Raw genomic sequence first — 72,089 nt, forward strand, 5'->3', positions numbered from 1 at the left:
TTTTCCGCTGCTCATGGAAATCTCGCTTCCGATTTCCTTCATCCACCACTAGAGAATATGTCTCCTCATAATCAATACCAGGTCTTTGTGAAAAACCTTGTACAACTAGTTTTGCTTTATATCTTATGACCTCATTATTTTCATTTCTTTTCTTTATAAATAACTATTTGTATCCCACAGGCTTAACACCTTCTGGAGTTTTGATTACTAGTACAAAATCCTGGCGTTTTGAAAGTGAGTTTAATTTTTCCTTGATTGCTCTTTCCACTGAAACCAATCTTTTCCATGTTGACATTCTTCAACAGATTTTGATTCGAGATTCTCATTTTTAGATATAATATCAAGAGCAATATGATACGCAAAAATGTTGTCAATAATTACATTAGTACGATTCCATCTTTTTCCTGACATGTCATAGTTTATTGAAATCTCATTATTATCTTTAAGTATTTCACCTTCCTCACTAATCATGATGAGGATTTCTTCATAGGTATTTACATCCTCAACCAAGTCTTTTCCATTATTAATTATTTTTCGTTTTCGAGGTTTTTTATCTTTGGAACCCACTAGTCTACCACACTTCTGTCGTGTTCCAAACTCATTAGTAACAGCTTGTTGTGTTGAGATATCAATTTTTTATGGAACATTTGCAGCTGGTATATATGACATAGATTTTCTTTGCTCATTTTTTAAATACCCAACATATGAAAATTATCTATGTTTCTTCACTAAAGGAAAATAATTATAATAAGAAAAACAGCACTTAAAATATACAAACGTTACTAAAAAACCACGAAGATAGATTTAAAAAAAAAACAATATTAAGTCTAGATATTCTCAAAGTCAAAAGAAACATTTGATGTTCCACCAACTGTGTCAATCTTCTCTTTAGGAGATTCAAAGAAGTCTGCCACATCCAAATTTGTCATATGGGATGGGTCAAATATGTCATTAACCTAATATGCAAAGTTTTTTTCCACATTTTTCTCTTTTTCCTTCGGGGAGACTTGATAGAGGTCAACTAAGCGTTTTGACGTACGTCAAGTATGTGACCAATGCCCAGTCATTCCGCATCAGAAACATTTATTTTTAACACTCTTTGAACTTTTATTTTATGGAGCTTTTTCTTTGTGATCATCGTTTTGCATGGTTCTTTTGAAATTTGAATGATTAGAGCGACCACCATAAAAATAATAATAAGTTCTTCCTCTACCACGTCATGACCTCAACCACGGCCTCAACTACAATTATTATCTCCATATTCATAGCATCTAGGTGGATTTCAGCATCAAGTATCCATGACAAATAATTATTGTCGTTAAAATCAAGGGCGGCAAATTCTAATTTTGTGAGATTTGTCATCACAGCACTATCATAAAATATTGTACTTATGCTAGAGATTTAATAGATATTGAATATGCAAAATAACATTAAATTTATTAATTATTTTTTTAATAAATTACATTTTTTTAGTGACTTTCTTTTGAAAGTATGGGATCTTCATTGGATAAACTATAAAAGTGACTTTCTCAATATTCAACTTACAAAATATGTTTATATATTTTATTATTAAAATTTAAGGTGGAATAGATTTAGTTGGTGAGTGACACAATTCTTTGAGATGGGGATGCGACTCTTAAGATTATGTATATGTCGAGATTAATAGATACAATCGATACGAAACAGAAGCTACTATTCTGGTAGAGATGGTTACAAATAAAAATTTTAAATATAAAAATATGCTTGAACCTAATTATAATAAAGACTTGATAATATATATATTTGGGGGAAAAAAAACAAAATTGAGGTATTGATTTCGCTTCATAAAATTAACTAACCAAGTTAAGTTATAAATAAAAAAGAGGAATTTTACTCCCTTTTTATTTTCTATATTTTCCCTATTAACTAACCAAGTTAAGTTATAAATAAAAATAAAATAAAAAAACGGGGGGAATTCTCATCCCAACGAACGTGGATGATAAGGATTCCGAAATATACAAAATCCCTTTTGTCTGAGATCCTCTTTCAAATTCCTTATTGACTTTGACTCCTCCAGCTTTGGAAAATATTTAGAATAATCCCCAAAAACAAACATTTCTCATTAATACTCTTCTTAAACTCAAAACTCATAAATTAATTATCAATCATTTACCTAATACATGACCAAATTAATTCGTTGGAGAGTTTTATATATTTACTAAAATATAATTTTAATTTTATTTCGTCTCTAAATCATTATGATTGTACTTTATAACTATTTATTTTTTTTAATTAATCAAATTTATAAACATTACTTTCACCGATCGATTTTATGTTTTGTTATCTACTTTTAATTAATGTTTTTAAGAATCAAGTTAAATCTTGAAAAAAAATAGTTTTTAAAAACTTGTTTTTATTTTTAGAGTTTTATTAGGAATTCAAATGTTTCTTTGATGAAGATGAAAGTTGTAATTGAAAAATTAAAAGAAAAGAATTGTAAATTAAAGAAATAAAAAACTTGGAAATAAATATATTTATGTGTTTGATGAATTTTCAAAGTTACCTTTTCATTAATTAAGGGTGTGCTTGGAATGCATTTTCAAGTGTTTAATTTAAAAAATAAGTCATTTAAAAAAAATGGAGTGTTTGACAATCACTAACTTTGAAAGTGTATTTTGATTTTTTTTAAAATAATGTTATTTTAATATATATTGACAAAAGTAGGGTAGGATTGAAAGTATTGTCAAAAATAGGTTTTTAAATCGTGTACCCGGTACATGATTACAATTTAATCGTGTACCCGATACACGATTTCCTGTTGATCTGGCACACGCAGTCTGTCGTGGCAGTCCTGCAGCGTTGACTAAGGTAATCGTGTACGACCTTGGTACACGACTCCCTTCTCCATTAAACCATTGCGAGCTTTCTTCTTCCTCCATCCAAAAGCCTTCTGCCTCCTCTTTTCTTCTATCTTCCCCGTCCGAAAATCTCCTTTGTTCGTCCATCAGAATAAATTATCCGAAAATCTCCTACCTTAAGTCGTGTGCCTCCATTTAACCGTCCATTCAACCGTTCGCCCGAAAGCTTCTCCTCTCTTTGATTCTGGTAAAAAAATTTCCCTACGTTGTTTTCGAATATATAATCTTCATATATATATATATATATATTTCATAGTACTTATATTGTTTGCATTTGGTTTGAACAAAATGTGTAGTTTATGGATCCATGATTTATTTGTTGGGTTGAATCTAGAAATATATGTATATGTTTGTCTATTTATTGGGCTGATTTTGTCTAATGTAGTTTATGAACTTAATGTGTAGTTCTAATGTAGTTTATGAACTTAGAAATTAGATTATATTTATGAACTTAAAAATGAATATTGATTCATATATATTATTTTGTTTGCAGTTGAAAAAATCATAATAAATATGTCGATGCGTTCTGAAGATTTAGTTATTCTTGAACCTGGAAATAATGGAGATAGTGATATTGACGTTGAAGTTGATGAATTATTTGGAAACGACAGGGAAACATGATCTTGAGTTGGTACTGTCGGATATGTTCACCCAAATAGATTGGGAAATTACAAAGGAAAGGAATATAGGTGTAGATAACTATAGTTTAATACAGAAAGGAATGTTGTTTAATACTAAAGAAGATTTACAGTTTGCTATAAAAAAATATTGTGTGACAGAACACTACGAAATTGTTGTAGTGGAATCAAATCAAGATCTTTAGTATGTCAAATGTAAATCATGAAGTGATGGTTGTGCTTGGAGGTTATGGGCATGTCGCCGTAAAACTCAGGGATGATCGAAATCACCAAACTTCAACGAAACACTCATGTTTGTTTTCAGAATTGACACAGGATCATTCATAGCTTGATTCAAATTTTATGAGCATTAAAATCCAAAATTTGGTTAGAGCTGATCCTAGGTACCTGTGGCCCTACTCCAAGAAGCAATTAAAAAACAATATGGCTATAATGTTAATTATAGACGTTGATTGCTGTGTTTGGTGATTGGGAGAAATAATATTTAGAACTTCCATATTGGTTAAGTGCTCTTGTTCATTACCCAGGAACACAAACAAATTGGTTTTTCCTTCCCTCTGATGTGCCATTACGACTATTTTTTATCGAGTTTTTTGGTCCTTTGGTCTGCAATAGAAGGGTTCAAACATTGTAGGCCATTAATCCAGATTGATGGAATTCATATCTACGGAAAGTATAAAGGGAAATTAATGACCGTCTTATCTATTGATGCAAACGGACATATATTTTCCCTTGCTTTTGCTATAGTTGAAGGTAAAAATTTGTCCAGTTGGTAATAGTTTTTGTGGCATTACGTGAAATATGTTACCCAAAGAGAGGGTATTTGCTTGATTTATTGTCTTCACCATGTTGTCAGTAATTTCAATACGAAATATAAATCAAAGCAACTAAAAAATTTGGTGTTTAAGGTAGGAAATCAACACTAAAGGCGCAAGTTCATTCGGTGCATGAAAGAAATGAAAAAATTGCACCCTGAATGTCTTGAATATTTTTTAGACATTGACTCAGAAAAATGGACTTAATCACATGACTGTGGGTACCACTATGGGTGGATGACAAGCAATGCAGCTGAATATATGAATGGTGTTTTCAAAGGTGCTAGAATGTTACCAATTACTTCTTTGGTTAGTCTAACATTATATCGCACAGTACTGTATTTTGAACGTCGGAGACAAGAAATCAGTGAAGCACTTAATCGTGAGGACAACATACAGAATATGCCCTAAAAAAACTTAAGAGGTGGGAGAAAACGAGCATCTGCGCATACGGTGACATCTATTGACAGGAAACGTCAAACTTTTGAAGTACAAACTGGCATAAGTATGATTTCTCTCTATAAAAGATAACACACCCAAGTTTTGAGCTTGAAAGAAGAACATGTTCTTGCAATAAGTGGCAGTCATTCAAGACTCCATGCTCTCATATAATTACAGTTTATAATTACATGTGTATGACATACATATCACTTATTAATGAATGTTACAAATTGTTCGATTTCAAGTCATGTTATGAAGGCCACTTCCATCCAATACAACACCTAGATTATTGGCCCGAATTATCATTTACAGAAGTTCGTCCAAATGCGGACTTATTAAGAGAACAGGGTCGGCCAAAAAGTACGCGCATTCATAATGAAATGGATTGGAGAGAGGCAAGCCAAAAAGGGCGATGTACAATTTGCAAGAGAGAAGGACATAACTGACGTATTTGTCCACAACGTACATTAGATGCTTCGTCTTCGGGTCATTAGGTGTATATTTTTTTTTACTTGTATTTTTTATGTAATTGTATATTTTATGTACTTATATTTTTTATGTAATTGTATCTTTTATGAACTTATACTTTTTATGTAATTGTTTCATTTTATGTAATTGTACTTTTTATGTAATTGTAATTTTTATGTAATGAATTCATTTTATGTAATTGTGGACCCGTTCCTAAAGTCTTAACATTGTTGTACATCTCCAATTAAAAAAATAATAATTAGCCAATCTATTTTTTTTTAAAAAAATAAAAATAAATCAAGGACCCAGTCCACGAGTTTTCCTGTGACCGGTCAACCAGTCAGCCGACATGGTGCTGACTAGATTAGACACGACCCCATAGACGAGTTTTCCACATGGAAATCATGTACCCCGTACACGATTTCACTATCCTAATTTTGTCAATAGTTTCAACAAACACCATTTTTAAAAATATTTTCAATCCTACCATTTTTTTGTCAATATATATTAAAATAACAATATTTTTATAAAAAAAATCGTTTATTTTCAACAATTTTTGTTTAAATAAAAATGAGTTTTTTGAAGAACACTTTTTGTCTCAAGTAAATCTAAATTGGTCCAATTCAATCTTACAAGAAAATAAAAAATATATATATATGAATTTTTTTTTTAAATAACTAAAAATATTATTTATTTTTGCAAGAAAAAAAAAAAACTCATTCATTTTATTTCAAGTATCATGGCTTCAATTTTTCCATATTTGGTAATAATTAATGGACTCTGACTAAGAAAACCTTTTCTTGACTTCAAATATTAAAATCCGAATGAGAAAGTCTATATCATGATTTCCGGTGTTTATCTCATTGGTTAGGTAAATTTTCGAGCTAAGAAATTTTATTTATTTTTTTTACACATAAAGGTTTGCTTAATTTCGAAATTACCAAATTTCTATCTATTTAAATTCCCGCCATCTGAAGGAAACAAAAGATTTAAAAACATTGAGATTATAATGTTGCGTTTCCAATTCCGAATTGGAGTTCTAATTAGATTATATATATATTTTTTGAAGTGTTTAGGATTAAGAGCAACGAATACCCAATTCTATTTGGACTTTGAAAGATGGCTATATAATACAACTCTAGTTCAATTTTCGTATTTCATTGGTTTTTCGTATTTGATTTGACAGTGCAAGAATGGAATCAGATAGTGATGTCTTCAAGACTTTAGATTTGATCTCATTGTTCTCTCCTAATCGATCGATCATTGAAAACTCTAAGATTAAAAGCTGTGGGAATAGTATGACATCGAATGAAATGAGCAGGAAGAGGAGGAAAAATACTTCTGAATCTGATCATAATCCACAGATGAAGAGGCAAAAAGAAATAGTGTTTTCGAAGACGATTGAGATGTCGACGGCATTGCAAGAGCGAATTGCTGAATTGGGTGGCTTCGACATCCAAATTGTGACTCAAAAGAAATTGCAAGACACTGATATGAATAAGAACCATGGTCGATTATTGATTCCATTCGGAAAACTCATGAATGACTTTGCTACAGAAGATGAGAAAAAGATGTTAAGCAAACATAACAAAAAAAAACATAAAAACAAGAATGGAATGATGGTGTTGATAATTGATCCTCTGCTAAGAAATAGACATATTGGGTTGAAAATATGGAAGGTTGGGAACCACGATACCTATTGCTTGGTATCTGAGTGGAATTCTTTAGTCCGGCACAATTCACTTGAAAGTGGAGATTACATCCAACTTTGGAGTTTCAGATCAAATAATGATGCTTTTATAACTGACCCTCAAAATCAAGCGCATATGACCTCCAATCTTTGTTTTGCGTTGGTTAAGCTTGACATCTCCGAGGGAATCTTCAAATTTATTTGATTTAGTTAATGACATAGGATTCATATCCATTGAATTAGACCCTAGAATTTGTTAAACGTTACAATTTCTATCATCTACACATTTTTTGATAATTCATCTATCTATACTCACTAATTCTAGTGATATTAAGTTTTGTACCTAAATTTGATCAATACAAAATTTAGCACATGATAATCTTTGAAATTCCATTAGCTTTGTACTTACATTCAATAATGGATCCAGAAATTCATGTAACCGTGACACAAATATATATCATATTTAGATTAAGTATTACTAATTATAAAATTTATTTTTTATGGCCTCATTTACATAGATATATATATGAAAAAAAATCATTCCATCAAATATAGTGACAAGCTTTTCGCTCTGTGTGTGTATATATATTGACAAGTTCGTCCGTGATGTATTTTAATTAATCACAACTATTTCGAAAAAAAAAATTAGAACTCGTTTGATTTGATTCTTAGTCCTTAATTTTTTGAGATTGTGCTTGTTTTTCTTACCTTTTCTTCCTAATGAATTTTCATCTTTTACAAGAAAATATTTGGATCTCTAGTCAAATTTAAAGAAAAAAATATAAGTTTTTAAATTTTTTGTTTAAAAATTAAGACGTCGTTTGAATTTTGAAAACATCTCAAAAACGAAGTTCTCACTTGGTAACCATTTCGTTTTTTATTTTTTGGTTTTGAAAATACGCCTATTTTCCTTCTATTTTTTTTACAATAATTTATATCTTTATTAATTATAATGGTTGAATTCTCAGTCAAATTCCAAAAACAAAAACAAAAACAAGATTTTAAAAACTACTTTTTTGTTTTCAAAATTTTGCTTGATTTTTTAAATGATCAGTAAAAGTAGATAATAAATAAAAAAATTTGGAGGTGGAAGTAGTGTCTTTAGGCTTAATTTTCAAAAACAAAAAACAAAAACCTAGGCCCCGTTTGGTAACAATTTTATTTTTTTATTTATTTTTTTTCTATAGATACTATTTCCATTTTTTTTATCTACATTTCACCAATGGTTTAAGAAACTAAGCCACTAAAAAAAATAGCTTTCAAAAAGTTGTTTTTGTTTTTGTAATTTAGTTAAGAATTCAACTATTGTATCCAAGAAAAATGCAAATCATTGTAAGCTTAATTTTTCAAAAACAAAAACAAAAAACTAATGTCCCGTTTAGTAATCATTTTGTCATTTGTTTTTGTTTTTGAAAACTAAGCCTATAGACACTACTTCCACCTCCAAATTTCTTTATTTGCTATTTACTTTTCACCAATGGTTTAAAAATCAAGTCAAATTTTGGTAACTAAAAAAAGTAGCTTTCAAAAACTTGTTTTTGTTTTCCGAATTTAGCTAAGAATTCAACCATTGTACTTAAAAAAGGTGTAAATCATTGTAAAAAATATAGATAAAATAAGATTAATTTTTAAAACTAAAAATCAAAAAATCAAATGATTATTAAACGGAGTATAAATGATCATCAAATGAGTGTAAAAGATAACCAAACAAAAATGTGGGAGGTCGTGAACTTATCCGCTTAATTTTTTCAAAACCAAATAGTAATAAAATGAAGATTTATCAAATTAATGGAGTTAATATTGATTCCACCTTTTATTTAAATCATAATAATAAAAACGATTTAAAAAAAAATTGGTGGATGACCATTAATTTTGACCAAGAAGCAACTTGGCCAGGAATAAGAGAGTGGAAGAAAGGTGTATTTTGAAGAATAACTTTATGTCACATTTAAAAAAAAAAAAAAAAAAACCCATAATTTATTTATTTTTTAAAATAAAAAATTAATATTGCTTTTGTTGTGCCTATAAATAGAGAAGCAATACGAGAACTAAGATACATATAACATTATTAAGAATGGCTTCATCTGCATCATCTTCTTCATCTGCATCTTCAAGTTGGAGTTCAAAGCAAAACAAGATGTTTGAAAATGCTCTGACGGTGTACGACAAGGACTCGCGGGACCGGTGGGAAAAGCTGGCGAGTGCCATCGGCGGGAAGACGGCGGAGGAAGTGAAGACGCACTACGAGATGTTGGTGGAGGATGTTCACAATATTGAGGCCGGGAGAGTTCCTTTGCCAAATTACTCTAAACACTATTCCTACAACAACTTTCTTGATGAAGAGTAAAGGTAATCTCTTTTTCTTCTCTTTAAACCCTTTATTATTTTTATGTGATTCTCGATTTTCTTTTCGTTTAAAATTAGATTGGGATGAGAAGGATCGTAATATCCTAAGCTAAAAAATCATTACAAAGACTAACCATTATAATAATAAAATAATTTAAGCAACAACTCTTACAGTGACTTTCTGATGTGTTGTATTTTTAATAGCTCAATTTTTTTTTAAAGATCCACTTTGAATATGAACCAAATATAAAACCTAAAAAAAGTAAGTTAAGATTATCTTATTTGGAGCTATTATATATAAAATTATAGGGTGTTACAATAGATGAGAAAAATGTATTTTAATTTATTTTATAGTTATTAATCATTTATTAAAATATATGTCACTATCAATTAAAAGTAGTGACTGCCATTGAAGTATTATGTGAAGGGAATTATCCTTAGCCAAGTTTGTGAGTTGGATTGAGTTGTGACATCATAACTTTTAAACAAAATATAATTTTTCTCCAAAATTTCTCAACTCAAAATACCTTCATTAAAACAATAAATCAAATCCAACAAAAAAAAAAGTCCAACTTTAGCACCTTCGATTAAGGCACATCAATCTCAATAGGATTGAGAAATTGATGAAGAATGGACTTCTAATTGAGTTAGAAGAAAATTCTTTACCGGTGTGCGAATCTTGCCTAGAGGGTAAGATGACTAAAAGACCTTTTACTGGAAAAGGTTATCGAGCCAAAGAACCTCTTGAGTTAGTATATTCTAACCTTTGTGGCCCTATGAATGTGTGAGCCCGAGGTGGCTATGAGTATTTTATCAGTTTTACTGATGATTACTCTAGGTATGGGTATGTTTATCTTATGCAACAGAAGTCTGAATCTTTGAAACACTTCGATCGGATCGAGGTGGAGAGTTTATGGACTCGTCATTCTAGGACTATTTGATAGAACATGGAATCGTTTCCTAATTCTCAGCGTCGGGTACACTTCAGTAAAATGGTATAGCGGAGAGGAGAAATAGAACCTTGTTGGACATGGTTCGTTTGATGATGAGTTACACTTCCTTACCCGACTCGTTTTGGGATTTCACAGTGGAAACTGCAGTATACATATTCAACTGTGTTCGTTCCAAGAGTGTTGCGAGAACACCTCTGAAGTTGTGGAATGGGCATAAAGCTAGTTTATGTCACTTCCACATTTGGGGTTTCCCTGCACATGTGTTTGAGGCGAATCCCAAAAAGTTGGAATCACAGTCGAGGTAATGCCTCTTTATAGGTTACCTCAAAGGTACACGAGGGGGTTATTTTTATGATCCGTCGGAAAATAGGGTGTTTGTTTCCACGAATACTACTTTCCTAGAGGAGGATCATATTAGGGAGCATAATCTACGTAACAAAGTCATGTTGCGTGAGCTGTCCAATGAAACTACTGAAACTTCAACAAGAGTTGTTGAAGGACCTGCTTTATCAGCAAGAGTTGTTGATAATAGTTCATCTAGTAGGTCGGTTCCACCTCAAGAGTTGAGGGAACCTTAATACAGTGGGAAGGTTACGAACCCGCCCGTTCTCTATCTGGGTTTCACGGAAATCCTTGTTATGGTAATAGATGGCGACGTTGAGGATCTATTGTCTTATCAGAAGGAAATGGAGGATGTTGACTGGGATTAATGGGTCAAAGTCATGGATCTCGAGATGGAGTCCATGTATTTCAACTCAGTATGGGATCTTGTACATCAACCTGATGGGGTAAGACCTATAGGTTGTAAATGGATCTACAAGTGCAAACGAGGTGCTGATGGGAAGCTGCAAACCTTCAAGGCTCGACTTGTGGCAAAAGGTTATACCCAGGTAGAGGGAGTCGACTATGAGAAGAATTTCTCGCATGTTGCCATGTTAAAGTCAATCCGTATCCTCCTGTCCATTGCAGCTTATTATAATTATGAGATCTAGTAAATGGACGTCAAGACAGCCTTTCTGAATGGCAATCTTGAGGAGACCATTTACATCGTACAATCCAAGGGATTCATAGCCCAAGGTTTAGAGCAAAACATTTGCAAGCTGAATCGGTCCATTTATGGGCTGAAACAGGCGCCTAGATCTTGGAACATTTGGTTTGATACTGCGATCAAGTCGTATGGCTTTGACCAGAACGTTGATGAACCTTGTGTCTACAAGAAGATCATCAACGCTTCATTAGTTTTCTTAGTATTGTATGTGAAGGAACTCTTATTCAAGAGTACCTACGAGCGGAAACGGATCTTTCCAATTCATTGTGACATAATTTCCACATAGACATTTAAACATACTAATATGCATTCATAATGCTAAGTTATTGACATGATCAAAAGAGCAATAAATAAAAGATCGAGAGATCATACCAGTTGAAGACTTAGTCTTCACAGCAAATCTCTCTTTTCCTAAGACGGTAAGCTATTGCTCAGCAAAATCCAATTGTCTACCTCGAAAAGTCTTCACACGAACAGAAGAAAACGGGGATGGCACCACCACTCAGAGTTCTCAATATTCTTGGAGTGAGAATCCAAAGGGTGGACTTTGTTCGAATTTGGTAGTGGGAAGGAGGAAGGGAGATCATACACATCGATCAAGCAAGTGGGAGATAGGCTCGTCTATTGTATAGATAAAATGCTTGATCGTTTAGGTGAAGTTACGATCGTGTAGGAAAACGTAAGCGATTGTCTAAATGATCATGTACGAAAAACTAAGCGATCGTTTATATGATCGTTTAATAAATATCGAGCGCTAAATAATTGCTTAGGAAAAGGTAAACGATCATTTAGTAAATAGCACGCATGGATGTAATCGTCAATCGGTCGCTTAGCATTATCGTATAGGTAAGCGATCGTTCAAGCACTATTGTATAGGCATAAGTTTTTCTAAGCGATGACACTCTTCAACATAATGTCCACGCATACCATGCTTAACACATCGTAAGCTATTTAAACGTCTTAAAGTGATTTTTCAACTTACTCATCCGTTATGAAAATAGAAGAGACGCGTCCTATTATCCCTTTAACCGTCCAATTAATAGATAATGAATATCATTACATCATATTCATAACTTATGAATTAATATCATATATCAATCATAGTATTTTTCCTCCACTAGATATAAATCATATGTATATCCAATTTCCTCCAAATTAATGTATCTCATACATAAAGTTAATTATATCATATATAATCAACTAGTTTAATTATATCATATATAATCAAACTCCCTCTTGTCAATTTGAACATTTCAAATTGACCTAAAAATTGACTCTCAATTTGCATCCAAGCGACCAAGGGGACCTTATGAACCTATGGCTCGAAGCTCCAATGGTATGTGAATAGCTGATTAAACTCTTTAGCCACGATATCCACCATCCGTTAACTGTCAGGCATTTCACTAACGACAGTTGAACTCTTCTTACCATAGATATATTTCTATGTCCATTGGATATAACCAATCATCAGTACGATGACCCTTCACAGATGTTCGTAATTACAGCAGGCCAATTTACCATTTTGCTCCTATTGTTATATCTTACTCTTTAAGTACCACTAATCCCTCAAATGAACAATAAAACATAGTCCTACTATGTGTGAACACCTCTCGGGCTATGAGAAGGTGTGTGGTGCCATATTGTTCAAGCCTCGGGATCAGCCCTTAAGAGAGCAATCTATTTATTTACCCGTGCTTCGGGGAAGGAGTGAACTCTATCTTGTGAACCTGATTTAACAACTTCTAAATCAGACGAATCCCCAAAGTGGTAGGTTTGAGTTGGCGCTCTTTGTAAAACCCGAATTTAGTTCCTTAGATAAGTGTATTTAGCCAAAACGGGATACTATATGATATATATATATATATATATATATATATATATATATTCTTTGTATTATTATTATTAAAAGAATGTAAGGTGTTGTTTATGGGAATTTAGAAGAAAGGGAAGGAAATGCCCTTAATGGAGAAAATTAATCATTGTCTGGCTGAAGGCATTGAGATAGGGTGATGTGGCAATTCATTCCTTGATTTCAGGAAGCGGCAGAAAGATTAAAAGGGAAGAGAATCTTCAAAGGCATGGTTTTGACAATTGAGAAAAGGGAATTTAGTGAATTTAGTGCCATTTGAGAGCTGGGAGAACCTGGTTTTCGAGGTGATTCTGTTGGAGAATGATTGCAAGAGGTGAAGAACAAAGGAGGAGAATTTGCAAAGAAGGCAGAACCAAGGAGTAATCCGGACCAGTGGTGAAGTTTGGAAGTTCCAAGCCAAATCACCAGGAAGTTTGAGCTGAAATTTTAAGGTAAGAAAGCTAACCGAAATCTAAATAAGTTGGTAGAAGGAAGTTTCTTAAAAAGGGCTCAGGATTATGAGTTGTATCAGGGAATTGGTGCATAAGCAGTTCAACATGGAGGTTTATAGTGAGATTTTGTAAGAAGGATGTCGCTTTCGGGGGAATCTCGCTAGAAACTGAGGTGAGTATCGCTAAGAATTTCACAAAGAAAAGTTTGGTATCTCTCTAGAGGGTATCGTTAGTGTCGCTTGTGAGGATCTCACTAGTATCGCTTGTGAGGATCTCGCTAGTGTCGTTTGTGAGGATCTCTCCAGTGTCGCTTGTGAGGATCTCGCTAGTATCGCTTGTGAGGATCTTGCTAATGTCGTTTGTAAGGATCTCTCCAGTGTCGCTTGTGAGGATCTTGCTAGTATCGCTTGTGAGGATCTCGCTAGTGTCGTTTGTTAGGATCTCTTTAGTGTCCCTGGTGGGGGGATCTCGCTAGCATCACTTGGGGGGGGAATCTTGCTTGTGAAGCTGGCTGTGTGGATGGAAATGTTTTAATAAATAAATTGTTGAGATAAGCTAGGATTTCTAAGTAATTATAATCAAGAATGATATCTTTTCAGGCCAAGAGGAGCTGAGGAAAACGTATAAACCAGTAGGAGCTTAACAAACTGTAATTGACTAAGCAGACTCCAAGTTTTTAATATTCAAGCATGTCTGACCAAGTAAAGCACAGTGGCATTAATGATGTATTTACATTTCCTCAAGCATCCAATTGTGAGAGAATAACTTAATGCATGTCCCCCGGCTTGTATATGTGCAGTTCGGCCAAGGTATGTTGGGAAACCCTTACAAAAGCCATATTATCTTTATGATATACACTTTCTTAAGGAAGGTTACAGAAGAATGAATTCTTGTGTAAATGAGTGGCAATGGAATAGCTCTTGTGTAATACTAGGCTATGAGATTTAATTTATTGTTACAAAATATGTATTGGGTATCGAAGGACACTTGAAAAGGTACTTGGCCAATTCGATACCGAAGGATTTTTGAGAAGGTATCTGGACAATTTAATACCGAATGACTTATGAGAAGATATCATGGAAGCTCGATACTGAAGGACATGTTTGAGAAGGTATCCCAACTAATTAGGTACCAAAGGACACTTGAGAAGGTACCTAGCCAATTTGATACCGAAGGACTTTTGAGAAGGTATCTGGCCAATTTGATACCGAAGGATTATGAGAAGGTATCATAGAAGTTCGATACTGAAGGACATGTCTGAGAAGGTATCTGAGCAGAGGTATCAAAGCATTAGGATATTTAGCGTGGCCACGTGCACGTAGGCAGTTATGAGTGAGGACCATGGTGAGGGTCTCATGGCTGGTTGTAAACATTGGGAGCTAGAGCGTTCAGGCTCGTTCTCAATTAGGGAATAATAACGTTGATGATGTACAGATAATAGCTTTAAAGCTATATCTAGGGACATTTGTGGAATACACTCGTTTGTATGTGTACATGTTCATAGTATTGCTATGCTTGTATTGTTATGATTGTATAGTCACTTACTGGGTTGTTAGCTCACCAAATTTCTTTGTATTCTCTTTTCTCAGGTAGCGGTCAGTTTCCTCAAAGTTGATCTTGCTGCTGCTTGCCACCCAAGGACTCGGCTTATTAAGAGAACTTAGGTTGATAATTTGATATTGTACACATGTTTTGTTAAAAGGGACTAGGGCTTCTTAAGGAAGGATTGGGCTTTCTAGGATGTTTCATTTTTGTTTCTTGAGAAGTAATGTCATGGCTGTATGTGTATGTTTATAATGTTTCGTAAAATTTCTATGGGAGGTTGCTGTATATGTATATTATTAGTATTTGCAACAGGATGGTATTTGGATCTAAAGACATGGTGGTGGTAGCGGGCAGTAAGGCCTAGTAGCTACCATGGTCATATTCTCTTCCGAAATAAAGAGTAATTAGGGAAGGGGTGTGACAAGTTGGTATCAGAGCATAAGATTTTGGGAATGAGAGGGGAAGTTCAGGCATGTGTCTAAGTCCTGAAGTGTAAGTCCCTAACATGTGTACATTGTATTAGGTGAAATACCGAGGCAACATGGCAGACCAAGAAGGCAGACAGGTGGCAGGGATACTGAACCTACTAAGAGGGGCCCGTAGGTGTCTGAGGGAAAGTCTAGTGCTCCCCAAGCAAGGGCAGATTCTCGGTTAGAAGAAGTAGTTTTTGAAAGAATAGTGCAGAGATTAGCAGCCAGTGTGGGCTCTGCACGAGCCGACCCAGAAAAAAAATATGGTATTGAGAGGTTGAAGGTACAACTGATCCAGCCAAAGCTGAATTATGGCTGGATGTAATTAAAAAATGTTTCAATGTTATGAATTGTCTGGAGGACGGGAAAGTGGGATTAGCCGCCTTTCTGCTGCAGAAAGAAGCAGAGAAATGGTGGAAAGTGATGTTCACCAGACGAGCTAGAACAGATGTAATGTTATGGCCTGAGTTCATGAAGGCCTTTAATGAAAAGTATTACCCCAGTTCGTTCCGGGATGCGAAGAGGGATGAGTTCCTCAGATTGACACAGAAGACGATTTCGGTGGCAAAATATGAGCAGAAGTTTACATAATTATCCCAGTATGCTCTACCAATTATTGCGGAGGAAAGAGATAGATGTAGGAGATTCGAACAAGGTCTGAGGAAGGAAATCAGAACTCCATTGACGTCTACGGTTAATTGGCTAGATTTTAATCAGTTAGTAGAAACAGAAATACGAGTCGAGCGGAGTCTGGTCGATGTTGAAAAATTGTTGAGAGGCAGTGAGGCCATGGTAAGACCTAGAGACAGAGGATTCCGATTGCCAGTGGCAACACAGACAGGTGGAAGCCATTTCAGGGGAAACAGTTGGCAGGGATCCAAGAAAAGGAAAACGAGACCCTCGATCGGTGCAGTTAGTCGATCAGAGATGTCACACCAGACTTGGAAGATTAAGTGAGTCACGCTAGACTTGGGAGATGAATCAAGCCATGTCAGACTTGGTAGATGGAGCAGGCCATGCCAGACTTTGGAGATGAAGCGAGTCATGCCAGACTTTAGAGATAAAGTGAAGCCGCACCAACATTTTGGGGATGAAGCGAAGCTGCACTATGACTTTGGGGATGGAGTGAAGTCGTGCCATCAATTTGGAGATGAAGTGAAACCGTGCCATCAGTTTGGAGATGAAACGAAGCCACGCCATGAATTTGGAGATGAAGTGAAGCCGCGCCAACATTTTGGAGAGGAAACAAAAACGGACCACAACTTTTGAGGTGAAGCGAAGTCACGCCATCAGTTTGGAGATGAAGCGAAACCATGCCACGACTTTGGAGATGAAGCAAACCACACCAGACTTTGGAGATGAAGCGAAGTTGCATCATGATTTTGGAGATGAAGCGAAGTCGTGCCATCAGTTTGGAGATGAAGTGAAGCCACGCCACGACTTTGAAGATGAAGCGAACCACACCAGACTTTGGAGATGAAGCGAAGTCACTTCATGATTTTGTAGACGAAAACATTGAAGATGGAACCAAGCCATGTACATCGACCATGAACTTGAAGATGAAGCGGAGCCATGTACACTGACCTTGAACTTTAAGATGAAACGAAGCCATGCACACCGACCTTAAACTTGAAGATGGAACGGAGCCATGCATACGGACATTGAACTTGAAGATGGAAATGGAGCCATGAACACCAATCTTAAACTTGAAGATGGAAGCATAACCATGCACTCCAATCTTGAACTTGAAGATGGAAGTGGGGCCATGTACGCCGAACTTGAACTTGAAGATGGAGCAGAATTAATGGAGCCTCTGAACTTGAAGATAGAGAAGCCTCGACGAGACCTTCGCATTTGAGTTTGACAAAGCATCGTCATATCCTCTGTATTTTAGTTAGGTGAAGCATCGATGAATCCTTTGCACTTGAGCTTGAAGAATCGGCGAATCCTCTACATTTGATTTTAAAGCATCGACGAATCCTCCACACTTGAGTTTGACGAAGCATCGATGAATCTTCACATTGAGCTCGACTTCGCGACTTTAAGCATGAAGATGGCATTGCAAAGCCTCTAGACTTGAGCATGAAGATGAAGCATCGATGAAACCTCTGAACTTGAAGAGAAGGAGCATCGATGAAGCCTCTGAACTTAAAGATTGAAGAGCATGGACGAAGCTCTAAACTTGAAGATGGAGGAGCATCCAAGTTTGATTTTGAAGAGGAAGCGAAGCGCATTTCAAGTGTGTGCCTTTTATTTACTATGCTAGCTCCTTACGAGGGATGAAGATCTTCAATCCATTGTGTTGCCCCCAATAGGGATGGACATATTCAATCTTGAGTGTCATTCTTTAACGGGGATGATCAACATCAATCTTGTAGTATCATACTTAGGTGGTTGTGGTGCCCTTTCTGATGGACTAAACTTAAATTTCTTTAAGTTACCTTTGTACCCTTAAAGAAAATGATCAAATCATAACGTAGTTCAAGTTTTTTTTAACTGGACTGAACTCAAAGTTTCTTTCAAGCTATTTACATACCCTTCACAATGATAAGGATTAAGTCAAAATGTAGTTAAAAAAGAATGTTTTTTTTTTTAATGCTTGATTGAACTTAAATTTCTCTAAGTTACCAACGTACCCTTTATAATGATAGGGATCAAGTCATAATGTAGTTTGTACAAAGATTTTTTTTGGGGGGGGGGAGGGGGGCGTTCACATTTTAAGCTCATGCGGGCCAGGAGCATCATGCAGTTCAGGATCTTGCAATGAGGAGCTTCTTCATTTAAACTTTAGAAGTTCTTATTTCTTCATGGTTTTGATCATCCTCTTCATTTGTAGGATTCGTCAATATGATGAGTTTTGGCTTCACTATCAAGGAACCTTCTGTACTTATGTCAACAGAAAATTTCCTCTTCATGCGTGAAGGGACAAGACTGTGAATCTTTTCATCGTTTTTATCTTCATGTAATGACATCACTTTCAAGAATTTCATACTTCCTTTATGTTGATCGCTTGTTGTCTTGAGACGATCAAAAGTAGATGCTAAAGGTCGATCTTTCTTTGATGTGGATATACTTAGCCTTTTGAAGGCTGAAGTTCGAGTAGAAGTAGTCGTTGGGCATTGGTCTTCTTCTCCTACCATGGCCATACTCGATCTTTGAAAGACTGAAGATCGAGCACTTGAAGGCTTAATACGATCAAAGACAGAAGTTCTTTGCTTCATTTCTTCTGAGTTGTTGACTTCTTCGGCAGTTATATAATTGTTGTCGACTTCCACTATGCCGACAGTGTGACATGCAATAACTTCTGATATTTTCACTGGATAATTATTAGGAAAGCTTCTTGGGAAAAATTCTACTAAAGTTGCCAGCCGTCGGAATTGAGGGAAGTCTTTGTCTTCTTTCTTAGCAGGCTTAGGCTTCCATGTCATCTTTTTTCCTTTCTTTTTGTGAGTCTTGTTCCTTCTTCTATAGCTTCGATAGGAACGCGACTCTTTTTGGGTGGAGTTTGGCTGTCTTCTTTTTCGACAAGTCACAACTATCCATCATTCGTTGTCTTCTTCAACGTGCTCATCTTTCTTTTTGGAATTTATTGTTTGAACCTCTACCTAGAGCCGAACAACTATAGGCTTGAGGGCTCCAAACTGGATCAGACTTTGTCTTTGAGCATGAGACACAGACAGTGTTGGAACACTTGAAGTCGTCACTACTGTAGCATGATTTGTCTGAGCTATTTCATCCAAATCTAACTCAATCTTCTTTTCACGAGCCAACTTCAGAATTCATTCCTTTAGCACAAATCACCTTTCAACTGGGTGACTAACGACCTGACGATACTTGTAGTAGTTAGGATCATCTACTTTTCCTATTTGTTTCGGCTACTTGCATTTTGACAGCTGAATAAGTTGTTTCTTTAGTAGTTGCTCCAACATATCTGCCACATCAGAGTCAGGGAATGGATAAACCTTATTCTGTCTTTTTTTAAGGGTTGCACGACACTTCTCACGCTCATTGTGCCTTCTTTCAAATTTTGTTTCCTTTCCTTTGGAGGAAAATTTCAGCGGGGTCACATGAGCAACCATAGATTCTTTTGTGGCACTATCCACGATCTTTTCAGTACCCTTGGCTTCATTCTTGTATTTTCTCCCTTCAAGGACTAGAAAATCTTTAGTTTTCCTATTGGCGATGGTCAGCTTCATATCATGAGCACCTGTTGCCAACTCCTCAAACGTATGATCCCTTGTAGGATGTAGAGAAGCTCCCAGTGCATGCCTTGAGTGCACATCTACACTACAGATAATTTGGTGAGTCTATCTTTGCAATCCAGACTCAAAGCTCTCCATCGGTTGATATAATCGATGACTGTCTCTCCCTTCCACTGTTTAGTGTTCATCAGCTCCATCATGCTATCAGTGCACCTTGTACTATAGAAGCAGTTCAGAAACTCCCTTTCTAGCTGTTCCCAACTATCAATCACTTATGGCTCTAAATCAGTATACTAATCGAAAGCATTTCCTTTCAAGGTATAGACGAACTGCTTGACTAGTTGGTCTCTTTTGGGTTTGTTTATCTTCTTGGACGATCGGCCTTTGGGTTTAATGATCTTCTTGGACGATCAGCCTTTGGGCTTGTTAATCTTCTTAGATAATCGCCCATTGGGCTTGATGATCTTCTTGGAGGATTGGCCTTTGGGCTTGATGATCTTCTTGGACGATTAGCCTTTGGGCTTGTTGATCTTCTTGAATGATCGGTCTTTGTCCTGTTGATCTTCTTGGATGATTGGCCTTTGGGCTTGGTCATCTTCTTGGACGATCGACTCTTGGGCTTGTTGATCTTCTTGGACAATCGGCCTTTGGGCTTGTTGATCTTCTTAGATGATTGGTCTTTGAGCTTGATGATCTTCTTGGATGATCGGCCTTTGGGTTGTTGATCTTCTTAAACTATTGACCTTTGGGCTTGTTAATCTTCTTGGAGGATCGACCTTTGGGCTTAATCATCTTCTTGGACGATCAGTTTTTGGGCTTATTGATCTTCTTAGATTATCGGCCTTTGGGCTTGATGATCTTCTTGGACGATCAGCCTTTGGGCTTGTTGATTTTCTTGAATGATCTTCCTTTGGGCTTGTTAATCTTCTTGGATGATCGACCTTCGAGCTTATTGATCTTCTTGGGGGATTAGTTTCGTACGAGGCTTTCGGAGAAACTTGTTTCGTGGAGTTGAACCTAAGTTGGTGTTGATGTTGATGTTAATTTGATGCGATGTGGTTCGATCTCTAGTGCTTGATCCTCTGATTCTCCCTCGATTGAATGCATATATTTGATGTATAGAAGCGAGAGTGTGGATGTTTTTGAGCTTCGAGTCTTGAAAGAATACTTGTATCTTCAAAGGACTTCAGTCTTTAAGCATGTTCGGAATGCTTGTATCTTAAAAGGACTTCAGTTTTCAAGCGTGTTCAGAATGCTTATATCTTCAAAGGACTTCAGCCTTCAGAATGTTTGTATCTTCAAAGGACTTCGGTCTAGAATACTTGTATCTTCAAAGGACTTCATTCTTCAAGCGTGGTAAGCTTCAGGAGTCAAAAAGTCTTCTGATTGTAGAGAATTCCCTCTAAGCTCTCTGGACTTCAGAATTGCTGATTGTCACTTTCAGGAGTCAAAAAGTATTTTGATTGTAGAGAATTTTATCTAAGCTCTCTGGAATGCAGAATTGCTAACATCTACAAATGAAGAGAGCTCCTCTATTTATAGTGTTCTCGGGTGAGCTTCCTGGGATTAGGCTTGGTTGATCCATTGGCCTGGCCTTTGGGCCCAATTAGTTGGACTTGGGCTTGGTTGATCCATGAGCCTGGCCTTCGGGCACAATTAGTTGGACTTGGGCTTGGTTGGTCCATAGGTCTAGCCTTTAGGCCTAATTAATCGAATTTAGTCATGATTTGACATTTGAGTCAAATTCAACCTATTTTTGGGCTTAGCAAAACTTTGATCCAAATAATAATATCAAATTGGGCCAAACTAATCTTATATGATTCAACGGTCATGATAAAACCACGTGGTGTCATCGAAATTTGTCTTCAACTTTAATTCAGGACATATGTCAAGTCCTAATTGCGCCCAAATTTAATGATTTGGAATTTCTTCATTAATTTAGTAAATGACACGGCAACTTGTCATTGGTCCAAAATTCCCCATTCAACAGTGATCATACACAAAGTTATTCTATTCATTAAAATAAGTCTAAGCTTTAGTTTAATGAATTTGATAATTTAGTATAGAAATGGACCATGTGACCAGTTCCGATGCAAATCATAATAATAATAATAATAATAATAATTTTTGTTTCTAAATTTTCTTATATATAAATCATTTGTAACTTTCAAGAGACATGGCCAAAAAAAATGAGAATATATTTGGAATCACTATATAAAATATAACATTTTTAATATATATCTTTTTGATATGGGATCAAGCCAACTTGAGGGACTCTATTGTTGGCAAATGATTGTTTTGAATATTGTATGACGCTAGAGGAAATGATGATAACCACAATTCTAAAATTTTGTGTTGATTCATAGATTATATTTTAAAATGATATCGAAATTATATGAAAAATTTTGAATTGATGTTCATAATATGACTTTTTCTTTTCAAAAAAGATAATGGTAGAAATATTGATAATACATAGAAAAATAGAAAAAAATTGTAAAAACCACCTCTAAAGTATGATAGTAGTTGCAATTATACCCTCAAACTTTAAGTTTAGAAAATGGAGCTCTCAAACTTAAATACCTACTAAAATAGATTTTCAAACTTACAAAAGATGTAGAAATTTGACGTTAAATGATAAAAGTTGAACCCTCAAACTTATACAATTGTTTCACCTACTACAATTATGTAAGTTTGAAGACTCAATTTTTATAATTTAGTTTGAGGGTATAATTACAACCACCACCCTATTTACAAGATGATTTTTACTATTTATCCGATATAATAAATGATAAAAGATATGGGTAGGAAATTGCCAAAAATAGAGGTCAAAAGTTTCGATAAATAGCTTTAATCACTTATTTTTATATTATTTCATTTTAGTGTTTCTTTTCTTTCCTGGTCATTGTCCAGTATATAACTTTCTTCTGTCTATTGCCACATTTTTTTATTTGATTTTATAGAAATTACATCAACATATGATTTAAAACTATAATTTTTGACATATTGCAATCAACATTTAGGAGGTGTTTGGGGCAAGAATTATCTTAAGACTATAATAACCACTTCTTACTACAATAAATACTATTTTAAAACCCCCAATTAGGTATAATCAATACTATTTCAAAACTCTCATTGGCTACATTATTTACTATTTGATACAATTTTTACTATTTTACATTTATAATTTTTTTTATTCTTTACTACAGTATTTATTATTTCCTTCTCAAACTATAATAGTTTACGTCTCAAATACATATTATTATAGCTCAAACTAAAATAATCTATACCACAAACACAAACTATTATAACCCACCTATAATAATCCAGAATTTTAGTGACGAACTTTTCGCCCCAAACATCCCCTTATATGACTTTGTAAAATTCTCTAAAAAAAAGTTAAAAATAAATAGTCAAGGATAAGCTTGTTCTATCCACAATAAGATCATAGGTTAGTTTCTCTCACTCCACATATTATCAAATAAAATCAAATATTAAGGTTCCGTTTGGTAACCATTTTGTTTATTTGTTTTTGTTTTTGAAAATTAAGCTTATGGACACTACTTCTATTTCAAATTTCTTCATTTGTTATCTACTTTTCACTAACGGTTCAAAAAATCAAGTCAAATTTTGAGAACTAAACAAATTAGTTTTCAAAAAGTTGTTTTTGTTTTTGAAATTTGGCTAAGAATTCAACCATTGTACTTAAGAAAGATGTAAATCATTGTAAGGGATGTGAATAAAATAGACTTAATTTTCAAAAACAAAAATAAAGACCAAATAGTTACCAAATAGAATCTAAGTAATTTAAAATCCACTCTTAACATAGTTGAGTGATATCTAGACGTTTATCTCTTTATGCATTGCATTTTTAGTTATGCAAATCTAGAGGAAAAAAAAAGTTTAAAATCTTAATTATGTTGGAAAATTGAGGAGTACAATGGGAACACAGATGATAATAAAATATAATATTCAATAAATATAATATGATAATAAAATAAACAAACATAATGTATAAATAAATAAAATAAAATAAAATAATAAAATGAGAAATGAGAAAATTCTTAAATTTCTCCATTTTCTCCAATTTGTATGGAATTTGCCCAATGTGCATGTCATTTTAAGATCCACCAAATGCCACTATTTATAGGCAAAGTGGCAACTAGGATGTGGACTTACATGGACAACAAACATGAAAAATTACAAGGCACATGGACAACATAGAGGGTGACACATGGTGTTTGGGACACTAAGCAATAGGCATCTATTTATTATTATTATATTTACAATACTCTATATTGGATGCTCATATATATATGAAATATGCCTCGTTAAAACCTTACTAGGAAAAACCCAATGGGAAAAAACGCTAGTGAAGAAAAAAATAGTACTTATTTCATATAATATATACTTATAAAATAATACAATATATTTACTCCCCTCATGAAAACACCACTTAAGATCTCTGAGTCGCTGCATTCTAATGTTGTGCACCAATTTTTCAAAAGTTACGGTTGGTAATGCCTTTGTAAATAACTCTGCGAGATTATCCTTCAAACAAATTTGTTATACAGTGATGTCGCCATTTTCTTCAAGATCATGAGTGTAGAAAAGCTCCGTTGAAATATGATTTGTTCTATCTCCTTTAATATATCCTCGTTGGATTTGGGCTATCCAAGCTTGGTTGTCTTTGTATAATATTATTGGAATATTTTTATTAGAAGACAAGCCACAAGTTTCACAAGTTTCACAAATGTGTTGAGTCATTCACCTTAGCCATACACATTCTCAACTAGCCTCGTGAATTACAAGATTTCAACATCATTTAAGGAAGTGACTGTTATAGTTTGTTTCATCGATCGCCATAATATAGCAGTTCCTCCACATGTGAACAGATAACCTGTTTGAGATCTAGCTTTGTGTGGATCAGATAAATATCCAAAATATGCATAACCAACTAGATCAAAATTTGATTTATTTGAATAAAAAAAACTCATATCGATTGTTCCTCGAAGATAACGGAGTATACGCTTAATTCCGTTCCGATGTCTTTTTGTAGAAGAAGAACTATATCTAGCTAATAAATTTACTGAAAATGTAATATCTAGTGTTGTATTATTAGCAAGATACATAAGTGCACCAATTGCACAAGGATATGATACTTCAGGACCAAGAAGTTCTTCATTATCTTCTCAATGTCCAAATATATCTTTCTTTATATCCAATGAACGGATTTCCATTGGAATATTTAATGGATGTGTCTTGTCCATATAAAATCTTTTCAAAACTTTTCCTGTATAAGACTATAAGTTGACCGATGAATAAATATTTCATCTGCTAATTGCTCAATTTGCAAACCAAGTTAAAATTTTGTATTTTCGAGATCTTCATGTAAATTTTTTTTCTTAAAATATTCTATTGCTTTTGAAAGCACTTCATAATTTCTAATTATATTCAAGTCATCAACATATACAGTTATAATAGCAAATTCTGATTGTGATTTCTTTATAAAAATACACAGACATATTAGATTATCTTGATATCCTTCTTTCAATAAATATCCAATCAAGCGATTATACCACATCCGTCTTGATTGTTTCAATCCATATAGTAATCTCTGTAACTTTATTGAATACCGTTTCTGGGAATTTGATGTATATGTTTCAAGTACCTCATATCCTTCTATAATTCTCATATATATATCATTATTAAGAGATTCATATAAATATGTTGTGACTACATCCATAGATGCATATCCAGACTTTTATACATAGTCAAACCAATTAAATTTCTTAGTATAATTGCATCTACCACTGGAGAATATGTATCATCATAATTAATACTAGGTCTTTGTGAAAGATCTATGGAGATATAGTTGGCACAATAAGTCGCATTGTTTATGTCCTGTGCATCCAAACCTTCGCCTCAATTTCTTCAATTTCTTTTTGGATCTTTTCTCTTTTTGTTTCTTTTAAGGTTCTTTATGTTGGAGATCACATCTATGGAGATATATTACGGAGCAAAAAGGCTCTTGGTATGCCAGCCGCATTTTCTCCCACGTTTCTTACTTGTGAGTGTTCTGTTATGAGCACTTATCGTATATTGCTTGTTGATTTGGCAGGATGGAGGACTATGCTTGTCGTTCCAGAGCTTGAAAGGGAGGTCGAGCTCTTATGGGAGTTGAGGAAGACCCGCAAACTATGCAAAACTATAATTTATAAGAAAAGAAAGAAACATGGAATACAAAGAGATCCACTCGTGAATCCATTGTTTTTGTCTTCAATGGATGCCATTGAAGACAAAATCCATCATTTGAAGTGGTCTCTCAAGTCCTTTTCTTGACTTCTTCCTCATTTTTTCCTATTCTCATTGTCTCTCTGTCTTCGTCCTAACGCACCTTGCCCTCAAAAAGTTAAAAACGGAGATGCCGGTTTCACTGAGTTTGAAGTTTATTAACTTTTTATATAGGTTTGAATATGTTGAGGCAGATGAGAAGGACAGACTATCTTCAGGACTACATCAGTTAGAGGTGATACTCAATAATCATAATTCAACTGCAACACTAATAGTGCAGGCCCTCATATAAATGAGCCTTTACTGGTTTCGTTTTACAGGGTGGCCGTGAACGAGTGCCTTCCTTTCTTACAACTTTAGCTTCAAGCACTTTCTATTGTTCAATTTCCTTTCTTTCAGAAAAATATGCATTTTGTAGTTATTCTTACAAGTTTTGTAATTTCAGTTTGCCTTCCTTACATTGAGAGAAAAAAACAGTCTATTTGGTGATTTTTTCTTAAATTTTTGTTTCTAAAATTGTATAACAAATTCTAGAAATAAAAATGAATGGGTTTTCTAGGTTCTTGAAAAGCATAAATTATGGATGATATTGTTTTTCATACTTATCAAATGAATAATTAGGGTAAAATAATTAAACCCTCCCGAATTTAAAAAATAATTACTCAATAATTCCTATTTTGTCTTCACCATATTTAAACGTACACATCTCTCGAAAAAAGAATATCACACATTTTTGACTTGTCGAATCATTTCACATAATAACTAAAGTTCATATAGACACCTCCATTCACATATTCATTACAAATTTCATAGGCACATCCCCTTGGCATCATAACTATAAATTTAGGGTACAAAAATAATATGATTTCAAAGAAAATCCTGAACTAAATTCTGTATTGAACAAATTACATTTATATAGAACTGAACATAATTAAAATTAGTGTGCATACACAAAATTATTCAATTCATTAAAATAAGTCTAGGCTTTAGTTTAATGAATTTGATAATTTAGTGTAGAAATAGTAGGACCCTTTTGGAAGAGCTATTGGGTATGTCACACAGGTTTTCTTATATATAAATCATTTGCAATTTTTAAGAGACATGGCCAAAAAATGAGAATATATTTGGAATCACTTTATAAAATATAACACTTCTAATATATATCTTCTTGACATGGAATCAAGCCAACTTGAGGGACTCTATTATTGGCAAATGATTGTTTTGAATATTCGATGACACTAGAGGAAACGGTGATAACCACAATTCTCAAATTTCGTGTTGATTCATAAATTATATTTTAAAATGATATCGAAATTGTATTGAAAAAATTGGATTGAAAAAATTGGATTGATGTTCATAATATGACTTTTTTTTTTCCAAAAAAGATAATGGCAGAAATATTGATAATACATAGAAAAATAGGAAAAAAAATTTGTAAAAACCACCTCTAAAGTATGATAATAGTTGCAATTATACCTTCAAACTCTCGGTTCAAAAAATGGAACTCTCAAACTTAAATACGTACTAAAATTAGATTTTCAAATTTACAAAAGTTGTAGAAATTTGACGTTAAATGATGAAAATTGAACCCTCAAGCTTATACAATTGTTACAATTTCTACAATTATGTAAATTTGAAGACTCAATTTTTATAATTTAAAGTTTGAGGGTATAATTACAACTACCATAAAATGATTTTTATCATTTACACATATAATTAATGATAAAAGATACAGGTAGGAAATTTCCAAAAATAGAGTCCAAATGTTTTGATAAATAGCTTTAATTACTTATTTTTACATTATTTCATTTTAGCGTTGCTTTTCCTTCCTGATCATTTTCCAACATATAACTTTCTTCTGTCTATAGCCACATTTTTAATTTGATTTTATAAAATTTTGATCAACATATGATTTAAAATTATAATTTTTGACATATTGTACTCAATATTTAGAGGTCATTTGCGGCAAGAACTATCTTAACACTTCTTACTACAGTAAATACTATTTCAAAATCCCCAATTAGCTACAGTCAACAATTTTTCAAAACTCTCATTTGTTATCGTATTTACTAATTGCTACAATTTTTTATTATTTTACATTCATCATTTTTTTATTCTTTGATACAATGTTTACTATTTTTTTTTCTCAAACTAAAATAGTTTACATCTCAAACACATATTATTATAACTCAAACTAAAATAATCTGTACCCCAAACACAAACTATTATAACTCATCCATAATAATCCAGAACTTTAATAACCAATTTTTTGCCCCAAACATCCCCTTATATGACTTTGTAAAATTCTCTAAAAGAAAAAAGTTAAAAATAAATAGTCAAGGATAAGCTTGTTCTATCAACTATAAGATCATAGGTTAGTTTCTTTCACCCTACATATTATCAAATAAAATCAAATATTAAGGCTCCGTCGGATAACAATTTTGTTTTTTTTTTTTATTTTTAAAATTAAGCTTATGGACACTACTTCTACTTCCAAATTTTTTCATTTGTTATCTACTTTTCACCGATGGTTCAAAAAATCAAGCCAAATTTTGATAACTAAAAAAAGTAGCTTTTAAAAAATTATTTTTGTTTTTGAAATTTGGCTACAAATCCAACCATTGTAGTTAAGAAAGATGCAAATCATTGTAAGGAACGTGGATGAAATAGGCTTAATTTTTAAGAACAAAAACAAAAATCAAATGATTACCAAATAGAATCTAAGTAATTTAAAATCCACCCTTAGCGTAGCTGAGTGATATCTAGACGTTTATATCTTTACGCGTTGCATTTTCAGTCATGCAAATTTAGAGGAAAAAGACTTTAAAATCTTAATTATGTCGCGAATGTGAGGAGTACAATGGAAGCACGGATGTTAATAAAATATAATATAATAATAAAATAAATAAAACATAATATATAAATAAAATAAGAAAATGAGAAATGAGAAAATTCTTAAATTTCTCCATTTTCTCCAATTTGTATGGAATTTGCCCAACGTGCGTGTCATTTTAAGATCCACCAAATGCCGCTATTTATAGGCAAAGTGACAAGTAGGATGTAGACTTACGTAGACACCAAGCATGAATAATTACAAGGCACATGGACAACATGAAGAGTGACATATGGTTTTTGGGACACTAAGCAATGTGCATCTATTTATTATTATAATATTCATAATACTACCCCTTAGATGCTCATATATATATGAAATATGACTTGTTAAAACCTTACTAGGAAAAACTCAATGAGAAAAAATCCTAGTGAAGGAAAAAAAATACATATTTCATATAATATATACTCCTAAAAGAATACAATATATTTACTCCCCTCATGAAAACATCACTTAAGATCTCTGAGTCACCGCATTCCAATGATGTGCACTAATTTTTCAAAAGTTACTGTTGGTAATGCCTTTGTAAATGAGTTTGCCATATTATCCTTCGAACAAATTTGTTGTACAGTGATGTCGCCATTTTCTTAAAGATCATGAGTGTAGAAAGCTTCGGTGAAATATGTTTTGTTTTATCTCCTTTAATATATCCTCCTTTGATTTGGGCTATGCAAGCCCGGTTGTCTTTGTATAATATTGTTGGAAGATTTTTGTTAGAAGACAAGCCACACGTGTTACGAATGTGCTGAGTCATTGACCCTAGCCATACACATTCTCGACTAGCCTCGTGAATTACAAGAATTTCAACATGATTTGAGGAAGTAATTGTTATAGTCTGTTTCATCGATCGTCATGATATAGCGATTCCTCCACATGTGAACAGATAACCTGTTTGAGATCTAGCTTTATGTGGAACAGATAAATATCCAGAATCTGCATAGCCAACTGTATCAAAATTTGATTTATTTGAATAAAACAAACCCATATCGATTGTTCCTCGGAGATAACGGGGTATATGCTTAATTCCTTTACAATATCTTTTGTAGTAGAAGAATTATATCTACCTAATAAATTTACTGAAAATGCAATATCTGGTCTTGTATTATTAGCAAGATATATAAGTGCACCAATTGAACTAAGATATGGTACTTCAAGACCAAGAAGTTCTTCATTATCTTCTCGAGGTTGAAATATATCTTTCTTTATATCCAATGAACGGATTTCCATTGGAATATTTAATGGATATGCTGTGTCCAAATAAAATCTTTTTAAAATTTTTCTTGTATAAGACTATAAGTTGACTAATGAATATATATTTCATCTGCTAAATGCTCAACTTGCAAACCAAGGCAAAATTTTCTTTTTCCGAGATTTTTCATCTCAAATTTTTTTCTTAAGATATTCTATTGTTTTTGAAAGCTTATTAGGAGTTCCAATTATATACAAGTCATCAACATATATAGTTATAATATTAAATTCTAATTGTGATTTTTTTTTATAAACACAGACATATTGGATTATTTTGATATCCTTCTTTCAATAAATATCCACTCAGGCGATTGTACCAAATCCGTCCTGATTATTTCAATCTATATAGTGATCTCTGTAACTTTATTGAATACCATTCCCGGGAATTTGATGTATATGTTTCAGGTACCTTAAATCCTTCTGGGATTCTCATATAAATATCATTATCAAGATATCCGTAAAATATATTGTGACTATATCCATAAGATGTATATCTAGACTTTTGTACACAGTCAAGCCAACTAAATATCTTAGTGTAATTGTTTCCACTGTTGGGATTGATGTCCTAATTCTCCCAGAGTCTCGTTGTTTTGTAAAGATACACATTGTTCAATGAATAAAATAAGTGTTATTTAATTCTGGCATTTACTCATATCTAAAAAATAAAGCTCCTTGGTTATCCTATGTGAACTTAAGAATGTATATGTGATATACAAGTGGATCATGCCTTAAGTGATAACCTAAATAGGTTTGTAGTATAAGGATTAAGGTGGGATACCTGATCCTAGTGACAATACGGATACGGCTTGCTTTGTAAAGGTTTGCAACTATTGTAAACTACTACAGATGGTAGATCCTAACCATTCATGTGGAGACGTGGAGCGGGGGTGTCCTATACAAAGAGTTTTTATAAGACCTGGACCATGAGATGACTAGACTCTGTATATAACGTCGTTGATACTAGAGACTTGCATCTCACCTAAATGACCATAAGTGACACGACCTCAATCCTGAGTGTTTTGAGAACTCCTGCCTTTGAGGGCGGTCCTTTGATTAATATGGGTGAGAGTGGCCAGATTGCCAATTCAACATACCTACCTTTTTGGGGACTTGTCTGATCTGGGAGCTGGGAACTCAATCCACAAGATGGAATTCACTTCTTTCCCAGTAGGGATAAGTAGATAGATTGATCCCTTAAGGGCTTATTTCGGGGCTTAAACTTAGTAGCCACAGCTTCTCTTTGGAAGAGAAGACTCAGTCATAGTAGGACTATGACTTATGTTCATTAGAGATATTAGTGGTACTTAAAGAGACAGATGTAACTACGGGGGCATAACGGTTATTGGCTCAGATGTACTTATGAGTGATCTGTGAAGGGTTGTCGCACTACTCATTGGTTAAGATTGACACATAATATATCTATGGTAAAGAGTTCAGTTGTCGGTCTTTAGTGGAGTACCTAGCAGTTAACGGATGGTGGATCCCGTGACTAAAGAGTTTAGTCAGTTATTCACGTACCGTTGGAGCTTCGAGCTACAGGTCCATGTGGTCCCCTTGGTAGCTCAATGGATTCAGTTGAGGATCAGTTCTTGGTATTGATTTGAAATGTTCAAATTGACAAGAGGTATTTTGATTATATATGATATAATCGGTATGATGTATGAGATACATCTAGTGGAGGATTGATGTAAATGAGATTTACATTAAGTACTATGGAATAGAAAAAGAACTATGGTTTATATGTTTCATGAGATGAAATATTAAAACTATAGGTTATAAATATATTATGATAAGTTGGTTATCATTTATGTTTATAATAATATTAATTATTGGATAATTAATTATTTTTCTTTTAAATAACCAAAGTAGTAGGTGGTTATTGAATCATGGTAACCGTGAGTTTAAAAGGACAATGGTTGTCCTATTTTCAAAAGAAGTTTTAAAAATGCTAAAAAGTTTTGAGTTTTCTCTCTCACGCAAAAGAAACTCATGAAGTTGTCAAGTAAATTCAGATTTACTAGACGATGGTTGGGCGAGCTAAATGATCGTGCAGAGTAGAGCTAAACGATCGTGAAGTATTTACTAAACGATTGCATAGTTTTGCTAGACGATCGCTGGCCTAAGGTAATCGATCGTGTAGAGTCTGTAAGCGACAGACTGAGCTAAACGATGAGCAAAACGACTGCATAGCTTTTTCTAGACGATCGCTTAGCTTTATCTAAACGAGGGCATTGACTTATACGATAGGTCTCCACCATCTCCCACTTGCCCAGTCGTGTATGCGATCGGTGTTTCCTCCGTTCGTCTACCTCATACCAAATCTGAATAGAGCCCACCCTATGGATTCTCACATCGAAAATACCAAGGTAGCCTTGTTGGTGGTGTCAGACTCAACTCGACACCGTCGAGGTTTTCTGGAGGCCGTTCATGGTGCTGTGGAGGTCGTTCGTGTTACAGAGGAGATCGTTGAGGACGATGCGAAGAGTTTGTGCTGTGTTGCGGTCGTGTAGATCGAGCGTTCGAGGTTGCTATTGTTTGAGCGGTCGTGCGCATCCGAGCGTAGAGACACTTTTACCTATGTGCGTAGAGTTTTTCTCATTGTTCATGTATTGTTCATGCTGTAATTTCTGCATTTGAATTGTATAACCGTTTGTTGGAAGTTGACTGTAAATGCATTGTTCATTCATGATTATAATTTGGAATAATCTTGTTCCGCTGCTCATGGAAATCTCGCTTCCGATTTCCTTCATCTACCAGCAGTGAATTGTCTCCTCATAATCAATACCAGGTCTTTGTGAAAAACCTTATACAACTAGCCTTGCTTTATATCTTGTGACCTCATTATTTTCATTTCTTTTCCTTACAAATACCTATTTGTATCCCATGGATTTAACACCTTCTGATATTCAGACTACTGGTCCAAAAACCTGACGTTTTGAAAGTGAATTTAATTCTGCCCTTGATTGCTCTTTCCATTGAAGCCAATATTTTCCATGTTGACATTCTTTAATAGATTTTGGTTCAGGATTCTCATTTTCAGATATAATATCAAGAGCAATATGATACGCAAAAATGTTGTCAATAATTACATTAGTACGATTCCATCTTTTTCCTGATATGTCATAGTTTATTGAAATCTCATTATTATCTTTAAGTATTTCACCTTCATCACTAGTCATGTCGAGGGTTTCTTCATAGGTATTTACATCCTCAACAAAGTCTTTTTCATTATTAATTATTTTTCGTTTTCGAGGATTTTTATCTTTGGAACCCGTTAGTCTACCACACTTCTGTCGTGTTCCAAACTCATTAGTAACAACTTGTTGTGTTGAGATATCAATTTTTTATGGAACATTTGCAGCTGGTATATATGACTTAGTTACTTTCTGTTCATCTATAAATGCATCTGGTAATTGATTTTCTATATTTTGCAATGAATTATTTTTTGAACTTCAAGTTCATAATGATCTGTATAGGGATCTAAATGAGACAATAACGATACATTCCATGCAATTTATTTTTCTAATTTCTTAATTCCTCCCTCTAATGTTGAAAAATTTGTCTCATTAAAATGACAATCAGCCAAACGTGCAGTAAATACATCAATCATCAAGGGTTCAAGATATTTAATAATTGATGGAGTATCATATCCAATTTAATAATTGATGGAGAATCATATCCAACATATATTCCTAACCTCCTTTGATGACCCATCTTAGTGTGTTGTGGTGGAGCAATTGGAACATATATTGCACATCTAAAAATTATCTTATGGGAAATATTTGGCTCATGATCATAAGCTAATTGTAGTGGCAAATTGTAAATATGTCTAGATTCATAAGTTAATTGTAATGGAAAATTATGTCCTGGATGACCTAATCGGTCATGTCAAATTGTAAATATGTCTAGATTTATGAACTTCAGGTTCATTGTTGCATGTGTTTCAATTACTCGTATATGAATATAATATAATCCAGAAGATAAAACAAACAACTCCTCCAATATACGTTTTTTATTTGAGACAGTGGATATGATATATAGATATTTCACATTAGTCTTACTACCAATCTCAATATGATAACCACTGCAACGTATATTTTTAAAACTTAAAAGATTTCTTTTTGATTGACTAAAGAACAATGCATTGTCAATCGTAAATTTTGTTCCTCTAGGCAAAATAATATTTGCTTTTCCAAAACCTTCGATCAGGTTTGCAGAACCTGATATCATATTGACTTTTGCTTTTAGTATTGTCAATTTGGATAATTATTTTTTACTTATAAGTATTGATGTGTAGTTGCACTGTCTGTCAGACATAGATTTTCTTTGCTCATTTTTTAAATACCCAACATATGAAAATTATCTATGTTTCTCCACTAAAGGAAAATAATTACAATAAAAAAAACATCACTTAAAATATACAAAAGTTACTAAAAAAACATGAAGATAGATTTAAAAAAATAATAATAATAATATTAAGTCTAGATATTCTCAAAGTACAAAAAAAAAAAAAAAAAAAAAAAAAAAAAAAAAAAAAAAAAAAAAAAAAAAAAAACATCTGTTGTTCCATCAACTGTGTCAATCTTCTATTTAGGAGATTCAAAGAAGTCTACCACATCCAAATATTTCATGTGGGATGGGTCAAATATTTCATTATTCTGGTATGCAAAGTTTGCTTCCACATTTTTCTCTTTTTCCATCAGGGAGGCTTGATAGAGGTCAACTAAGCGTTTTGATGTACGTCAAGTATGTGACCAATGCCCAGTCATTCCACATCGGAAGCATTTATTTTTAACACTCTTTGAACTTTTATTTTGTGGAGCTTTTTCTTTGTGATAATCATTTTGCATGGTTCTTTTGAAATTTGAATAATTAGAGCGACCACCATGAAAATAATAATAAGTTCTTCCTCTACCACGGTCATGACCTCGACCACGATAATGACCACGACCTCAACTACAATTATTAACATTCACAACATTCACTTCAGGGAATGGTGTTGTTCTGGTTGGTCGAGATTCATGATTTTTCATCAATAACTCATTATTTTGTTCAACTACGAGAAGACATGAAATCAATTCGTAACACTGTTTAAAACCTTTCTCTCGATATTGCTACTGTAGGAGCATATTCAAGACATAAAATATAGAAAATGTCTTCTTTAACATATCAGAATCAGTAATTTTCTCTCCACATAATAACAATTTCGAATTGATTTTAAATAATGCGGAGTTGTAATCACTTACTGATTTAAAATCTTGTAGCCTCAAGTGTATCTACTCATATTGAGAAGAATAACTATTTTTTGATGGTCATACCTCTCTTTCAAATTTTTTTGCAAGGTACGGGGATAGTTTATTGTAAGATACTCCATTTTCAATCCCTCGTGGATATGATAACGAAGGAAAATAATAGTTTTTGCTTTGTTCTGACTAGATGTTGTATTTTCTTCTTTAATAGTCTTCTCAAGATTCATAGCATATAGAAATATATGAGCATCTATTTATTAATATAATATTCATAATATAACTATCCTTTTTCGTTATTTTTATTAATCGAAGGTGATGAAGTAAAGGACACATTCTTTCCTCCCTTTGCCTTTCTAAAAAATTCTAAAACATCATTAAATTCGAATCTACTTTCTTTCATGATATCCCTTATAGTAATATATGTTAATTTATAACTGACCCTCAAAATCAAAAAATGATGCTTTTATAACTGACCCTCAAAATCAAGCGCATGTGACCTCCAATCTTTGTTTTGCGTTGGTTAAGCTTGTCATCTCCGAGGGAATCTTCAAATTTATTTGATTTAGCTAATGCCATAGGATTCATATCCATTGAATTAGACCCTAGAATTTGTTAAACATTACAATTTCTATCATCTACACATTTTTTGATAATTCATCTATCTATACTCACTAATTCTAGTGATATTAAGTTTTGTACCTAAATTTGATCAATACAAAATTTAGTACCTGATAATCTTTGAAATTCCATTAGTTTTGTATCCTACATTCAATATTGGATCAAGAAATTCATGTGACAGTGGCTCAAATATATATGATATTTAGATTAAGTATTACTAATTACAAAATTTATTTTTTATGGCCTCATTTACATAGATATATATATGAAAAAAAAATCATTCCATCAAATATAGTAACAAGCTTTTCGCTCTGTGTGTATATATATTGACAAGTTCGTCCGTGATGTATTTTAATTAATCACAACTATTTCGAAAAAAAAAAATTAGAACTCGTTTGATTTGATTCTTAGTCCTTAATTTTTTGAGATTGTGTTTGTTTTTCTTACCGTTTTTTCCTAATGAATTTTCATCTTTTACAAGAAAATATTTGAATCTCTAGTCAAATTTAAAGAAAAAATATAAGTTTTTAAATTTTTTGTTTAAAAATTAATACGTGGTTTGAATTTTGAAAACATCTCAAAAACGAAGTTCTCACTTGGTAACCATTTCGTTTTTTATTTTTTGGTTTTGAAAATTAAGCCTATTTTCCTTCTATTTTTTTACAATAATTTGCATCTTTCTTAATTATAATGGTTGAATTCTTAGTCAAATTCCAAAAAATAAAATAAGATTTTAAAAGTTACTTTTTTGTTTTCAAAATTTTGCTTGATTTTTTAAATGATAAGTAGATAATAAATAAAAAAATTTGGAGGTGGAAGTAGTGTCTTTAGGCTTAATTTTAAAAAATAAAAAACAAAAACCTAGACCCCGTTTGGTAACGATTTTTTTTTTTTTTTTTTTTTTATAGACACTATTTCCAATCTTTTTTTATCTACTTTTTACCCATGGTTTAAGAAACTAAGACACTAAAAAAAATAGCTTTCAATTTTTTTTTTTTTTTTTTTTTGTAATTTAGTTAAGAATTCAACTATTGTATCCAAGAAAAATGCAAATCATTGTAAGAAATGTGGATGAAATAAACTTAATTTTTCAAAAACAAAAACAAAAAACTAATGTCCCGTTTAGTAATCATTTTGTCTTTTGTTTTTGTTTTTGAAAACTAAGCCTATAGACCCTACTTCCACCTCCAAATTTCTTTATTTACTATTTACTTTTCACAAATGGTTTAAAAACCAAGTCAAATTTTGGTAACTAAAAAAAGTAGCTTTCAAAAACTTGTTTTTGTTTTTCGAATTTAGCTAAGAATTCAACCATTGTACTTAAGAAAGAGGTAAATCATTGTAAAAAATATGGATAAAATAAGATTAATTTTTAAAATTAAAAATAAAAAACCAGATGATTATCAAACGGAGTATAAATGATCATGAAATGAGCATAAAAGATAACCAAAGAGGTTGTGAAATTGTCGGCTTAATTTTTTCAAAACTAAATAGTAATAAAATGAAGATTTATCAAATTAATGGAGTTAATATTGATTCCATCTTTTATTTAAATCAAAATGGATTCATCTGCATTTTCAAGTTGGAGTTCAAAGCAAAACAAGATGTTTGAACATGCTCTGACGATGTACGACAAGGACTCGCCGGACTCACTACGAGAGCCATCGGCGGGAAGACGGCGGAGGAAGTGAAGACGCACTACGAGATGTTGGTGGAGGATGTTCACAATATTGAGACCGGGAGAGTTCCTTTGCCAAATTACTCTAAACACTATTCCTACAACAACTTTGTTGATGAAGAGCAAAGACAATCTCTTTTTCTTCTCTTTAAACCCTTTATTATTTTTATGTGATTCTCGATTTTCTTTTTGTTTAAAATTGGATTGGGATGAGAAGGATCGTAACATTCTAAGCTCAAAAATAATTACAAAGACTAACCGTTATAATAATAAAATAATTTAAGACAACAACTCTTACGTTGATTTTCTGATATGTTGTATTTTTAATAGCTCAATTTTTTTTTTTTAAAAAAAAGATTCACTTTAAAATATGAATCAAATATAAAGAAAAAGAAAAGTAAGTTAAGATTATCTTATTTGGAGCTATTACATATAAAATTATAGGGTGTTACAATAGATGAGAAAAATGTATTTTGATTTATTTTATATTTATTAGTCATTTATTAAAATATATGTCAAGTGACTGCCATTGAAGTATCATGTGAAGGGAATTATCCTTAGCCAAGTTTGTGAGTTGGATTGAGTTGGGACATCACAACTTTTAAACTTAATATACTAGTTCTCCAAAATTTCTCAATTCAAAATACCTTCATTAAAACAATAAATCAAACCCAACAAAAAAAAAAAGTCCAACTTTGGCACCTTCGATTAGGGCACATCAATCTTAATAAGATTGAGAGATTGGTGAAGAATGGACTTCTAAGTGAGTTAGAAGAAAATTCTTTACCGGTGTGCGAATCTTGCCTAGAGGGTAAGATGACTAAAAGACCTTTTACTGGAAAAGGTTATCGAGCCAAAGAACCTCTCGAGTTGGTACATTCTAACCTTTGTGGTCCTATGAATGTGTGAGCCCGAGGTGGCTATGAGTATTTTATCAGTTTTACTAATAATTACTCTAGGTATGGGTATGTTTATCTTATGCAACAGAAGTCTGAATCTTTGAAAAGTTCAAAGAGTTCAAGACTGAAGTTGAACATGCATTGGATAGATGGATTAAAACACTTCGATCGGATCGTGGTGGAGAGTTTTTATGATCCGTTGGAAAATAGGAGGTTATGCCTCTTTGTAGGTTACCCCAAAGGTACACGAGGGGATTATTTTTATGATCTGTTGGAAAATAGGGTGTTTGTTTCCACGAACACTACTTTCCTGGAGGAGGATCATATTAGGAGCACAATCCACGTAACAAAGTCATGTTGCGTGAGCTGTCCAATGAAACTACTGAAACTTCAACAAGAGTTAATCTAGTTGATAATAGTTCATCTAGTAGGTCGGTTCCACCTCAAGAGTCGAGGGAACCTCAATGTAGTGGGAGGGTTTCGAACCCGCCCGTTCGCTATCTGGGTTTCACAGAAATCCTTGCTATGGTAGCAGATGGCGACTTTGAGGATCTGTTGTCTTATCAGAAGGCAATGGAGGATGTTGACTGGGATTAATGGGTCAAAGTCATCGATCTCGAGATGGAGTCCATGTACTTCAACTCAATATGGGATCTTGTACATCAACCTGATAGGGTAAGACCTATAGGTTGTAAGTGGATATACAAGCGTAAATGGGGTGCTGATGGGAAGGTGCAAACCTTCAAGGTCGACTTGTGGCAAAAGGTTATACCCAGGTAGAGGGAGTCGACTATGAGGAGAATTTTTCGCCTATTGCCATGTTAAAGTCGATCCGTATCCTCCTGTCCATTGTAGCTTATTATAATTATGAGATCTGGCAAATGGACGTCAAGACGACCTTTCTGAATGGCAATCGTGAGGAGACCATTTACATCGTGCAACCCGAGGGATTCATAGCCCAAGGTCAAGAGCAAAATGTTTGCAAGCTGAATCGGTCCATTTATGGGCTGAAACAGGTATCTAGATCTTGGAACATATGATTTAATACTACGATCAAGTCGTATGGCTTTGATCAGAACGTATGAACCTTGTGTCTACCAGAAGATCGTCAACGCTTTAATAGTTTTCTTAGTGTTGTATGTGAGGAAACTCTTATTCAAGAGTACCTACGAGCGGAAATGGATCTTTCCAATTCATTGTGACATAATTTCCACATATACATTTAAACATACTAATATGCATTCATAATGCTAAATTATTGACATGATCAAAAGAAAAATAAATAAGAGATCGAGAGATCATACCAATTGAAGACTTAGTCTTTACAGTAAATCTCGCTTTTGCTGAGACGGTAAGCTATTGCTCAGCAAAATCCAATCGTCTACCTCGAACAGTCTCCACACGAACAGAAGAAAATGGGGATGACACCACCACTCAGAGCCCTATATATTCTTGGAGTGAGAATCCAAAGGGTGGGCTTTGTTTGAATTTTGTAGAGGGAATGAGGAAGGGAGATCGTACACAACGATCAAGCAAGTGGGAGATAGGCTCGTCTATTGTATAGATAAAATGCTTGATCGTTTAGGTGAAGTATACAATCATGTAGAAAAAGGTAAGCGATTGTCTAAACGATCATGTACGAAAAACTAAGCTATCGTTTACATGATCGTTTAATAAATATCGAGCGCTAAACAATTGCTTAGGAAAAGGTAAACTATCATTTAGTAAATAGCGCGCACGGGTGTAATTGTCAAGCGATCGCTCAGCACTATCGTATAGGTAAGCAATCGTTTAAGCACTAATGTATAGGCATAGGTTTTTCTAAGCGATGACATTCTTCAACACAGTGTCCACGCATACCATGCTTAACACACCGTGAGCTATTTAAACGTCTCAAAGTGATTTTTCAACTTACTCATCCGTTATGAAAACAGAAGAGACGCGTCCTATTACCCTTTAACCGTCCAATTAATAGATAATGAATATCATCACATCATATTCATAACTTATGAATTAATATCATATATCAATCATAGTATTTTTCCTCCACTAGATATAAATCATATTTATATCCAACTTCCTCCAAATTAATGTATCCGTACATAAAGTTAATTATATCATATATAATCAACTAGTTCAATTATATCATATATAATCAAACTTCCTCTTGTCAATTTGAACATTTCAAACTGACCCAAAAATTGACTCTCAAGTTGCATCCAAGCGACCAAGGGGACCTTATGAACCTATGGCTCGAAGCTCCAATGGTATGTGAATAGTTAACTAAACTCTTTAGCCACGATATCCACCATCCGTTAACTGTCAGGCATTTCATTAACGACAGTTGAACTCTTCTTACCATAGATATATTTCTATGTCCATTGGATATAATCAATCATCAGTACGATTACCCTTCACAGATGCTCGTAATTACAGCAGGCCAATTTACCATTTTTTTCCTATTGTTATATCTTACTCCTTAAGTACCACTAATCCCCAAATGAACAATAAAATATAGTCCTACTATGTGTGAACACCTCTCGGGCCATGAGAAGGTGTGTGGCGCCACATTGTTCAAGCCTCGAGATCAGCCCTTAAGAGAGCAATCTATTTACTTACCCGTGCTTCGGGGAAGGAGTGAACTCTATCTTGTGAAGCTGAGTTCCCAACTTCTAAATCAGACGAATCCCTAAAGTGGTAGGTTTGAGTCGGCGCTCTGGCCACTTGCACCCATACAAATCAAAGGGCCGCCCTCAATGGAAGGAGCTCCCAACTCACTCAGAATTGAGGTCATGTTACCTATGGTCATCCTAGTGAAGTGAAGTCTCAGTCATGAATGGTGTTATATGAAGAGACATTAACACTTCGAGGTCAGGTCTTATACAAAATGTTTGTATAAGACGCCTCCGCTCGAATGTCCCCTACACAAATGATCAAGATCAGACCATCTGTGACAATCACAACACTTGTAACAATTCCACAAAGTGCGTCGCGTCCGTAGTGTTACCAGGATAAGGTTTCCCTCCTATATCTATATACTACAGACCATTTTGGTTGTCATTTAAGACATGATTCACTTGTATGTCACTACATACATGCTTAAGTTAGGGATATTAAGTTTATTGGTTTGTGGTAAAATAAAAAATATCTAAATGTGCAAAGTCAAGAAGTGAAGTAAATATCATATATATTATACATCACAAGTGTTCTTATAAATTTTTTTACAAACTACAGGATACGAGACTTTAGGGCACAAACCCTAACAGTATGTAGACGATATACTACTCATTAGGAATGATGTAAGTCTACTGACTGCAATTAAGAACTGGCTAGTGATCTAATTCAAAATGAAAGATTTGAGAGAGGCTCAGTTTGTTCTAGGTATACAGATCTTTCGGTATCGTAAGAACGAAGTCCTAGCACTATCTCAGGCATCGTACATTGACAAAATGTTGCTAAAGTACTCAATGTAGGACTCCGAGAGGGGCCTACTGCCGTTCAGGCATGAAGTCACTTTATCTAAGGACATGTGTCCTAATATGCCTCAAGAGGTTGAGGAAATGAGACGGGTTCTATATGCATCTGCCGTTGGCAGTTTGATGTATGCGATGCTCTGTAATGACCAGACATCTGCTATGCTGTGGGCATAATCAGTAGGTAATAGTCTAACCGAGGCCAAGGTAACTGGCCCGCAGTGAAGAACATCCTCATGTATCTTCGAAGAACGAGGGACTACATGCTCGTGTATGGATCTAGGGATTTGATTCTTACTGGATACAGGATTCTGACTTCTAGACTGATAAAGACTGTCATAAGTCCACGTCAGAGTCAGTCTTTACTCTTAATGGAAGAGTTGTAGTGTGGCGAAGCACTAAGTAGGGGTGCATCGCTGCTTCCACTATAGAGGTGGAGTACGTAGCGTCTTACGAAGCTGCTAAGGAGGCCGTCTGGCTCAGGAAGTTCTTGACATAACTGAAAGTTGTTCCAGATATGTCTATGCCAATCACTTCTATTGTGACAATAGTGGGGTGTGGCGAACTCTAAGAAGCCTAGGAGTCACAGGCGCGACATACACATAGAGCGAAAGTATCATCTGATCCGCGAGATAGTGCATCGAGGGGACATGATCGTCACGAAGATCGCTTCAGACCACAATTTTGCTAACCTGTTTACGAAGGTTCTCATGGCTACAATGTGAGGGTTACCTTCAGAGCATGGGTCTACAGGACCGCCCGCAGCTGGACTAGGGCAAATAGGAGATTTTCTTGTACTGGGCTTTTATGCCATAGTTTATTGTTTTGTACAAGTTTTTGTACACCCTACTTTGCTTTAGGACAAGTAGGAGATTGTTGGGGTTGATGCCCTAAAGTCTTGTGTCCTGTAGTTTGTAAACAATTTGTACGAACGCTTGTGATGTAAAATAAATGATATTTACTTCACTTCTTGATTTTGCTCATCTGAATGTCTTATTTGTTTTACCACAAACCAATAAACCTAAAATCCTTGGTTGTCTTTATGTAACTTAAGCATGTATGTGGTGACATATAAGTGGATCATGTCCTAAGTGATAACCAAAATGGCCTGTAGCATATGGATATAGGAGGGAAACCTTATCCTGGTAATGCTAGGGATACAACCCGCTTTATGGAATAGTTACAAGTGTTGTGATATGTCATAGATGGTTTGATCCTGATCATTTGTGTAGGGGACATGCGAGCGGGAGTATCCTATATAAAGAGTTTGTATAAGACCTGACCACGAAGTGTTAACGTCTCATTATATAACACTATTCATGACAGAGACTTCACTTCACTAGGATGACCATAGCTAACATGACCTCAATCCTGAGTGAGTTAGGAAATCCTGCCATTGAGGGAAATTCTTTGATTTCCATGGGTGCGAGTGGCCAAGCCGCCGACTCAAACCTACCACTTTGGGGATTTGTCTGATTTGGGAGTTAGGAACTCAGCTATACAAGATGAAATTCATTCCTTCTCGGTAGCAGGGGTAAGTATATAGATAGCTCCCTTAAAGGCTGATTCTAGGACTTCAATGATGTGGCGCCACACACCTTCTCATGGCTTGAGAGGTGTTCACACATAGTTGGACTATGTTGTATTGTTCGATAGAGGAATCAGTGGTACTTAAGGAGTGAGATGTAACTACAGGAAAAAAACGGTAAATTGGCCCAGCTGTACTTACGAGCATCTGTGAAGGGTTATCGTACTCATGATTGGTTATATACGATGGACATAGAAATATATCTATGGTAACAAGAGTTCAACTGTCGGTCTTTAGTGAAATGTTTGGCAGTTAACGAATGGTGGATCTCGTGGCTAAAGAGTTTAGTCAGCTATTCACGTACCATTGGAGCTTCGAGTCATAGGTCCATAAGGTCCCTTTGGTAGCTTGGATACAAGTTAAGAATCAATTTTTGGGTCAGTTTGAAATGTTCAAATTGACAAGAGGGAGTTCGATTATATATGATATAATTGAAATGGTTAATTATATATGATATGATTGACTAAATGTATGAGATACATTATTTTGAAGGAAATTGGATATAAATATGATTTATATCAAGTAGAGGAGAAACACTATAGTTGATTATGATATTAAACTATAGGTTAAGAATATAATATGATTATATTAATTAATTAATTAATTAGGCGGTTATGAGATAATTGGCCGAGTTCTTCTCCGAATTCGTGTGAAAGTGAAAGTTCGATGCAGTTCTTGTAACTAAAGAATAAAATAAAAATAGTTTTCATTTTGCAAGAGTTCCAAAAATTCCCTCACGGTGTGAAAAACTTCGATCGCTTAGTGTTGAGAGCCTATACGATAGCGCCCACCAACTAAACGACCGCACACCCGCGTTTCTAAACGATCGCCTGCGATTTCTTAAACGATCGCTTACCTTTCTAGAAGATTGCTTAGTGCGTCGAGCGTAACTAAACGATCGCTTACCTTTTGATAGAAGATTTCTTAGCTTACCTACACGATCGTATACCTCGACCTAAACGACCAAGCACCCAACTATACGATAGTATTCCCTTTTCTCCCACTTGCTTGTTCATAGTACATGATCACTTTTCCTCCTCCCCTCTACCAATTCCATCAAAGTCCATCCTTTGGATTCTCACTCTGAGAATACTATGGGCTTCGAGTGGTGTTGTCTTCCCCCGTTGCTTGTTGTTCCTGTGTTGCTGATCGTATAGAGGACCGTGGTGCTACTAGGAAATTGCTTGCTGGACGAGGAGGAACGAGAGGAGTTCGTTCACGTTGGACCGAGTTCTATTGAAGAAATCTTCAACTGGTGCGTTCTCTCGATCTTTTGTATTTATCTTTTAAAGCATGCCAGTAATTAGTGTTTTCAATGCATAGCTATTTGTTAGAATGTATGTGTGGAAATTCTGTCACAATGAAATCGGAAAGATCCGTTTCTGCTCATAGGTACTCTTGTTTAAGAGTTCCTTCACTTGAAGATCGACCTTTTAGATTGTTGATCTTCTTGGACGATCGGCCTATGGGCTTGTTGATCTTCTTGGACGATCGACCTTTAGGCTTGATGATCTTCTTGGACGATCGCCCTTTGGGCTTGTTGATCTTCTTGGAGGATTGGCCTTTGGGCTTGATGATCTTCTTGGATGTTGAACAATTTAATCTCAATGTTGAACAATTTGATTTTGAATAAAATTTGGAGTATGGCCAAATTTTAATTTGTGCTTTTATTCACAATTTAAATTTGATTTTAAATAAAATTTGGAATATGTCCAAATCTTAGTTGAGGATAAATTTAAGGAAAAAATCTAATAAAATCAAATTAAATAGGGAATTTTTTTAATTTAATTTTTTATTTTAATTTTAAATTAGGATAAAATCAAATTAGAAAATTTAATAAAAATTTAATATTTTAAATGAAATCTTTATTTGATTTGGATTTGCTAATTTGTTATGGAACCTAGGGAACCTCTATAAATAAGACCCCAAACCCCTCCATTATCCTTGTCCCATCCTCTTTCCTAATATTTCGTTTCTCACCTTTTCCTCTTCTTCCAACGTTTTCTTCCATTTTTTTTTTTAATGTTTTTCTTTTTTTATTTCTTTCTTTTTTCACTCTTTTTTTTCCTTCCAATTTTTCCTCTTTTTTTTCTTTTTCTTTCTTCTTTTATTTCTTCTTTTCTTTTTTTTTTCTTTTCGTTTTTCTTTTTTAATTTTTTTTTTTTTGCAGAAGGTGATGTTCTATTTATTTTTTTTTTCAGCAATTCCTCGATACGTGTCCGTCTCCTTGGTATACACAGGGATGATCCCAGAAAGGTCTACGTATTGTATCACTCTCGTGCTCGTGCTTCCTGATCGTCATGGGGGGTCCTGCAAAGGCTTACAACTCCCCTATTTGATCACCTTAGGGACGATGCTGGAAAGGTCTACTTTGTATTACCGTTCGTGCATCTTGATCGTCATGGGGGAGGGGACCCACAAAGGCTTATAACTCCCCCATTTGATCACCTTAAGGACGACCATGGAATGGTCTACCTTGTATGGTCGCTCGTGCATCCTGATTTTCATGGGAGGAGACCCCACAAAGGATTATAACTCCCCCATTCGATCACCTTAGGGATGACCCCAGAAAGTTCTACCTTGTATCATCATTCGTGCATCTCGATCGTCATGGAGGAGAAGGGATTGCAAACGCTTACAACTCCCTCATTCGATCACCATAGGGATGACCCCGAAAAGGTCTACCTTGTATCGCCGCTCGTGCATTTTGATTGTCATAGAGGCCCTGCAAAAGCTTATAACTCCTTCATTCGATCACTCTAGGGAAGACCCCCGAAAGGTCTACCTTGTATCGTCGTTCATGCATCCTGGTCGTCATGAGGGCCTCAAAAAGGCTTATAACTCTCCCATTCGATCACTTTGGGGACGACCCCTGAAAAGTCTATCTTGTGTCGTCACTTGTGCATCTTGATCGTCATGGGGGGGAGGGGGGCGCAAAGGCTTATAACTCCCTCATTCGATCACCTAAGGACGACCTCAGAAAGGTTTATCTATGTACATTTTAATCGTCATGAGGGGGTCCTTGGAAAGGCTTACAACTCCTTTATTCGATAAACCTAAGGATGACTCCGGAAAGGTCTACCCTATTATGTTACTCCTTGATCAAAGTTTGAAGATAAGGCAAATATGCCATGGAGTATTGAAGATGAGGCGGATATGCCATAAAACTTTGATGGGGAGAATATGCCATCAAGCTTTTGAGCGGAGTCAAGTTGGTCGGAGTCGATCTCGCATATAAGGCAGAGCCGGACGGACCAGGGTTGTCCTCGCATATGAGGTGGAACCATACTAACATTTTTTAAAAGGAAGTGAAGTTGTACCAACATTTTAGAGAAGGGGTGAAGTTGTACCAACATTTTGGAGAAGAAGCAAAGTTACACTGACATGAATTGCAAAGATGAAGCGGAGCCGCAGACATGAATCGTTAAGATGAAGCAGAGCCACGCCATACACAGGAGATGAAGCAAGCCACACCAGACTTGGAAGATTAAGCGAGCCACGCTAGACTTGGGAGATGAATCGAGGCACGTCAGACTTGGTAGATGGAGCAGGCCATGCCAGACTTTGGAGATGAAGTGGAACCGCGCCATCAGTTTGGAGATGAAATGAAGCCACGCCATGACTTTGGAGATAAAGCGAAACCGCGCCAACATTTTGGAGAGGAAACAAAATCGGACCACAACTTTGGAGACGAACCGAAGTCACGCCATCAGTTTGGAGATGAAGCGAAGCCATGCCATGACTTTGGAGATGAAGCGAACCACGCCAGACTTTGGAGATGAAGCGAAGTCGTGCAATCATTTTGGAGATGAAGGGAAGCTACGCCATGACTTTAAACATGAAGCGAATCCACACCACGACTTTGAAGATGAAATGAACCACGCCAGACTTTGGAGATGAAGCAAAGTTGCATCATGATTTCGGAGATGAAGTGAAGTCATACCATCAGTTCGGAGATGAAGCGAACTCATACCATCAGTTTGGAGACGAAACGAAGCCGCATCATGATTTTCTAGACGAAGACATTGAAGATGGAACCAAGCCATGCACATCAACCATGAACTTGAAGATGAAGTGGAGCCATGTACACCGACCTTGAACTTAAAGACGGAGCGAAGCCATGCACACCGACCTGAAACTTGAAGATGAAGCGGAGCCATGCACACTGACATTGAACTTGAAGATGGAAATGGAGCCATGCACACCAATCTTAAACTTGAAGATTGAAGTAGAACCATGGACTCCGATCTTGAACTTGAAGATGGAAGTGGGGCCATGCACGCCGAACTTGAACTTGAAGATGTAGCAGAATTGATGAAGCCTCTGAACTTGAAGATGGAGAAGCATCGACGAGACCTTCGCATTTGAATTTGACAAAGCATCAGTAAATCCTTTGTATTTGAGTTTGACGAAGCATCGATGAATCATTTGCACTTGAGCTTGAAGAATCGACGAATCCTCTGCATTTGAGCTTCAAGCATCGACGAATCCTCCGCACTTGAGTTTGACGAAGCATCGATGAATCTTCACATTGAGCTCAACTTCACGACTTTAAGTATGAAGATGGCATTGCAAAGCCTCCAGACTTAAGCATGAAGATGAAGCATCGATGAAACCTCTGAACTTGAAAAGGATGAGCATTGATGAAGCCTCTGAACTTAAAGATTGAAGAGCATCGATGAAGCCTTTGAACTTGAAGATGGAGGAGCATCCAAGTTTGATTTTGAAGAGGAAGTAAAGCAGATTTCAAGTGTGTGCCTTTTATTTACTGTGCTAGCTCCTTACGAGGGATGAAGATCTTCAATCCGTTGTGTTGCCCCCAATAAGGATGGACATATTCAATCTCGAGTGTCATTCTTTAACGGGGATGATCAACATCAATCTTGTAGTATCATACTTAGGTGGTTGTGGTGCCTTTTTTGATAGACTAAACTTAAATTTCTTTAAGTTACTTTCGTACTCTTAAAGAAAGGGATCAAATCATAATGTAGTTCAATTTATTTTAATTGGATTTAACTTGAAGTTTCTTTCAAGCTGTCTACGTACCCTTCACAATGATAGGGATTAAGTCATAATGTAGTTCAAAAAGAATGTTTTTTTATGCGTGACTGAACTTAAATTTCTCTAAGTTACCAACGTACCCTTTATAATGATAAGGATCAAGTCGTAATGTAATTTGTACAAAGATGTTTTTTTTTTGGGGGGAGGGGGGACGTTCACATTTTAAGCTCATGCGGGCCAGAAGCATCATGCAGTTCAGGATCTTGCAATGAGGAGCTTCTTCATTTAAACTTCAGAAGCTCTTATTTCATCATGGTTTTGATTATCCTCTTCATTTGTAGGATTCGTCAATATGATGAGTTTTGGCTTCACTATCAAGGATCCTTCTGTACTTATGTCAACAGAAAATTTCCTCTTCATGTGTGAAGGGACAAGATTGTGAATTTTTTTCGTCGTTGTTTTCTTCATGTAATGACATTGCTTTCAAGAATTTGATCTTTCCCTTACATTGATCGTTTGTTGTCTTGAGACGATCAAAAGCAGATGCTGGAGGTCGATATTTCTTTGATGTGGATATACTTAGCCTTTTGAAGGCTGAAGTTCGAGTAGAAGTAGTCGTTGGGCATTGGTCTTCTTCTCCTACCATGGCCATACTCGATCTTTGAAAGACTGAAGATCGAGCACTTGAAGGCTTAATACGATCAAAGACAGAAGTTCTTTGCTTCATTTCTTCTGAGTTGTTGACTTTTTCGACAGTTATATGATTGTTGTTGACTTCCACTATGCCGACAGTATGACAAGCAATAACTTCTGATATTTTCACTGGATGATTATTAAGAAAGCTTCTTTGGAGAAATTCTACTAAAGTTGCCAGCCGTCGGAATTGAGGGAAGTCTTTGTCTACTTTTTTAGCAGGCTTAGGCTTCCATGTCATCTTTTTGCCTTTCTTTTTGTGAGTCTTGTTCCTTCTTCTATAGCTTCAATAGGAACGCGACTCTTTTTGGGTGGAATTTGGCTGTCTTCTTTTTTTACGAGTCACAACTACCCACCATTCGTCGTCATCTTCAACGAGCTCATCTTTCTTTTTGAAATTTGTTGTTTGAACCTCTAGCTAGAGCCGAACAACTATAGGCTCGAAGGCTCCAAACTGGATCAGACTTTATCTTTGAGCATAAGACACAGACAATGTTGGAACACTTAAAGTCGTCACTACTATAGCATGATTTCTCTGAGCTACTTCATCAAAATCTAGCTCAATCTTCTTTTCATGAGCCAAGTTTAGAATTCCTTCCTTTAACACGAATCACCTTTCAACTGGGTGACTAATGACCTGACGATACTTGCAGTAGTTAGGATCATCTACTTTTCTTATTTGTTTCTGTTACTTGCATTTTGACAGCTGAATAAGTTGCTTATCTAGTAGTTGCTCTAACATATCTGCCACATCAGAGTCAGGGAATGGAAAACCTTCTTCTGCCTTTCTTTAAGAGTTGGACGACACTTCTCGACTTCATTGTGCCTTCTTTCAAATTTTTTTTGCTTTCCTTTGGAGGAGAATTTCAGTTGGGTCACATGAGCAACCATAGATTCTTTTGTGGCACTATCCACAATCTTTTCAGTGCTCTTGGCTTCATTCTTGTATTTTCTCCCTTCAAGGACTAGGAAATCTTTAGTTCCCCTGTTGGCAATGCTCAGCTCTATATCATGAGTGCGTGTTGCTAACTCCTCAAATGTATGATTACTTATAAGATGTAGAGAAGCTCTCAGTGCATGCCTTAAGTGCAATCTACACTATAAATAATTTAGTGAGTCTATCTTTGCAATCCAGACTCAAAGCTCTCCATCAGTTGATGTAATCGATGACTGTCTCTCCCTTCCATTGTTTGGTGTTCATCAACTTCATCATGCTAACGTGCACCTTGTACTATAGAAGTAGTTCAGGAACTCCCTTTCTAGCTGTTCCCAACTATCAATCACTTATGGCTCCAAATCAGTATACCAATCGAAAGCGTTTCCTTTCAAGGTACAGACGAACTGCTTGACTACCTGGTCTATTTTGGGCTTGTTGATCTTCTTGGACGATCGGCCTTTGGGCTTAATGATCTTCTTAGACGATCGGCCTTTAGGCTTGTTAATCTTCTTGGATAATCACTCTTTAGGCTTGGTGATCTTCTTAGAGGATTGGCCTTTGGGCTTGATGATCTTCTTGGACAATAGACCCTTGGGCTTGTTGATCTTCTTGGACAATCAACCTTTTGGCTTGTTGATCTTCTTGGATGATTGGTCTTCGAGTTTGATGATCTTCTTAGATGATCGACCTTTGGGGTTGTTGATCTTCTTAGACTATCGGCCTTTGGGCTTGTTGATTTTCTTGGAGGATCGATCTTTATCCTTGATCATCTTCTTGGACGATCAGTCTTTGGGCTTGTTGATCTTCTTAGATGATCGGCCTTTGGACTTGATGATCTTCTTGGACGATCAGCCTTTGGGCTTGTTGATATTCTTTTATGATCGGCCTTTGGGCTTCTTGATCTTCTTGGATGATCGGCCTTCGAGCTTATTGATCTTTTTGGAGGATTAGTTTCATATGAGGCTTCCGGAGAAACTTGTTTCATGGAGTTGAACCTAAGTTGGTGTTGATGTTTATGTTAATTTGATGCGATGTGGTTCGATCTCTAGTGCTTGATCCTCTGATTCTTCCTCGATTGAATGCATACATTTGATGTATAGAAGCGAGAGTGTGGATGTTCTTGAGCTTCGAGTCTTGGAAGAATGCTTGTATCTTCAAAGAACTTTAGTCTTCAAGCGTGTTCAGAATGCTTGTATCTTAAAAGGACTTTAGTTTTCAAGCGTGTTTAGAATATTTGTATCTTCAAAGGACTTCAGCCTTCAGAATGCTTGTATCTTCAAAGGACTTTAGTGTTCAGAATACTTGTATCTTCAAAGGACTTCAGTCTTCAAGCGTGGTAAGCTTTAGGTGTAAACAAGTCTTCTGATTGTAAAGAATTCCCTCTAAGCTCTCTGCACTTCAGAATTGTTGATGGTCTTTTAGGAGTCAAAAAGTCTTTTGATTGTAGGGAATTCCGTCTAAGCTCTCTGGAATGCAGAATTGCTGACCTCTACAAATGAAGAGAGCTCCTCTTTTTATAGGGCTCTCAGGTGAGCTTCTTGGACTTGGGCTTGGTTGATCCACAGGCCTGGCCTTTGGGCCCAATTAGTTCGACTTGGGCTTAGTTGATCCATGGGTCTGGCCTTCGGGCACAATTAGTTGGACTTGAGCTTGGTTGGTCCATAGGTCTGGCCTTTGGGCCTAATTAATCGAATTTAGTCATGATTTGACATTTTGGTCAAATTCAACCTATTTTTGGGCTTAGCAAAACTTTGACCCAAATAATAATATCAAATTGGGCCAAACTAATCTTATCTGATTCGACGGTCATGATAAAACCACGTGGCGTCATCGAAATTTGACTTCAACTTCAATTCGGGACATATGTCAAGTTCTAATTGCGCCCAAATTTAATAATTTGGAATTTCGTCATTAATTTAGTAAATGATGTGGCAACTTGTCATTGGTCCAAATTTCATCATTCAACAGTGAGCATACACAAAATTATTTTATTCATTAAAATAAGTCTAAGCTTTAGTTTAATAAAATTGATAATTTAGTATAAAAATGGACGATATGACCAGTTTCGATGCAAATAATAATAATATTTTTTTTCTAAATTTTCTTATATATAAATCATTTGCAACTTTCAAGGGACATGGCCAAAAAAAATGAGAATATATTTGGAATCACTATATAAAATATAACATTTTTAATATATATCTTTTTGATATGGAATCAAGCCAACTTGAAGGACTCTATTGTTGGAAAATGATTGTTTTGAATATTGTATGACACTAGAGGAAATGATGATAACCACAATTCTAAAATTTCGTGTTGATTCATAGATTATATTTTAAAATGATATCGAAATTATATTAAAAATTTTGGATTGATGTTCATAATATGACTTTTTCTTTTCAAAAAAGATAATGGCAGAAATATTGATAATACATAGAAAAATTAAAAAAAAAATTCTAAAAACCACCTCTAAAGTATGATAGTAGTTGTAATTATACCCTCAAACTTTCATTTTAAAAAATAGAGCTCTCAAACTTAAATACCTACTAAAATAGATTTTCAAACTTACAAAAGTTGTAGAAATTTGACATTAAATGATAAAAGTTGAACCCTCAAACTTACATAATTATTTCAATTACTACAATTATATAAGTTTGAAGACTCAATTTTTATAATTTATTTTGAGGGTATAATTACAACTACCACCGTATTTACAAGATGATTTTTACTATTTATCCGATATAATAAATGATAAAAGATATGGGTAGGAAATTGCCAAAAATAGAGGTCAAAAGTTTCGATAAATAGTTTTAATTACTTATTTTTATATTATTTCATTTTAGTGTTACTTTTCTTTTCTGGTCATTGTCCAATATATAACTTTCTTCTGTTCTATTGCCACATTTTTTATTTAATTTTATAGAAATTACATCAACATAAGATTTAAAACTATAATTTTTGACATATTGCAGTAACATTTAGGGGGCGTTTGGGGCAAGAATTATCTTAAGACTATAATAACCACTTCTTACTATGATAAATACTATTTCAAAACCCCCAATTAGGTATAATCAATACTATTTCAAAACTCTCATTTGCTACATTATTTACTATTTGATACAATCTTTACTATTTTACATTTATATTTATTCTTTGCTACAGTGTTTACTATTTCCTTCTCAAATTATAATAGTTTACATCTCAAACACATATTGTTATAACTCAAACTAAAATAATCTATACCACAAGCACAAACTATTATAATCTACCTATAATAATCCAAAATTTTAGTGACGAACTTTTCGCCCCAAACATCCCCTTATATGACTTTGTAAGATTCTCTAAAAAAAAGTTAAAAATAAATAGTCAAGGATAAGCTTGTTCATTCCACTACAAGATCATAGGTTAGTTTCTATCACTCCACATATTATCAAATAAAATCAATATTTGATGTTGTATTATTAGCAAGATACATAAGTGCACCAATTGCACAAAGATATGATACTTCAGGACCAAGAAGTTCTTCATTATCTTCTCGATGTCCAAATATATCTTTCTTTATATCCAATGAACGGATTTCCATTGGAATATTTAATGGATGTGTCTTGTCCATATAAAATATTTTCAAAACTTTTCCTCTATAAGACTATAAGTTGATCGATGAATAAATATTTCATCTGCTAATTGCTCAATTTGCAAAATTTGCAAACCAAGGCAAAATTTTGTTTTCTCAAGATCTTCATGTAAAAAAAAATTTCTTAAGATATTCTATTGCTTTTGAAAGCTCTTCAGAAGTTCCAATTATATTCAAGTCATCAATATGTACAGTTATAATAGCAAATTCTGATTGTGATTTCTTTATAAAAACGCACAGACATATTAGATTATCTTGATATCCTTCTTTCAATAAATATCCACTCAAGCGATTGTACCACATCCGTCCTGATTGTTTCAATCCATATAGTAATCTCTGTAACTTTATTGAATACCGTTTCTGGGAATTTGATGTATATGTTTCAGGTACCTCAAATCCTTCTATAATTCTCATATATATATCATTATTAAAAGATCCATATAAATATGTTGTGGCTACATCCATGAGATGCATAACTAGACTTTTATACACAGTCAAACCAATTAAATATCTTAGTATAATTGCATCCACCAGTGGAGAATATGTATCATCATAATTAATACCAGGTCTTTATGAAAAATCTTATGCAACTAGTCTTTCTTTATATCTTGTGACCTCATTATTTTCATTTCTTTTCCTTATAAATACCATTCGTATCCCAAAGGTTTAACACCTTCTGGTGTTCGGACAACTAGTCCAAAAACCTGACATTTTGAAAGTGATTTTAATTCTGCCTTGCTTGTTTCTTTCTACTAAAGCCAATCTCTTCTACGTCGACATTCTTCATCAGATTTTGGTTCAGGATTCTCATTCTCAAATATAATATCAAGAACAATATGATACGCAAAAATGTTGTCAATAATATTCATAATATAATTATCCTTTGGGACAATAAGCAATAGGCATCTATTTTCTATTATAATATTCATAATGTAATTATCCTTTTTCGTTATTTTTATTAATTGAAGGTAATGAAGTAGAGGCCACATTCTTTGGTGCACTTATGTATTATATATCAAAATTTTCAAGAAACTTAAAAAGGTTCATTCCCTCTACAAATATGGCAGTTTCATGGGGTTTGGGGAAAATTGATGAAGACTGATGAAGACTGGATATCAAAACTCTAGGTTTGCTCATCAAATAGAGAGATTTGCTTGCCTTTACAGCAGCCAAGTGAACAATTTGAGCCTATATTCCTCAGATAAATACTACAGGCCAAGTGAAGATTTTATGCCCCATGAATTTGGCATCATCCCTTTGTGAAAATAATTCAAAACACTCCAATCTCTGTCATTTTAAATTCCTCAAAATAGAGGAATATATGATTAGTTAACATTCTAGTACATGGTTGCACTTGCACCATTTAATACAACTTTAGCTTCAAGCACTTTCTATTGTTCAATTTCCTTTCTTTCAGAAAAATATGCTTTTTGTAGTTATTCTTACAAGTTTTGTAATTTTAGTTTGCCTTCCTTACATTGAGATAAAAAAACAGTCTATTTGGTGATTTTTTCTTAAATTTTTGTTTCTAAAATTGTATAACAAATTCTAGAAATAAAAATGAATGGGTTTTCTAGGTTCTTGAAAAGCATAAATTATGGTTGATATTGTTTTTCATACTTATAAAATGAATAATTAGGGTAAAATAATAGACAATGAATATGATCTCATCATATTCATAACTTATGAACTAATATCATATATTAATCATAGTATTTTTCCTTCACTAGACATAAATCATATTTATATCCAATTTCCTCCAAACAAGTTTCATATATAATTAATTAGTTCAATTATATCATATATAATATATAATCAAACTCCCTCTTGTCAATTTGAACATTTCAAACTGACTCTCAACTTGTATCCAAGCTACCAAGGGGACCTTATGGACCTATGGCTCGAAGTTTCAACGGTATGTGAATAGCTGACTAAACTCTTTAGTCATGATATCCACCATTTGTTAACTACTAGCCATTCCACTAAAGACCGACAGTTGAACTCTTCTTGCCATAGATATATTTCTATGTCCATTAGATATAACCAATTATTAGTATGATGACCCTTAACAAATGCTCATAATTACAGCAGGCCAATTTACTGTTTTGCCCCTATAGTTACATCTTACTTCTTAAGTACCAAAGATCCCTCTAATGAACAATACAACATAGTCCTACTATGTGTCAACACTTCTTGGGCCATGAGAAGATGTATGGCACCATGATGAAAAGAGAATTAGGGATGGGCTTGTGCATGCAATCATGTGTTAGACATGGCTTAAGCTATGCGTTTACGCCCATGCATCAGAGGTCATGCGTTGGAATGAAAATGCGTTAATCTAGTGTGCAATGACCATGCGTTCCTATCACAAGTTTTCTTACGCTCGTGCCAAGTATAATGCGAACGCAAGTTTCTCGGGTAATCAGAGGTCGAACACAGGGATTTGTCACTCAATAATGCTTGTGAAGCAATGCATTTGAGGCGATGAAAAGAAAAATAAAAAGAAGAAGTTTAATAGATTTACACACTACTCTACTCCTATCTAAACAGATTGAGCAATAGAAGACTTGCGATGAGAATAGATAGATACACAACAACCATTAATGTAAAGTGATGTTTATTATCTTAAATCGCTCGAGTAATCCCAGCTCGTCACACTAACGCATCGCACACCTCTCGGTTGTCAGCCGCATGACTATATCTCTATAGTGCATGGTTGCGTCGAACATAAGATTATGTCTATCTCTAGGAACAATGCATACTTTGCTTTAGTGCGTTCCATCTCTTACCTTCTCAAGCAGTTAGACGCGGCTATTTAACTTATAGACAAGCAATGCAACAACCCATAGACAAGTGTTGCTACAGCCTTTCACCAAGCAAAGAGGATTAACTCACTAAACTCGCACGACGCACACCTCTCAGTGGGTTGCTACATGCGTCCTATCTCTAAGTTACACGATTAAGTATGCGATCGTCTTTGATAACTAAACGATGAAGGTAAATGATGATAAAGATAAAGATGATGAAGAAAATGGCATTGAAGGAATCAATAGATGCATTGATTACAAAATGTCTTAATATCTTAAGCTAAAATGTAATACAATACAGAGGGTAGAAGAGAAATGAAGGGCTCTGTGTCAAGGCTGCCAGTGGTGCCATGGATGAATAGTGGAGATGTCTCTCTCGAGCTCTATCTCCGGTGAAAGCTCCGATCATCACTCGGTATGGTTTGTGGAGGTGAAGAATTCTCACTGAAAATCTTGCTCAAGCTCTCATCTGTGATCGCAAACCTCTACCTTGAGGCAGAAGTTCAGATACTTTGAAATGAAGGTCGAAGGGGCTATTTATAGGGTTTAAATGTCGACAGCTATCATGATTGCATTATGTCTCACTGCTGCCTTTGCGCAGTATGGGCAATGTCACATCGTCTTATCTTGTTGATACTCCCAAGGTAAGTGTCCGAGCTTGATTCAGCTGAAGTATCAACGCGTTCTACCCATCTTGTGATCGTTCTTCTATTATGGTTATCATTCCATGGCCGCAATTTCCAATTGATCACCGCATTCGCTTGATCACTGCAACTTCCATGCGATGGGCACATTCGATCACCGAAACTTCCATGTGATGGACGCATTCGATCACCGCATGCGTTCGTCTATGTGATAGCTCGATTTTCAGCGCATGTGTTTGTCTTTGCAGTCGCCTAGCTTCAGCGCATGCGTTTGTCTTTGTAGTCACCTAGCTTCAGCGCATGCATTTGTCTGTGATTGCTTATTTCCAATGCATGTGTTTGATTCCTGCAATAGCTACAAAAATAGACACTTTGGCACGGAGTAATGCATAATATTGGGGTCAGTAAGGATTTAGGTGTTAATCGACACAAAAATCAAATTTCCGCATATTCTAAGTATTATCACTCCATTTTCTACTTATTAGCCCTCATAGTTCTAAATAAAAGGCTTATAATAACTAGCATTTCTGCCAGTTATCACACCACATCGTTCAAGCCCCGGGATCAGTCCTTAAGAGAGAAATCTATCTAATTACCCCTGCTTCGAGGAATGAGTAAACTCCATCTTGTGAAGTTGAGTTCTCAGCTCTCAAATCAGACGAATCCCTAAAGTGGTAGGTTTGAGTCGGCGCTCTGGCCACTGCACCCATGCAAATCAAAGGATCGTCCTCAATGGCAGGAGTTCCCAACATACCCAGGATTTAGGTCATGTTACCTATGGTCATCGTAGTGAAGTGAAGTCTTAGTCATGAACGGAGTTATATGACGAGACGTTATCACTTCGAGGTCAGATCTTATATAAACTCTTTGTATAGGAGGCCCCCGCTCGCATGTCTGCTATACGAATAATCAGGATCAGACCATTTGTGACAAGTCACAACACTTGTAACAATTTCACAAAGCAAGTCGCGTCCGTAGTGTTATCGGGATAAGGTTTCCCTCCTATATCCATATACTACAGACTATTTTGGTTGTCACTTAAGATATGATCCACTTGTATGTCACTACATATATGCTTAAGTTACATAAATACAATTAAGGATATTAAGTTTATTTGTTTGTGGTAAAATAAAAATATCTAAATGTGCAAAGTCAAGCAGTGAAGTAAATGTCATATATATTAGACATCTCAAGTGTTCTTACAAAGTTGTTTACAAACTAAAGGACACAAGACTTTAAGGAACAAACCCCACAATAACGAGCTATAAAAAATTACTTATGGATATCAATCCTTCGCAACTAATTAAATCAAATAAATTTAAAGATTCCTTCAGAGATGTCAAGCATAACTAGAGCGAAGCAAAAATTGGAGGTCACAATTTGATTTTGACGGTTAGCCATAAGCGCATCATTGTTTGATCTGAAACTCCAAAGTTGGATGTAATCTCCAGCTTCTATTGAATTTTGTTGGACTAAAGAATTCCACTTAGACACCAAGCAATATGTATCGTGTTTCCCAATCTTCCACAATTTCAACTCAATGAGTCTATTTCTTAACCGTGGATCGATTATCAACACCTTGATTCCATTCTTATTTTTCGAATCTTCTGTATTTTGTTGGCTCAACAACTTCTTGTCCTCATCCTAGCAAAATCATTCATGAGCTTCTTGAACGGAATCAATAATCGACTATGGTTCTTGTTCATATCAGTATCTTGCAATTTTTTTGGAACCAGAATTTGGATGTCGGAGCCACCCAATTCAATGATTCGAACTTTCAACGCTATCAACATCTCAATTGTCTTCGAAAACACTATTTCTTTTCGTCTCTCCTTCTTTGGAAATCAAATACAGAAACTGTGAAATTAGAGGTCTAGTATATAAAGGTTTTTTCAAATTCCAAATAGAATTGGGTTTTCGTTCTTCGTAATCCTAAATACTTTAAAAAATATAATCTAATTGAAATCCCTCTTCGGAATCGGAAACACAAACTATATTTTCACTGCTTTTTTAAATCCTCTGTTTCCTTCAAATGGCGAGAAACAAAGGCAAATATAAAAAAGTTTATTAAACATTATTAAGGAAATTACAAGTTAGGGCTGAAATTTTAAAAAAATTAAAAATGCTTTAGCCCTGTTCGGTAATCATTTGATTTTTTATTTTTATTTTTTGAAAATTAAATCTATTTCATCCACATTCCTTACAATTATTTTCATCTCTCTTAAGTACAATAATTGAATTATTAGCAAATTCCAAAAAAAAAAACAACTTTACGAAAACTACCCTTTTTTTAGTTCTCAAAATTTAATTTGGTTTTTTAAACCATTAGTGAAAAGTAGATTAAAAAATAAAGAAATTTATAGGTGAAAGTAGTATCCATAGGCTTAATTTTAAAAAACAAAATAGTTACCAAACAGGCCACTTTTCAATTTTTTTAAATAAACGTGTAAAATTTAAATTTACGTTATATTCGAATATTTTGTTGTAAATTTTATAAGTTTATTAATAATTATTTTATATTTCTACATTTTCAAATGTATTTAAATTATTCGACATATATTTATAAACTTTTTCTATTTTTTATTTTGTTCTAAAAAAATATGTATATATTAAATTTTTAGTACGCTTAAAAGTGGCCAAGATAACTGAATTCCATTTTTATTTTTCTGCCTAGAAATATATACAAAAGTACAAATATTTTGAATCTTTATCAAATTATTGTACGAAAATTGATGGAATGGTTTTTTTTCTTATATATCTATGTAAATAAGCCCATGAAAAATAAATTTTGTAATTAGTAATACTTAATCTAAATATCATATGTATTTGTGCCACCGTCACATGAATTTATGGATCCACTATAAAATGTAGGATACAAAACTAATGGAATTTCAAAGATTATCATATGCTAACTTTTGTATTGATCAAATTTAGGTAAAAAAACTTAATATCACCAGAATTAGTGAGTATAGAGAGATCTTACTAAAATAAATAGATGAATTAGCAAAAAATGTGTAGATGGAAGAAATTGTAACGTTTAACAAATTCTAAAGTCTAATTTAATGGATATGAATCCTATGTCGTTAACTAAATCAAATAAATTTAAAGATTCCCTCAGAGATATCAAGCTTAACCAACGCAAAACAAAGATTGGAGGTCACATGCGCTTGATTTTGAGGGTCAATTATAAAAGCATCATTATTTGATCTGAAACTCCAAAGTTGGATGTAATCTCCACTTTCAAGTGAGTTGTGTTGGACTAAAGAATTCCACTCAGACACCAAGCAATAGGTATCGTGATTCCCCACCTTCCATATTTTCAAACCAATATGTCTATTTCTTAGCCGAGGATCGATTATCAACACCATCATTCCATTCTTGATTTTATGATTTTTTTTGTTATGTTGGCTTAACATTTTTTTCTCATCTTCTCTAGCAAACTCATTCATGAGTTTACCGTATGGAATCAATAATCTACCATGGTTCTTGTTCATATCGGTGTCTTGCAATTTCTTTTGAGTCACAATTTTGATGTCGAAGCCACCTAATTCAGCAATTCGCTCTTGCAACATTGTCGACATCTCAATCATCTTTGAAAAAACTATTTCTTTTTGCCTCTTCGTCTGTGGATTATGATCAGATTCAGAAGTATTTTTCTTCCTCTTCCTGTTTTTTTGATTTGATGTCATACTATTCTCACAGCTTTGAATCTCAAAGTTTTCATCGAGCGATCGATCGAGAGAGAACAATGAGATTAAATCTAAAGCCTTGAAGACATCACTATCTAATTCCATTCTTGCACTATCCAATGAAACACACAAAAAAAAAAAAACAATGAAATACGAAACTTGAATCAAAGTTGTATTATATAGTAGTCTTTCAAAGTCCAAATAGAATTAGGTATTCATTGTTCTTAATCCTAAACACTTCAAAAAATTATATAATCTAACTAGAATTCCAATTCCGAATAGGAAACGCAACTTTATAATCTCACTGTTTTAAATCTTTTGTTTCCTTCATATGACGGGAAACGAAGGCTAATATTGGGCATAAATTTAATTAATTTATAAAAAGTTAATAATTTTATATCTCTACTTTTTCAAATGTATTTGAATTATTCGATATATATTCATAAACTTTTTCTATTTTTTATTTTGTTCTAAAAAAATATGTATATATTAAATTTTTAGTACACTTAAAAGAGGCCAAAATAACTTAATTCCATTTTCATTTTTCTGCCTAGAAATATATACAAAAGTATAAATATTTCGAATCTTTATAAATTATTGTACAAAAATTGATGGAATGGTTTTTTTTTCTTATATATCTATGTAAATAAGCCCATAAAATAAATTTTGTAATTAGTAAAACTTAATCTAAATATTAAAAATTTTCTTATATATTTATGGTCGATTATGGTTTTTTTCAATAATCGACCATGGTTCTTGTTCATATCAGTGTCTTGCAATTTTTTTTTAGTCACAATTTGGATGTCGAAGCCACCTAATTCAGCAATTCGCTCTTGCAACACTGTCGACATCTCAATCATCTTTGAAAAAACTATTTCTTTTTGCCTCTTCGTCTGTTGATTATGATCAGATTCAGAAGTATTTTTCTTCCTCTTCCTGCTTTTTTGATTTGATGTCATACTATTCTCACAGCTTTGAATATCAGAGTTTTCATCGATCGATCGATCGGGAGAGAACAATAAGATTAAATTTAAAGTCTTGAAGACATCACAACCTAATTCCATTCTTGCACTATCAAATGAAACACAAAAAAAAAAAATCAATCAAATACGAAACTTGAATCAGAGTTGTATTATATAGTAGTCTTTCAAAGTTCAAATAGAATTCGGTATTTGTTGTTCTTAATCCTAAAGTTCAAATAATAATCGATTATTATTTCCAACATGTTGCCAACATAATTGAAAATTTTGGTCAAAAAAATCTCAAAATTTTGATAGGGAGGATTTCGATTTTCTCTTAGTTTCTCAAAATTTTCAAATTTTTATCGATATTTTAAAATTTTAAGATTTTTTTTTTTTAATTTTAGCAATTAACCATACTAGCTCAAGATAATTTTTTTTTTCTTTTTACTATAAGAAATCTTTATTTTCAAGAAACCATATATTTTTATTCAAATATTTTCCATTGAATTTTCATATTATTTCACCTCAAACTTCAATTAATGTGAGTTGTATAATATTCCTCTCATTTTTCTATCAAACTCTATCTATTTGTATAGTTTTATTTTTCTTTTTTTTTTTATTATGTTGTATTATGTTTAATGTTATGTTTTTCTGTATATCTTATATATTTAATGTTATATTTTTTTGTATCCCTCTTATGCTTAATATTATGAGTTTCCTATTCTTATTATGTTATATTATGTTAGTTTAATGCTATGATTTTTCATTTTTGTATCCACTCCATTTTATAATAAATAATTTATAATTATTTTATATCCAAGTATTTCATGTCTTTTAATTTTGTAATTAATATCCAATATTTGATATTATTTTGTAATTTTGTAATTTTTTAAAGTTTTTGTTCTCTCATCGACATTTACGAAGATATTTTACAATATACATCTAAATATTGTCTTACTTTATAGAAATGATAATTAAAAATTGTCAATTATAGTCTTATTCAACCACAATCAAAGTTTCACTAAATAATTATATCAAGTTTCATAAAGTTTCTCAAAATTTTCATCCATATCGATATTTCCATAAAATTGGAACCTCGATATTTCCATCAACATTGATATCTTGAACCTTGATTCTCAGCTTAAGATGATTCAACTTCTTGCCAAAGCAAACATAACTACTCAATTGGCATATGAGCGAGCTAGAAATCACAAGGTATATGGTTTGACTCCCCCTACCCTCAGTTATACTTGAAGACTGGAAGTCCTAAAATGATGGTTAACTAGAATCCAAATAAATAAATAAAAATAAGCTTGATTACAAGATTTATAAATTAAAAGAGAAAATTACAGTTGTGCTAATATCTATGTGGTCTATAGTTAAAATCCTTCTACACCAATCCATATCTATATCTTTACTATATTAAAAGGTACAATAAGGGGATAATTTTTCTCTTCCCTTTTTTACCCTTAAAGCTCTTTAGAATTCCCATTTTGCCCTCACAACCATTCCTAATATTTGCAATAATTTCTATTTTGTCTTCACCATACATAAACGTACACATCTCTCGAGAAAATAATATCACACATCTTGTTGATCTTCTTGGACAATTGGTATTTGGGCTTGATGATCTTCTTGGACAATCGGCCTTTGGGCTTGATGATCTTCTTGGACGATCATCCTTTGGGCTTGTTGAACTTATTGGAGGATTGGCCTTTGTCCTTGATGATCTTCTTGGACGATCGACCTTTGGGCTTGTAGATCTTTTTGGATGATCGGTCTTTCGCTTGTTTACTTCTTGAATGATCGGTCATTAGGCTTGATGATCTTCTTGGACGATCAGCCTTTGGGCTTGTTAAACTTCTTGGACCATCGACCTTTAGACTTGTTTATCTTCTTGGAGTATCGGTATTTAGGCTTGATGATCTTCTTGGACGACCGGCCTTTGGGCTTGTTGATCTTCTTGTACGATCGACCTTTGGACTTGTTGATCTTCTTGGAGGATCGGCCTTTAGGCTTGATGATCTTCTTGGACGATCGACCTTTTGGCTTGTTGATGTTCTTGAACGAACGGCCTTTGGACTTGTTGATCTTCTTGGACGATCGACCTTCGAGCTTATTGATCTTCTTGGATGATCGACTTTCAGGCTTGTTGATCTTCTTGGACGATTGGCCTTTGGGCTTTTTGAACTTCTTGTATGATCCGCCTTTGGACTTGTGGATCTCCTTGGATGATTGGCCTTTGGGCTTGTTGATCTTCTTGGATGATCGGCCTTCGGGCTTGTTGATCTTTTTAGACAATCGACCTTTGGTCTTGTTGATCTTCTTGGAGGATCGACTTTTGGGCTTGATAATCTTCTTGGTCGATCGACCTTTGGGCTTGTTGATATTCTTGGATGATCGGCCTCTGGGCTTGTTGATTGATAAGGGACAGAAATTCTCGTTATTACCATGCTAAGTTATAAAACAATGCAGGTTTGTGTTGATAAAAATATACAAGATTGCGTCCAAAAAGCATTAAGTTCACAATATTGTGGTCGCATGCGCCCATCGCATTAAAACAGTTAACTTATGTATTTTTGTGCAGAATATGCATTGACGCAAGGTAGAAAATGCGATCCAAAGAAATCAACGGTCGAGCACATCAAAGGATTGCGTTACCGCAAGGCTATGCGATCAAAATTATGCTCGCGAATATCTGCTCGAGAAGGTTTCCGCATAGAGCCGGCGCATCTTGGTGGACGTATCTGAGTGAAAAGCATAATAAATCACGATGGGATAGAAAGCTGATGACAGTCGATTCGAATTAAGTTGACAAGCCGTTAACAAACTACTGTAACAAGTACACTCAACTTTTCGATGACAAATATTTGGCACATCAGACAGAGAATTAATGTCATCCCATCAGTGCAATCATATGATAGAATAAGCCTTTCACCCTAAAGCTCTATAAATACCAGAGGCCACCTTCAATAAGGGGTTGTCGAGTTCGCGCAGTTAGATAATTTTCCCTTAGATAGAAGTGGTCTTATTCTTAGTTTTCTTATACTTAGAAGACGAAGCGAGAAAAGGAAAGAGACGGCGGAAGATCACCCTGGTTAGCTCGAGAGAGATCCCAAGAAGCGTGGAAAAACAAAGAGAGGGTCGATTCTCGTGAGAGCAAGAGTATCTTTTGAGCAGAGTAGAGAATAGCAGTGTAAAAGCCTTAGGACGCAAGAGATTGCTACCAGGCCCTTTATTCTATTCCGCATTGTTATTCTATATTTCAATTCAATATCTATAAAATGGAACTTGCTTATCTATATCTGTTCACTCTCTTAAAAGCACGCATGTGTAGCTAAATCTATCGAATGGGTTGAGAAGAATTTAGCTAACATGACCTAAGATTTTCCTTGCATGCAATCATCTTGCCTTATGTTGTTCCCAACACCCCTTTAAAGCTACTCGAGAGAGAGAGTCTAAAGAAAGAACCTAAGACTTGAGAGATCTAGGTTAGAATCTAGACTCGAGAGAGCAAGATTAGATCTGCATGAGCAAGAGATAGAGACTTAAAGATAAGCTCTGTTTGTCAACATGCATCGCATGCACCCTAGAGATAGGCTATGATATTATGTGGTCACCTTGTATATGTGAATGTCCATTGTCATCGCATAAACAAGAATAGAGGTTTATGTGTAGGTTCTATAGACTTATTGCATATATCCATGCGTTCTAGACTAGAAGCCGTAACATTTACATTAAGAGATGATTTGTTATTGTATGTGTGTAGCATGATCGCATAACATGAATGCAATCCTAGGAAGTGTTAGCGGAACCCCTTCTCAACTCGTTCCCCTGCATATTCATTACATCTTTCGTAGTATTAACTCTTTTCTTAACTCTGTCGTATACATTTTATACCGCAAACAAAAAACCAACCAATTATGAATTTATTTGTTACCGCAAAGTTATCTTAAGAATTACCACCGCATATCATCTTCCTTAGTCCCTGAGTTTGACCCTGAACTTACCAGGAAACTCAGTAGGATTTATACTTCGATTCTACTGAGAAAATTTGTTGCATAATGCATTTTCCATCACCGCAATACATTTCATTATTTCCCCACATAAAATAACGCATCAAGTTTTTGGCATTGTTGCCGGGGACTTCGGCAATTCAATGTGCTAATGGTAATTTTTCTGATTTCTTTGCAGCTTTCAATCACTGGCGAATTACGACCCAGAGATTGAAAGGACGTCCCGACGAAGACTGAGAGATAGCCGCCAACAACAGCCACAAGAGAAAGATAATATGGCAGAACAACCTGGAAATGGAGCACCAAATGAAAACAATGTCATGGAGAATCCAATCCTGCTGGCAAACAACCGTAATAGGCCCATTCGGGACTATGCATCGCCTAACCTCTACGATTTCTCCCTAGGAATCATGAGGCCTGCTCTTGATGGATCTCGATTGGAAATGAAACCGGTGATGCTGCAGATGATCCCGACTAATGGACAGTTTGGAGGAAGGCATGGCGAGGACCCGCACACCCACCTCCGGAGCTTCATAGAAATCTGCAACACTTTTGTGTTCCCGAATATCTCTACCGAAGAAGGTTGACTAACTTTGTTTCCATTTTCTTTGTGTGATCAGGCACGAAAATGGGCGTACTCTCTCGAACCGAGGTAGATTACTTCTTGGGAACAAGTAGTAGAGAAGTTTATAAAGAAATATTTCCCACCAACTGAGAATGCTAGGAGAAGGAAATTAATAACGAATTCTGAACAGGAAACTGATGAATCGCTCAGCGATGCTTGGGCGAGGTTTAAGAGGCTAGTAAGAGATTGCCCACATAACGGCTTACCAGACTACTTACAGATGGAGATTTTTGGACTGAACCCTGTTTCGCAGACTGCTGCCAATGCAGCAACAACTGGAGGTCTGTTGGATAAAACATATGAGAATACCTAGAATATCCTTGATCGCATTTCAAAAAATCATGAGGACTGGAGAGAAAGTGATCAAAGATTAAGAATTAAAGATAGTGACGTGAACAACGGGGCCATCGCATCCCTTGAGAACCAAATGACTGCGATGATGAGCTTGATACAAGGCATCGCAATTAATAGTACGAAAGTGAAAAAAGGGCAGGTCAATGCAATTGTTCAAACGACCGCAAGTTGTGTCATTTGTGGAGATGCACATCCGATGGAAGAATGCCCAAGAAATCCGCAATCAGTGTGCTTCATAAAGAACAAACCTTATTTCGACACGTACAACCCCAGGTGGAGAAACCACCCCAATTTCGCGTGGAAAAGTCAACAACAAAGCTTTCAACCACTGGCGCAACAAGAAGGACCACCAGGATTTTTTTCGCGAACCAACGGTCCAATGCATAACCAAGCCAACAGTTCGCAGACACCGCAATCTTCATATTTAAAGAGCTTGCTGAAGCAATATAATGAGAAAAACGAATTAGTGCTTCAGAATCAAGCAACGTCCATCCGAAATCTCAAAATTCAGCTAGAACAAATTGTGGGTGAGCTCAAAAATAGATTACAAGGAGCTTTGCCGAGCTCAACTGAGCTCCCTTGCAATGGTGGGGGTACGGGGAAGGAACAATGCTCAGCAGTCTTCTTCTAAGTGAAAAAATGACTGCGGAAGTAGCGGAGGAACCCATCACGACCAACTTAAATATGGTGACAACCAAAGACCCGTTGACTTATAATTCGAAAAAGCCCGAGAAGATGAACCCAGAAGTTGTGTCCACCCTCAAGCTTCTCGATCATGAGATAGAAGAAGTCCAACTATCACCATTCCCACAAAGATTGAAAAAGAAACAGAATGACGAAGAAAAGATCGCGACAGTGGTAGTAACGCAAAATGCCATGATCCCACAAAAAACTTGCGACCCAGGAATCTTCACGATACTATGTTCAATTGGAAGGGTCTAAACTGGTCAAGCACTATGCAATCTTGGGGTGAGTATAAACGTAATGTCGTTATCAATCTTCAAACGATTGAATATGGGTAAACTCACTCCCACGATGGAGACTCTCCTACTTGTGGACAGATACCGAATACATCCCGAGGGAGAGTTGAAAGATGTCACAATCTCAATTGATAAATTCATCTTGTCGGTAGACTTCATCATTTTGGATTATAAAATGGATGAAGATGCACCCATCATATTAGGACGACCATTCCTCTTGACCGGTCACACTCAAATTGATGTACACAAGGGGGAAATCATAATGAACATCAACAGGGAAAAGCTCCGGATTAAAGCAGTCTGGATTTCGGAAGATCGAGAAAAGAACAAAAAGCCACCGTGGACGTGAAAAGTCCAGCTTGAAATAAGCAGTCCCTAAGTTACTATGTGACTCAACCTCATCAGGGACGCAATCCTTTTGAATATCCTTTTTGTTTCGTATCAATGTTTCATGAACTCTCATTACCATGTTGACTATCTGTTATCGTGTAGTTGTTTATTGCATAAAAAAAAAAAAGAGAGAATAATTTTGTTAACTTTGTTTTTTTGCTATCATTTGACCCTCCTTGTATCTTAAAAGGACTTCAATCTTCAAGCGTGTTTAGAATGCTTGTATCTTAAAAGGACTTCAGTCTTCAAGCACGTTCAGAATGTTTGTATCTTCAAAGGACTTCAGCCTTCAGAATGCTTGTATCTTCAAGGACTTTAGTCTTCAAGCGTGGTCAAAATGCTTGTATCTTCAAAGGACTTCAGTCTTCAGAATACTTGTATCTTCAAAGGACTTCAGTCTTCAAGCGTGGTCAGCTTCAGGAGTCAATAAGTCTTCTGATTGTATAAAATTTCTTCTACGCTCTCTGGAATGCAGAATTGCTGACCTCTATAAATGAAGAGAGCTCCTCTATTTATAAGGCTCTCAGGTGAGCTTCTTGGGCTTAGGCTTGGTTGATCAATGGGCTTGGCCTTTGGGCCCAATTAGTTAGACTTGGGCTTGGTTGATCCATGAGCATGACCTTTGGGCCCAATTAGTTAGACTTGGGCTTGGTTGGTTCATAGGTCTGGCCTTTGGGCCTAATTAATCGGATTTAGGCCTGATTTGACATTTTGGTCAAATTCAACCTATTTTTGGGCTTAGTTGGACTTTGACTCAAATAATAATATTAAATTTGGCCAAATTAATCTTATATGATTCAAAAAACTACCATGTGGCGTCATCGAAATTTGTCTTCAACTTCAATTCGGGATATATGCCAATTCCTAATTGGGCCCAAATTTAATGATTTGGAATTTCATCATTAATTTAGTAAATGACGTGGCAACTTGTGATTGGTCCAAAATCTCTCATTCAACTGTGAGCATACACAAAATTATTCTATTCATTGAAATAAGTCTAAGCTTTAGTTTAACGAATTTGATAATTTAGTTTAAAAATGGACCATGTGACCAGTTTCAATGCAAATAATAATAATAATAATAATAAATAATAATTTTTGTTAAATTTTCTTATATATAAATCATTTGTAACTTTCAAGAGACGTGGCAAAAAAAAAAAAAAGAATATATTTGGAATCACTATATAAAATATAACACTTTTAATATATATCTTTTTTGATATGGAATCTAGTCAACTTGAGAGACTCTATTGTTGGCAAATGATTGTTTTGAATATTGTTTGACACTAGAGCAAATGATGATAGCCACAATTCTCAAATTTCATGTTGATTCATAGATTATATTTTTAAATGATATCGAAATTATTTGAAAAATTTTGGATTGATGTTCATAATATGACTTTTTTTAAAAAAAAAAAAGGATAATGGCAGAAATATTGATAATACATAGAAAAATAGAAAAAATTGTAAAAACCACCTATAAAGTATGATAGTAGTTGCAATTATACCCTCAAACTTTCAGTTTAAAAAATAGAGCTCTCAAACTTAAATATGTACTAAAATTAGATTTTCAAACTTATAAAAGTTGTATAAATTTGACATTAAACGATAAAAGTTGAACCCTCAAACTTATACAATTGTTTCAATTTCTACAATTATATAAGTTTGAAGACTCAATTTTATAATTTAAAGTTTGAGGGTATAATTGCAACTACCACCATATTTACAAGATGATTTTTACCATTTACCCAATATAATAAATGATAAAAGATATAGGTAGGAAATTGCCAAAAATAGACTCCAAAAGTTTCGATAAATAGCATTAATTACTTATTTTTACATTATTTCATTTTAGTGTTGCTTTATTTCCTGGTCATTTTCCAACAGATAACTTTCTTCTGTCTATTGCCACAATTTTTATTTGATTTTGTAGAAATTTCATCAACATATGATTTAAAATTATAATTTTTGACATATTGTACTCAACATTTAGAGGGCGTTTGGGGCAAGAAATATCTTAAGACTATAATAACCACTTCTTACTATAGTAAATACTATTTTAAATCCCCCAATTAGCTACAGTCAACAATTTTTCAAAACTCTCGTTTGCTACAGTATTTACTATTTGCTACATTTTTTACTATTTTACATTTATCATTTTTTTATTTTTTGCTACAGTGTTTACTATTTCCTTCTCAAACTAAAATAGTTTACATCTCACACACATATTATTATAACTCAAACTAAAATAATCTACACCCAAACACAAACTACTATAATCCAATTATAATAGTCCATAATTTTATTGACCAACTTTTTGGTCCAAACATCCCCTTATATGACTTTGTGAAATTCTCTAAAAGAAAAAAGTTAAAAATAAATAGTCAAGGATAAGCTTGTTCTATCAACTATAAGATCATAGGTTAGTTTCTCTCACTCCACATATTATCAAATAAAATCAAATATTAAGGTTCCGTTTGGTAACTATTTTGTTTTTTTGTTTTTGTTTTTGAAAATTAAGCTTATGGACACTACTTCTACTTTCAAATTTCTTTATTTGTTATCTACTTTTCACCAATGGTTCAAAAAATCAAGTCAAATATTGAGAACTAAAAAAACTAGCTTTCAAAATGTTGCTTTTGTTTTTGAAATTTAGCTAAGAATTCAACAATTGTACTTAAGAAAGATGTAAACCATTGTACGGGATGTTGATGAAATAGGCATAATTTTCAAAAATAAAAACAAAAACCAAATGGTAGAATCTAAGTAATTTAAAATCCACTCTTAGCATAGTTGAGTGATATGTAGACGTTTATATCTTTACACGTTGCATTTTCAGTTATGCAAATCTAGAGGGAAAAAAGTTTAAAATCTTAATTATGTTGTGAATTTAAGGAGTACAATGGGAACACGAATGGTAATAAAATATAATATAATAATAAAATAAACAAATATAATATATAAATAAATAAAATAAAATAAAATAAGAAAATAAGAAATGAGAAAATTCTCAAATTTTTCCATTTTCTCCAACTTGTATGGAATTTGCCCAATGTGCATGTTATTTTAAGATCCACCAAATGCCACTATCTATAGGCAAAGTGACAAGTAGGATGTGGACTTACATGAAGCAAGCATGAATAATTACAAGGCACATGGACAACATAAAGGGTGACACATGATTTTTGGGACACTAAGCAATGGACATCTTTTTATTATTATTATATTCACAATACTCCATGGATGCTCATATATTTTGAAATATACCTCATTAAAACCTTACGAGAAAAAACCCAATGGGAAAAAATCCCTAGTGAAGAAATAATAGTACTTATTTCATAAAATATTTACTCCTAAAAGAATACAATATATTTACTCCCCTCATGAAAATACCATTAAGATCTCTGAGTCGTTGGATTCTAATGTTATGCACCAATTTTTCAAAAGTTACGGTTGGTAATGCCTTTGTAAATAACTCTGCCAGATTATCCTTCGAACAAATTTGTTGTATAGTGATGTCGCCATTTTCTTGAAGATCATAAGTGTAGAAAAGGTTCGGTGAAATATGTTTTGTTCTATCTCCTTCAATATATCCTCATTTCATTTG

The 72,089-nt window shown here is 34.4% G+C and overlaps 1 long non-coding RNA gene, 1 other non-coding gene and 1 pseudogene across 3 annotated transcripts; 2 read left to right on the forward strand and 1 right to left on the reverse strand.

The window, feature by feature from the left end:
- The first annotated feature begins 9,010 nt into the window (after positions 1-9,010).
- Positions 9,011-15,427, forward strand: LOC150029943 (protein RADIALIS-like 6 pseudogene; annotated as a pseudogene). The gene is made up of 2 exons (XR_016527242.1): positions 9,011-9,298; positions 15,187-15,427. The product of XR_016527242.1 is annotated as a protein RADIALIS-like 6 pseudogene (transcript).
- Positions 15,428-25,588: 10,161 nt separating this feature from the next.
- Positions 25,589-26,594, forward strand: LOC150029944 (uncharacterized). Its single transcript, XR_016527243.1, has 2 exons — positions 25,589-25,845; positions 25,933-26,594. It is a non-coding gene; the product is annotated as an uncharacterized LOC150029944 (long non-coding RNA).
- Positions 26,595-66,856: 40,262 nt separating this feature from the next.
- On the reverse strand, positions 66,857-66,963 carry LOC150029945 (small nucleolar RNA R71). The gene has a single exon (XR_016527244.1). It is a non-coding gene; the product is annotated as a small nucleolar RNA R71 (small nucleolar RNA).
- Positions 66,964-72,089: the final 5,126 nt, after the last annotated feature.

The sequence above is a fragment of the Benincasa hispida genome, unplaced genomic scaffold, assembly GCF_027475165.1.
Source record: "Benincasa hispida cultivar pf3 unplaced genomic scaffold, pf3_genome.v1.1 HicScf780, whole genome shotgun sequence".
NCBI classification, from domain to species: Eukaryota; Viridiplantae; Streptophyta; class Magnoliopsida; order Cucurbitales; family Cucurbitaceae; genus Benincasa; species Benincasa hispida.